This window comes from Zingiber officinale, chromosome 8A (assembly GCF_018446385.1).
Source record: "Zingiber officinale cultivar Zhangliang chromosome 8A, Zo_v1.1, whole genome shotgun sequence".
In the NCBI taxonomy this organism is placed as follows: domain Eukaryota; kingdom Viridiplantae; phylum Streptophyta; class Magnoliopsida; order Zingiberales; family Zingiberaceae; genus Zingiber; species Zingiber officinale.
In genome coordinates this window covers 105,038,402-105,110,490 of record NC_056000.1, presented here as the reverse complement: position 1 = coordinate 105,110,490, position 72,089 = coordinate 105,038,402, and the positions used below count along the sequence as shown (strand labels likewise).

Sequence of the window (72,089 nt, the reverse complement as noted above, 5' to 3'; positions counted from 1 at the left end):
AATTTGCCTACAATAATAGCTATCAAGCCACCATCAAGATGGCACCTTATGAGGCACTGTATGGTAGGAAGTGCAGATCACCCATTTGCTGGCAAGAAGCAGGTGAAAGAAGAGAGATGGAAGTGGAACTGGGCATTCAGACAGAGCTGATAGATGAGACTACTCAGGCTATCCAGAAGATCAGACAGAGGATTGAGACTGCCCAGAGTAGACAGAAGAGTTATGCTGACACACGCCGTAGGCCACTTGAATTTCAAGTAGGGGATTCAGTCTTCCTCAAGGTCGCTCCTATGAAGGGAGTGATGAGATTTGGCAAGAAGGGCAAATTAAGTCCTCGTTATGTAGGACCTTACCTGATCACAGAAAGGATTGGGAAAGTAGCTTACAAGCTGGACTTACCACAAGACATGTCAGCAATACATAATGTATTTCATGTCTCTCTGCTAAAGAAGTGTCTCCACGACCCTAGCCAAGTGATTCAGCCTCAGTTAGTGCAGATCCAAGAGGATCTTAGTTATGAGAGCAGACCTACACAGATAGTGGACAGAGCAGTCAAGAGACTAAGAAATAAAGAAGTGCCACTAGTGAAGGTTATCTGGCAGAACCAGAAGCATGAGGAAGTCACTTGGGAGCAGGAGGACAGTATGAGACAGAAGTATCCAGAGCTATTCTAAGTTCGAGGACGAACTTTTTATAAGGTATGGGGAATTGTAACGACCCAATTTTTCCTATTTCAAGTTCTAAAAGTCCATAAAAATATTTGGAGATACTTTTAAAATATTCTAGAGATCTTTAGAGAATAGTAGTAGTAAGAAGGGTGGACGTTATAGTATGCTCCTCTGGGGTTCTATTTATGCGCGTTCCCTATTAGGTTGGGGTAGCGAGCCGCCAATCCTAAAAGAGCAGACCTTGGTCTACCAGGGCCAAGACCTTGGAATTGGACACCTGGATTTGTTTAACGACAACCTTGGAAGTCGGGTACTAGCCTCTTCTTAAAAGTAAAATACTTTTTATCTTAAATACTTCTTCTTTAAATGCCTTGGCATTTTAATAACATCTGGTGTGCCAAAATCCTTAAAGTCTTGACTTTGGGATTTACTTAAGGCCTTGGCCTTTTTCTTTCTTTTCTTTTTCTTTCTTTTACTTGTTAATACTTCTAAAAGTATTTAATAGGATTCTTATTTTTCCATTTAAAATACATGACTGTTCATGCTTGTTAAAATAGCAAATAAACTAAAAAAAACTGCTCATGTGTATCTAGTAATAAAGAAAACTGATCATGCTCAACTCATAGCAATTAAAAACTGCACATAGGACTAATAAAAATCTGCATTTAAGCTATAAGAAATCTGCATACCAAGCTTAACTAAAATCTGCATACTAACTAACTGTATGCTTTGGAGGTTGAGTTAAACATGTGTATCAAAGGAACAAAACGTTATCAGTAAACTACATCCAAAACTTTTCCTTTCATAAGCACTAAACTGCCCCCTTTTAGCACCACATCAACATTAATAAAGGTAGCCAATTCCACAATTTACAGCACTAACTAAAGCATTAAATAAATTATGGAACATGTAAAAAAAAAAATGAAACTAGCATGTACAATTGGGAGGAACAAAACTGAACAGAAATCAAATCTGCATTTGCTTGAGGAAACTAAATTAAAACATAAACGAATATGCACTTGCTTAAAGAAAAGGCAACTAACTCAAATCTAGCATTACAAATAGCATGTGAAATCTCTAATTTCTTTAGCAATTAAAGGAAAGACTCATAATAACCTCTTAACAAATTCTTAACAAGAATCCATTTAAATCCTCTAACAAGGTAACAACATGAAGGGAACTACATGCTAATCAACAAGCATATGTTTTCTCATGGTCAACTAAATAACCGGATTGCACAGCAACCCTAAAGAAACTACCCGTGCCCCTTTTCTTTGCCTAACTCAAGTTAAACTTGTTGTAAATTTTACAATCAAAACCCATGTAACTTATTCAAACAATACCTTCACAGAATCACAGAAAACAAGCTAAAATATACTACAATACTTATACTTTTACAGCACAACAGAATCTTGAATTTTCTGCTACAACAGAACTTAAGAGGAAAAGCCCAAGGACGCATACTACTCTTAAATTCCCGGACTACCCCAATCCTGTACTCTATAATCTGAAACAACCTTGGTTCAATAAGCCCTATACAACTTGTTCTTAACCAAGGGGGACCTAAATCCTTAGCACAATAAATTCGGCACAACAATTTCCGAAAGCAAGGAAACGAAAATCTCGGAGCTATCCTACTGCAGGTGAGTAGCAACTCACCGTGATTTACTTGGACTTACAACCAATCGGGACGAACACTAGGGCTTCGGAAAGATGAAGTCCTCGGCTTCCTCTTGTGCTCACGCGTGCTCCTCTCTGTCGGGACAACCACCACGGATGAGGTTGGCCGGAAAACAGCTTCGTCGGCGCCGGAAGGAGGAAGCCTAGCTCCGTCGCCCTTTCTTCCGCCGAGAGCAGAAAATCGCCTCGCCGCGCCGCGCGTGAGAGGAGAAGAGGTGAGAAGGAATTAGGTCACGGGAAATAACTTAAGTCCTCTCCTTATAACTTGAGTTATTTTTGGTTCCAACTATAGCTTATATATTTGCCGCAGCCTATTTAATTAGCAACGATCGCTAGCCCAGTTGGTCCGTTGGGCTTTGCTCGAAGCCAGAGGTTTGTGCTTCGATTCTCAGTCGCCCCCCTTTTTCTTCAATTTATTTCAAACGTTCCAGCTACTGCATATATATATTTCGCTCCATATAAGGTTAACAAAAATCGTGTAGCTCAGCTGGTTGGGGCCGGTTTTGCTTGGGTCAGTCCAACCCGAGATCGTGGGTTCAAATCTCACCTTCAACATTTTTCTTTAAAACTTCTTTCTTTTTATAACCCTACTAAACGACCTCCAAAAATTACGTAAAAATACTCTAAAAATTCCTAAAAATCTCTAGAATATTTTAAAGGTATCTCCAAATATTTTTATGGACTTTTAGAACTTGAAATAGGAAAAATTGGGTCGTTACATGAAGTGTTCGGGACCCAATATTTAAGAAGACCTAATGCTGCTGATATCTAACACTTGCTTGAATTGCATGAGCAAAGACATGGTTTCCCTAGCATGTTGGGGCAGTCTTGATTGTATGCATTGGCAATGGAAAAATTGCTTTGTCGCTTGGAAAGACCAGTTTACTCGAGGAGATCATGACGTCCCAACAATTGTGCTTGAATTCGTTGCATCTTCGGGCTTGTGGATATGGCATGCCTATTTTGGGATTGCAGAGTCACGTAATGATATCAATGTGCTTAACGAATCGCCGTTATTCAACGACGTCTTACAAGGGAATGCACCCGAGGTTAATTTACGATTAATAATACACAATATACAAAAGGATACTATCTAACCGATGAGATCTATCCAGAATGGGCTACTTTCGTCAAGAGAAAAATATCCCCAGGATCCCAAGAGAAAAATATTTAAGGAATGACAGGAGGTCGCGAGAAAGGATGTCGAGAGGGCATTTGGGGTGCTCCAATTACGATGAGCAATGATAAAAAGTCCAAGACGATTTTGGTACAAGGATAATTTGAAGGACATCATGTATACCTGTATTATTTTGTGTAACATGATTATTGAGAATGAGGGAGATGCAGTAGTCAATTGGTCGGACGATGAAGGAGATTCTCAATCACAAATATTTCAAGGCTCCACTCAAGAATTCCAAGCATACATCCGCAGAAATTACGAGCTATATGATAATCAACTATATCATCAACTTCGAGCCGACTTAGTTGAGTATATCTAGGCATGCTATAATTGTAATCAGTGAAAAAAATAATTTATTGATTGCGATATATGTATTGTGATATTTATGTAATTTTTTTAATTATAAAAGTTATTTTATGTTAGTAATTTTTTAATTTAATTTTTATTAAAATTTAATTATATAAAATGTAAATATGAAGAAGAGATAATGAAATATATATAATGAAAAGTATGAGACCCATGAGGGAATTGGTGAGAGGTTTTTTGATAGTGGAAAGAGGTATGAGATTTTTAATTTTTGATGTGGCGCAGACGTAGTAACGAAGGAGCTCACAATGGGTTCTAACCACTGTGGATGCCCTAAATGACCTTATTTTTTTTTCCGAAAGTAATTCACCCATTGTGAAAGTCTCCCTCGTGCATTTTTCCACCGTAGCACTTCACCCATGAGTTTTTTCCCAACGCACTTCACCATCGAGAAGCCGACCTTATTTTTCGCTACACCCTCTTTTTCCCTGATTGATCAAGTTCATTTTTGCACACCTCCATTTTTCGTCGAATCCCTTCCTAATAATCCTTCTCTGATCCATCCAATCGCTCATTAGAGATTGCAATTGATCGATCAATTGATCCATGGGTTGATTCACGAGGAAGGAGTACGAGTTCCTCTCCAAGCTCAGCCTCGGGCCTCGTAATCTAGGATGTTTCATGAACACTCCTGGAGTGGAAATGACTCCGTTGTCGCCTCCCTCAACCCCACCAACAACTAGGCGAGTTCCATCTTCCCTTCGATCTTGAAGCTACTTTTTTTACCCAGTTTGTCTTCTTTGTTCATGTGATTTGGGGTTCTTGATTCAGGTCATTACGGAGGTGATCGAGGCATCCATTGAGGAATATAAGGAGGGTCTATGGGCTTGCGCTCATGCGGCTAAGATCTGGATGCAGCTTAGGGGCCACTTAGAGACGGATGTGATTGATTAAGGTTCTTGTTTGCTAATCATGTTTGCATGAGAGTTTAGATTGACTAAAATGCTCCTGTTTTCAAGATTTTTTTTCAATTCGTATTAAAATGGTTGGTAGTTAGAAAGATAGATTCGGAGAGAAATGGTTTACCACAATAATCGTTTTGCACATTTTCTAGTTGCAAATGCTCTCAAAAGGTATTTGTTTACTCACTAATCTTTTCTATATGAGAGATGTGACCACGAGAGCTATTGTAACTTTTTAATCATATCATAATGTTGGTGGTTAGAAAGACTGCCTTTGGAGAATTATTGTGGGGAGATGATTGTGAGTGCACATTTTTTGAGGTACAAATTATTAATGATGAGATTTCTTATTGAAAGATTTTGTTTTTTTTTTTATTTTTTCTAAATAGTATATATGTTTAGTCATATAATCTCAACTTGGGGTTATTTGTGGTGTTTAAAAATTAATTTAACTTGAGTTGTTTATATTTATAGTTGCAGGAAAGAGGATTATGTGTTAGATGATAAGATTTCTTATTGAAAAATTCTATTTATTGATTTTTTTGAACAATATATATTATAAATTATTTTTACTTCTAATAAGAGTTTTTTTAATATTCAAGATTATGATGAACAATTAAGGATTATAGAAGTTATCTTTAGATCATGAGTTGTTCTTTAGAATTTCTCTTGTGTAACTTTCATGGGAATAGTAGTTTTTTCTTATCAAATTAATAATGAATATATAGACATTTCTATTATTGGATGAATGTTGACATGAAACCTACTTACTAACTTGTAAGTTAAAAAATATTAAAATTTTATATTATGTATATCACTTTTAATTTATAAAAGAAAAGTTTTTCATTTTGTTTTGAAATGACAATTCAATAAATATAATCTAGATTAATATATATAGTAAATATTCTTTTAATATTATTAATTTTTGTCACAAATGGTGTATCTAACAAGTTAAAATATTAGGGACATTAATTTACTATCTTCACTTCTATTTGAGAAGACATATTACCATCTCAATTTAGTGTCTCTAATTTTTTCATAATATAAGACATAACATTTGAGACAAAAAAGAATAACTGTCTTATATACTTTTGAGACAATTGAACAACTATCTCATACCATCTTAAATAGCATTTAAGACAGTACAACTATCTCAATGTTTGTTTGTGATGCTTCTATTGGGGACAGTTATATTATCGTCTCATCACCGTCTCAAAAATATTTTGAGACACCTAATTTATAATTTAAGACACATTTTATTATATTTCAAAAAGTATTTTTTTTAGTAGTGAATTTTTCTAAACATTGAAAATATGATAATTATACATAGAAAAATCAAAGTTTTAAAAAATTAATTTTCAAAATTTTTTTTTAAAATTTTCATTTTTAATAAAAAATTCATAAAAAATTATATATCGATTGAAAATTTTTGAAATATTTTTACTAATAGATAATATTTTGTCTATCATAGAAAAAATATTTAACATAAAAATTGAATAGATTAAAATTTATTTTTCCACTGCATTTAAAAATTCAATTAATTTAATTTTTAGCGTGCACATAAAATTAATTTAATGATCTAGAACAGATTTTGGAATCTAAAATAAATTATTTTTTAAAAATATTATTTTGTATAACTTTTGCAATTTGACATTTATGATTTTTGATATACCGATTAAGTCTTCTATTATATCTAAAGTTTGAAGCTTGTAAAAATTCTGAATTTGAGCATGTAGGACCTTTTTCTAAGAATTCTATTTGTTATTTTAATTTTATATTTTCATCCTTAGTTCTAACAAGATCTTCTAGTAAACATGCATTTTGTGTCTTTGAATCATATTTATTTCTCATTTTGTATAAAGTTCTACTCAACATTTTTAGAGCATCGTAAAGTTGACTGGAGGAAATGTTACGTACCTCACTTACCGTATCAAACTCATAATTTGATACTCCCCTTCATTGATGCTCTCTTCTGAAATAGCTTCATCATCTTTCTTTTGGTAGCTAGCCATTAGTGCTAGACTGCACTACTAGAAATATGACATATTGTGATACTTTCTTAATGACATTTATTAAAAGGATTATTTTAAATATTAAAAATATCATATTAGACTATTTACAGTGGCAAACTTTATTAATATCTCCATATACCTTTTTTTTCAACGTAACTTATGCTCATTTAAATTTTTAATGTTAAAAATAATCCCTTTTTTTTCAAGGTTAAGCAGACAATTCTTTTTTTTACCAGTATACATGTCGATTTCTCCTCCCTCTCTCGTCGCCATCACTCATGCTAATTCTTTCTTCTCCCTAATTTGCTCTCACCGTCACCGCTCCTCTCATCCACTATCACACATCCTTGTCGCCATTTCTCTCCCTTTCTCCTCCCTAACCTGCTATCACCATCTCCTTTCACCCACGCTCATCCATCCCTGTTACTGCTCCTCTGGCCATCGCCTCTCCTCTCACCAATGCTGCCAGTGGTCACCGCTACCAGTCGCCTATGTATGAACTTCAATGAAGGAATAATAGTTATGGAAACCAACTATATATAATTGGAAGAAACACTGTTGGTTGACTAATATTGATTTGTAATTTTTTTATTTTTTGGCGTTGTGGATTGGCAATTTTGTTTTGTATATGCTCCTGACTCATTTCTTAACATGATTTGATTTGTGATGCTACAATTGTGTGTTAGGCCTGGAAGCAGGGTTGCTAAAGAGAAAATAGTACGACTCTTTTTTTTTACCCTTGTACACGTCGATTTCTCCTCCCTCTCTCACCGCCATTACTCATGCTGATTCTTTCTTCTCCCTAATTTTCTCTCATCTTCGCCACTCCTCTCATCCACACTCACAGATCCTTGTCGCCATTCCTCTCCCTTTCTCCTCCCTAACCTGCTATCACCATCTCCTTTCACCCATGCTCCATCCATGTTATTGTTGGTGCGGGAAGCATCCGACGATCGAACGTATGTTTTGATTATGTCAAAAGGATCAAAGTTAAGGTGTTTTGTTTTCTGATGTGTTGAATGAGCTTTGCAGGAAAAGTCCTGAGTATACTTAGGCAAAAGTCCTAGCTGCGGTTAGGCAAGTGGAAAACCCTAGGGGGCGGTAACCCTAGGTCATAGGGGGTGGTAACCCTATGCGGAAAGCCTTGGCGGGTCGGAGCTTCGGGCAAAAATCCTAGGGGGTGGTAACCCTAGGTTAAAATCCTGGTGTCGCGAACTGGGTAGAAGTCTGGACGGATCGTGGACTGGATGCCCAGCATGAAGACCGGAAGCATCGAGCGTTGAGCAAAAATTCAGTCGGTCTGGAGGACCAAACTGGCAAAAGGTAAAACTATCCTGAGTGGAGTAGGTGAGGACGCGTTCCCCGGAAGAGGGAACAGTAGGCGCCGGTTCGACCTAAGGTTTCCAGTCGGAAATCTGAAGTCAGAACCGGACAGTCCGATGACTGTCAGACTTTGTATTCATGATATTATGTGCTAACTTTGTGCTGCAGGGTATCTTTTGGACTAACGTATCTTGCAGGTACAAAGGATCAACCTTAAGTCTTGGATGAACAGTGTCTGAGGTGCCTCCATGAAGCTTGGAGGAGCCTTGGACTGCTTCTTGGAGGCGCCTCCATGGGGCATTGGAGGCGCCCTCAGGCGGATAAGAGGCAGCGGCGAAGGCTTATCGTAGCGATCAACTCAGGATATATTTTTGGGTCCAAGGCACCTCTATGGGGCATTGGAGGCACCCTCAACGCCCAATAAAAGGTAGTCTCGAGGCAGCAGCAGGCACATCATATTCCAAGCGACCTTTCTGCAACTGGCTACTAACGAGAAGTTCCGACGAAGCTACAACTTGACGTCGACGACCTGGAGTTTTATTTCTGCCATTTCTTTTGTTGTCGGTATATTTATTCGCTATTAATTGTACTTCATTTGTAAATCTTTTACAATATTAGTTGTTGCCCAACGTAAACACTCAACGAGCGTGATCCTTGGAGTAGGAGTTGCCACAGGCTCCGAACCAAGTAAATACCCTGTGTCTCTCTATGGTTGTGCTTATTTCATTTATCATTTCTGCTGCTTTATTACTCGTTGTTTTACGAATTCGAAATGCGTGAAAGCCACGAGCGCTATTCACCCCCCCTCTAGCGCTTCTTGATCCAATAATTGGTATCAGAGCGGGGTAGCTTTGATTTGGTGCAACCACCAATCAAGCATTCTTTTCATAGTGTTTTTCAATTTTCGGAGTCGATTGAAATTAGCATAATTGCTACATTCTGATCTAGTTCTTTTCGTAATTGTATTCTTTTCTTGAAGTTGGTGCAACACCACTCGAGAATGCAATTTATTATTATTTTCATACCGCACTACTAATCCAAGATCAAGTCCTGGGATATCTTTTTTTCTTTGTGTGCATATTCTCTAAATGGCCTAACAAGAAGGCTACAACATTGTTCATCCCCTGCTCTTCATCGGAGAAGACTTCGGTTACTGAAAGGGCAGAATGGAAATTTTCCTGAAGATCCAGTTCGAGATGTGGATGACCGTCAAGACTGGGTTTGAACTACCGACTGATGGAGATGACAAACCAATACCCTGCGAAGACTGGGATCCAGCTTTAATCAAGAAGGTGGCAGCAAATGTCAGAGCAAATTGCACCCTCCGGTGTGGACTAACAAAGGAGGAACTCAACCGCATCAGCCCTTTTTCAAGCGCCAAGGAGTTGTGGAAGAAGTTGATCGAACTTCATGAAGGAACACCCGACACCAAAGTAAGTAAAAGGGACTTAATATTTAATAAATTATATAATATTAAATTACAGGAAGGCGAGACAGCTACCCAACTCCACGCCCGGATACAACACCTACTCAACGAGCTTCATGCGATCGGGCAAAAGGTAAACAATCGGGACATCATCAGGTATTCCTTAAGTGCTTTTCCGAGGAATACCTTGTGGGCATCCATGGTAGATGTCTACAAGGTTTCTAAGGACCTGTCCTCTATTAAATTAGATGAGTTGTTTGCTGAGTTTGAGATTCATGAACAGATTAACTCACGCCCAGCCGAGAATGGGTTGGCTTTGGTTGCAGGTACAGGAAGAACCCAGGAAACTAAAACAAAGCGCAAAACCAAACCCGAGTCTAAAGACGAATCGGAGGATGATGACGAGATTGTTTCCAAGCTGTTAAGGCTCGTACGAAAGATCTGCAGAAGTAAAAAGGTGACTCAAATGAACACGAAGGACAAGTCCGGAGTCACCTGCTATGGATGTAACCAGAAGGGGCACTACAAGCCGGATTGTCCAAACAAAAAGCAACGAAAAAAGAAGGCATTGAAGGCAACTTGGTCTGAGTCATCAGACGAATCCGAGACTAACAAAGAAGAACCGACAAACTTCCTAGCGTTACCAGTGCAAGCCAACATTATCGAAACCGAGTCCAAGCTCGAGTCTAAAACCGAGAGCGAGTCAGAAATTGAGTCCGAGCGAAGCCACGGATCCGCATCCATTTTCGAAGGACCGAACCCCACTGTAAGTTCTCTACTCACCGAAACTCAGTTAGATGATTTAAAGAATTTAGTTCCTTACTTGTTAAAAAAAGTTGGCTAAATCCAACGTCCGGGTCAAGTCACTCCAAAAGGAGGTAACATCCCTTAAGGAAGCGACTGACTCGAGTTCTTTAATTGAGTCAGTTCAAATTAGAAGTTCAATTCAAGTCCAACAACTTGAGGAAGAAAATTCTAATTTGAAAACTCAAATTAAAAAACTCAAGGACATGTTGGAACGGTTCACCCTGAGTTCCAAGAATCTTGATCTGATTCTTGGAAAATAGCGAGCCGTTTTCAACAAATCCGAACTTGGATTTAAAACCAAAAGAAAATACAAAGCATATCTATCCTTAGTTAATAGAAAAAATAGAAACATAGTCCAAGCATGGGTCCCCAAGTCGAACTTGGTTAATCAAGTTGGACTTGGACTATATTGGGTCCCCAAGGATTAGATCTACTACCTTGATAGACCATATCGAGGCTATGATCCAGGGGGAGCCAATAGAAAGACCATCTTTACCAATAGATAGAATTGTTTGATGCTTGATTTTTTTTTATACATGTTTAGATTCAGGATAGTTTAAGGACGTAGGCGTAATTTACACTTGTCCAGTTAAACCTAGGGGCTTCAAAAAGAAAATTAAATATATAACTTCTTTGAGCGGCTATGTCTAGGAAGTGGTGGATGATCTCATACCCAAGAAGGTCGAGTGCCTCGCCACGACCTGTGAACCAATCTTAAAAATGTGTATTTAATTGACTAGTTGAAAAACCTAAGTTTAACTCAAATGTAAATTAATCCTTAGAAATAATCTAAATTCAAGATAACCATCTAATAAAATTACTTAAGATTACCTGCTTGATAACTTAAAATTGGGTGAGATAGATCTAGGTTAAATTAATTAAATAAATTCAATTAAATCAAACGAATCAACTTAATTAATTAACAAAAATCATTTTAAAAAAAATTATTTGAAAAATTATTTAAAAATCATTTTAAAAATATTTTAAAAACTCTTTTAAAAATTATTTGAAAATCATTTTAAAAATAATTTTAAAATCATTTGAAAATAATTTTAAAATCAATTGGAAATCATTTTAAAAATCTTTTAAAAGTCATTTTAAAAACACTTTTAAAAATTATTTGAAAATTTATTTTAAAATCATTTTAAAATCATTTAAAAATCATTTTAAAAATCATTTAAAAATCATTTTAAAATCAATTGAAAATCATTTTAAAAATCTTTTAAAAACTCTTTTAAAAATTATTTGAAAAATTATTGAAAAATCATTTTAAAAATATTTTTAAAAACACTTTTAAAAATTCTTTGAAAGATCATTTTAAAAATATTTTAAAAATTCTTTTAAAATTATTTAAAAATCTTTTTAAAAATCTTTTTAAAAACTCTTTTAAAAATTTATTTGAAAAATTATTGAAAATCATTTTAAAACTCTTTAAAATTATTTGAAAAATCTTTTAAAAACTCTTTTAAAAATTATTTAAAAAATTATTGAAAAATCATTTTAAAAATCTTTTAAAAAACTATTTTAAAAAATTATTTAAAAAATTATTGAAAAATCATTTTAAAAATCTTTAAAAAAACTCTTTTAAATCATTTTAAAATTATTTGAAAAATTATTTTAAGAATCTTTTAAAAACTCTTTTAAATCATTTTAAAATTATTTGAAAAATTATTTAAAAATTATTTTAAAAATCTTTAAAAACTTTTTAAATCATTTTAAAATTATTTGAGAAATTATTTTAAAATCATTTTAAAAACTCTTTTAAAAATTATTTGAAAAATGATTGAAAAATCATTTTAAAAATCTTTTAAAATCTCTTTAAAATTATTTAAAAATTATTTTAAAAATCTTTTAAAAACTCTTTTAAAAATTATTTAAAAATCATTTTAAAAATATTTTTAAAACTCATTTTAAAATTATTTGAAAAATTATTTTAAAATCATTTTAAAAATCTTTTAAAAACTCTTTTAAAAATCATTTTAAAATTATTTGAAAAATTCTTTTAAAAAAAACTTTTAAATCCTTTAAACCATACTTAATTAAATTCTCAATTAAATTTCAAAATCATACCTAATCATAATCAAGATTTTAAATTTTAATTGTTTGATTATTAAAACTTTAAAAAATTCTTAGACCTTCAAAAATCTTAATTCATTTTTAGGATAACTAAATTACATGCTTGGACTCTAGGACCCTAGGATTTTTATTTTTGGGACTAATTAAGGGGGAGTGGTTGGAGTCAAGCAAATTTTTTTGGGTTAAGTAAAAAAAAATATTTTGAAAAGTTAAATAAAAATAAGTATTTTTGCTAAAGCCAAGTGTTCTTTGTCAAACTTACTTTCAAAACTTTTCTAAATTTTTGTTGAAAGATTAAGTATTTGCTAAATGTTTTTCTCAAAAAGTAAGTGTTTTATCAAAAACTTTGTTTTTCAAAACAACAATTATTGTCAAAAGCTTTTTAAATTTAGCTAAGTCTTTTTCAAATTTTGCTAAATAGTTTTCAAAATTTTCTAAATAGTTTCAAAAGAATTTAGCTAAGTGTTTTTCAAAGCAATTATTTGAAGTAGCTAAGTTTTTGTTGAAAGCACTAAGTCCTTTCAAAAGCACTTTCAAAATTAGCTAAGTGTTTTTCAAACACTTTCAAAAACTCTTAAACATTTTTGGTTCAAGTTTAGCTACTCTTCAGGGGGAGCTCAAAATTACCTAGGATATATTGCCATTAACATCTTTTTGATTTATGTCAAAGGGGGAGAGAGGTCAAAATTAAGGGGAAATTAAGGGGGGATATAAGGAATTATTTTCTTTGCATTTCTTCTATGCTTAAAATTCTTTATTTTACTGTCATAGTTTTACTTAACTTTGAATCATGTTGTCATAATAAAAAAGGGAGAGATTGTCGGTGCGGGAAGCATCCGACGATCGAACCTATGTTTTGATTATGTCAAAGGGAACAAAGTTAAGGTGTTTTGTTTTATGATGTATTGAATGAGCTTTGCAGGAAAAGTCCTGTACTTAGGCAAAAGTCCTAGCTGTGGTTAGGCAAGTGGAAAACCCTAGGGGGTGGTAACCTTAGGTCATAGGGGGTGGTAACCCTATGCGGAAAGCCTTGGCGGGTCGGAGCTTCGGGCAAAAATCCTAGGGGGTGGTAACCCTAGGTTAAAATCCTAGTGTTGTGAACCGGGTAGAAGTCTGGACGGGTCATGGACCGGACGTCTAGCATGAAGACCAGAAGCATCGAGCGCCGAGCAAAAGTCCAGTCGGTCTGGAGGACCAAACTAGCAAAAGGTAAAACTCTCCTGAGTGGAGTAGGTGAGGGCGCGTTCCCTGGAAGAGGGAATAGTAGGCGTCGGTTTGACCTAGGGTTACCGGTCGAAAATCCGAAGTCAAAATCGGACAGTTCGATGACTGTCAGACTTTATATTTATGATATTATGTGCTAACTTTGTGCTGCAGGGTATCTTTTGGACAACTTATCTTGCAGGTACAAAGGAGCAATCTTAAGCCTCGGATGAACAGTGTCTGAGGCACCTCCATGGTGCTTGGAGGTGCCTCGGGTGCAAAGATGAGTTGTCTGCGTAGAGGAGCTGGAGGCGCCTCCATGGAGCTTGGAGGCGCCTTGGACTGCTTCTTGGAGGCGCCTCCATGGGGCATTGGAGGCGCCCTCAGGCGGATAAGAGACAGCGACGAAGGCTTATCGCAGCGATCAACTCAGGATATATTTTTGGGTCTGAGGCGCCTCGATGGGGCATTGGAGGCACCCTCAACACCCAATAAAAGGCAGTCTCGAGGCAGCAGCAGGCACATCATATTCCAAGCAACCTTTCTACAACCGACTGCTAACGAGAAGTTCCGACGAAGCTACAACTTGACACCACCGACCTGGAGTTTTATTTCTGCCATTTCTTTTATCGTTGGTATATTTATTCGCTATTAATTGTACTTTATTTGTAAATCTTTTATGATATTAGTTGTTGCCCAACGTAAACACTCAACGAGCATGGACCTTGGAGTAGGAGTCGCCACAGGCTCCGAATCAAGTAAATACCCTGTGTCTCTCTGTGGTTGTGCTTATTTCATTTATCACTTCCGCTGCTTTATTACTCACTATTTTACGAATTCGAAATGTGTGAAAGCCACGAGCGTTATTCACCCCCCCTAGCGCTTCTCGATCCAACAGTTACTGCTCCTCTGGCCATCACCTCTCCTCTCACCAATGCTACCAGTGGTCGTCGTTGCCAGTCTCCTATGTATGAACTTCAATGGAGGAATAATATTTATAGAAACCAACTCTATATAATTTGAAGAAACACTGCCGGTTGACTAATGTTGATTTGTAATTTTTTTTTGGGTTGTGGATTAGAAGTTTTGTTTTGTATATGCTCTTGACTCATTTCTTAACATGATTTGATTTGTGATGTTACAATTGTGTGTTGGGCCTGGAAGCAGGGCTGCTAAAGAGAAAACAGTATTTGATTGTAACAACCCACCCTTCTTACTACTACTCTCTAAAGGCGATTATTACCTAACTACTACTCTACTTATTAGTGTCACTGACGCTATTATTAGAATCAGTTAGATTTATCACGGTTCAGAGGAATTCCTACCGAAAAATTCCGGCAGAATCTCCCCTGTACAGGTGACCAAATCCATGATACATAAGATATATACGCAGCCACAAGCGGCTGGATCACATTTTTCACAACCACGCAGTTATAAAATAACAGTTAAAAGAAAGAACTACTCTAGCATAAATAACCAACTACGGTACTCCACAAATAACACAACTAAACCAATTACAAGTGTAGACTAAACTCAACTACAATCTCAACTCATAATAACACTTAAGGAAAACTAAAGAATTAAACAAAAGGTTTTTGACAATATTGTCAATTAACTATGGATCTCTCCACAGTCCAGTCACCACATACCTTCATCATCACCACCACCCTGTCACCTCCCTTTTATATTTTAGCTTTTCCTTTATCTGCAGTAGGAGGAAAGAAAACAAAACTATAAGCGAAAACGCTTAGTAAGTACTAATCTATCTCACAAAACTCAAAGTGCATAAAAGTAATGCAAAAATACTAAAACTGAAATGCTAAAACAAAGCCGCATGTACTCATGGTATACAAAAATAGAACTGAATACTAAACATGCTCACTAACTGACAGGATAATAAGAAAATTAACACTGTAAGCTTAGAATTAAAGAAACTAAACTTTTATTGATTCTAAGCATAAAACTTACTTCATTTTCTTATATCCTTATTCTAGAAATTAATCTTTTAATTTCTATTTTACTTTCTTCTTCTTGTTCTTTTCTTTCTTCTTTACTTTTCTTTTCTTTTCTTTGCTTCTTCTTTGGGCCCAGGCTTAGTACCATCTTTATTTTGCGCGCTCTCTAATAGTGACTGAGGTAGCGAGCCTCTAGTCCTATGAGGTAAAGACCTTGGTCTTACCAGGGCCAAGACCTTGGAATTGGTCACCTGGATTTATTTAACGACAACCTTGGAAGTCGGGTACTAGCCTCTTACTTTGATTTACTTGTTATCTCTTTTTAACTAGACTTTAGTCTTTTTCTTTACTCATTCTTCTCATAATCCTTTATTAGAGTTTATTAGAATCCTTTAGATATATCTAACAAGTATACGATTACAATTACCAAGCATGCTATATCAAAATAACACAAGGGAAACAAATCTAAACTCTCCAAGTATGTTATAAAACAAAGCAAAAGAAAGCAAATCTGAACTTTCTAAACATACTGTAAATAAAGGAAAAGAAGGCACATCTGAACTTACTAATCATGCTATAAAATAGAGCAAAAGAGAGCTAACTTGGACTTTCTAAGCATGCTATTTTTTTTGAAAATGTTAATTAAATAATCTGAAAATAAAGTTCCCATCCAAGCTAAGCATGTCTATTCCAAAAAGGCAAGGTGTACTACTTCAAAAGTCAACTTAAAAGACTATCCGAACTCTGAAAAAATCCATTTTGTTGCATCTTTGTAACATCTAAAATGTGCTATTGCTATGATTCTGTAAGAGTAGTTTTCCAACTTTCCAAAATTCATCTCATGCCTTAATTCTCTACATAGAACTGTAAAGCTAGCCAAATTAATATCAGACGCACTTCCATTAATTAGCTTGGAATCTATAGATGTAACAAGCAACAAACAACAAAGAAGTTTCTAACTACGTGCAGCATTAAAGATCTAGAGAATTATTGTGGTTCAAGTTTGTAATAAGACTTTATGCATGCTTAAAAACAAAGTTCTGTACATGTTTAGAAACATGGAAATCCAAGGCTGAAATACCAACTTAAAACTAATCAGGTGCATGGCATTAGCAAGGAAAACTAAGCTACTATGTAAAAGGATGGATCTGCCTCTGCTTAAGGGAACTAAGCTGGAGTTACTCGTGCTCAAACTAATGGCAGAGTGAAAACAACTAACAGCAAAGGAACAAGAAAATTGTTCATGCTTGTAACCGGTAAAGGGAAGAAACAAGAATCAATAGTAAATGGAAACTAAATGATCTGCCCATGTATATCCATGTAAACTAAGCTTGCTATGTTATTAAACAGGAAGAAAACTAACACCATGTACCTGAATTGAGGGTTGTTCGTGCCCAACTAGAAAAACTAGTGAAATTTAGGAAACTTGCATGCATATCTAATAGCAAATGGTAGCTACTGGTGTTCAATTAACAGAAACTGAAGATGGCATCTCAGCAAAGCAAGGAGAAAACCCTAGCACATTCTTCTACTCGGCACAACAAAACCGAAAGCAAGGGACAAAACCCTAAAGCTTGTCTCTGCCTATTGCATAGCACAAACAAACTGACAGTAAGCTTCAAAAAGGGTTGTCCGGCTTAACAATCAGAGCAAGGAAAGAAGACCCGCATGCTTGAACCTAAACTATCACAACACAGCAACCTTAAGGCCGTTCTTATTCGGTTCAGCAAGGAAAAATTGAAGAGTCCAAACTACATAGCACTACACAGCAACATAACCAAGCAGCAATTGAAGAAAAGAATGCAACTAATCCCTAGCATCATCTATCTGGCACTGCAAATCCCGTGAGCAAGGAAACAAAATCGGAGACTCGGAGCTACTCCTACCACAGGTGAGTAGTACTTACCGACGATTCTTGGACTTACAACCGAGAAGGAAGGGGATTCTAGGGCTCGGGTGGCTCCAAATCTCGGCCTCTTCTCTTGCCTGAGCGTTTGCCTTGCCGAGAGAAGCTTGGTTTGTGAAGAACCCTTGAAGAAGAACGCTTGCCAGCCGCCAGAACGCAACCCTAATTTCGGCTTCGTCTTCGCCCAAGCAACGCCGACACTGCCGCACGCGAGAACGAGAGGAGAGGGAAGTTAGGTTTTGGGGAAAAGAAAACCTAAACTTTCACTTATAATTCGGGTTATTATTAATTACTATCTATGCTTTAAATTTATTTCTCCCCATACTTAGTTAAGAAAGCGTGCGCAGCCCAGTTGGCTGGCTAGGTCCGGTTAGGTCGGGTCCGACCCGAAGTCATGGGTTCGAGCCTTGCCTTCAACTCTTTTTGTCAAAATTTCTTTCTTTTTGTAAACATACTAAACGACCTCCAAAAATTACGTAAAAATACTCTAAAAATTTCTAAAACTCTCTAGAATATTTTAAAAGTATTTTCAAATATTTTTATGGACATTTGGAACTCGAAATAAGGAAAATTGGATCGTTACATTGATAGTCAGCTTGCTCTTTTCTACAGAATCAAACAAGTATATATAATAATAGTTTTAAGTTTCAGTCCTTTATTATCTAACAAGCTTCACTTATATGTGTTGTTAGGTGAAATCATGGAACCTATATCTTGTTAATATTGAAGAAAGATAGAAAGCGGTGACAACTAAGTACTAGGTAGAAGATTTCAAGTGTAAATGATTTTAAGGCTTTATACAATCGGGTGTCCATAGTAAATCTTAAGATGATTGAAGTTTATAGTTCATTTTTGTTAGACACCACTTTAGCCCATTATTTAGTCATCCACTTTTCATGCTAATCTACAATGTGTATATGCATTTTTGGTATAAAATTATGAGTGTGCATAGTTCATTTAAATATATCAATGGAAATTGAAAGCAAAGTACCTAAAAGAGATTGAAAAGAATTAAGAGGAGCAGAAATAGCAGTATATTCCAAAATGTGACTGAGGATCAAGCATCTCAGTTGACTTATAAACCAAGGTTCAAAATTTTAAGCTGATATGGAAGTTAGGTTTTGGAATGATACTCTTTTCGTAGTTGTGCCGATATTCAGATGTATGGTGCTGGTAGTGAATTAGAGGTGAAGATTGTTACTTTTTGTTCCATTTGGAATGAGTTTTAAAATTATCTTGTATGGACATGAGCTAAAAATAATAATATTATGTCGACATAATTAAGACAACAACACACAAGATATTGTGTAGATTAATTAGTATTTAGTTGTAACGACCCACCTCCTACTAACTAGGATGTGAGGCTGAGCGTCACATTATACTGTGCTAACTGTGCAGAAAACTGATGTAATTTAAATTTTAGTTGCTAACTGATAACTATTCTTGGTTCTACATGTGCTGAAGGGTATAATCTAAAGGATACAAGGTGTATACTACATTCCCTATGGACTAGAAGCTGGTCTGCTAAGTTCCTTGGTCGAAACTGAACTTCCCAATCGATCCAGACTGAACTGGATCGATTGCTCTCTGTTGGATCGATCCATGGATCGATCCAGACTGCTACTGTGCTCGGGTGATAACCTGGACCGATCGGCTGATCGATCCAGGCTCACCGATCGATCCAGTGATCGATCCAGCATGCTTCTGTGCACGGGACTATATTTGGATCGATCGGCTGATCAATCCAACATAAGTCAATCGATCCAATGATCGATCAAAACCTTTCTGTTCGCGAGGAATAGCTTGGATCGATCGACCGATCGATCCAGAATCCCTCTGTTCGCGACAGAATGTGTCTGGATCAATCGGTTGATCGATCCAGAAGCCTTCTGTTCGCGGAATCAGCCCCCAATCGATCCATGGATCGATCGAGGACCCCCGATCGATCCATGGATCGATCGGAGTTTCTGATTTCGCACTGAAACTCTGATTTCAGCACTAGTTCGTGCCAAAATCTCACACAACAATTATACTATGCATGGAAAACATTTTAATATCTACTAACTAGCATTCTAACATGCCATGGTGCAAGGTTCATTAATTCATAGCATTTAAACCCCTTGAAATGCATAAAAGTGTCTTAAGAAAAAGGAACTAAGTTCTTAATTTGCTAAACTCCCTAAGGATCTTCATTCCAGGTCCTTGCCACACACACCATCTCTGCATTGACCCCCAGCTTCCTCTAGTCCATCTTCCCTTTACCTTTATCTGCAGTATAAGGAAAAATAGTATCTGTAAGCTTGAGAGCTTAGTAAGAAACCATCTACCTCACAAAAACATGCACACGATGCTATTTATGCTTTAAAAACATGCTATTTGAAAAGAACATACTGAATATACTAAGCATGGCATAGCATACAATGTATAGAAGCAAAACTGATCATGGCAATAAAGCTATTAACAAATTATCATGTTATATTAACAGAAAGCTACACTGATATAAAACTGAGCTAAGCTAATACTAATCTGATTGCTAAAGCTGAACTGAATTCACATAACTATTTTGTGATGTTTGCAAACTATATTCATAATGGATTAAAATACATAATCATGTTGCTGTACTTGCTGTGCGCGCATCCCTAACTAAACCCGGGGTTGCAAATTCCGAATTTAGTAGGGTTACTAGGTTAGCTAAACCTAGGGACGACTATGGGAGTCCAACCCAATGGATATCTAATCCAGTACAGTGCCACTGAGAATGTAAAATACTGAACATAAGCTAATAAATTCTTGTCTTTCTTTTACTAGGTTGTCTAAACCCAGAACTAGGTTATCTAAACCTAGAGGCGACTGTGGGAGCCCACCCATTGGACGTCTAGTCCTGTAAAAGTGGAAGCAAGACTAAATAAGCTGTAAAGGCGCTTCTATGGCATTTATCTAGGCTATCAAAATGCCTAGGATGGCATTTAACTAAGCTAAGCATTTAATCAAACGCTTGGTGTGCGCTAATTCACACCCTATTGCTAAATATCTGCATACGACTAAAACAATGCATACAATCATACGAAAGCTACTTATACTGCAGGTGAGGGGTTTCTTACCTCCTATTCAAAGTTTCTTACTATTCTAATCGCTAGATTTCCGGTGGAGAATATCCCTTCGACGATCTCCTTGCGTCTATGCGTTCCTCTCGCGGAGGGGAACGTTCTTGTGCTGGAATCGCTGCCGGAGGGTGCTCTTAGGGCCCTAGGGAGAGAACCCTAGGGTTGGCGCCGAGAGGAAGAAGGAGAAGGAGAGGGGCGGCGTGTAAGGTGAGGTCTCGGTGGAGAATTCCTGAACCAAAGAAAATAAACCAAACCCACTCAAGTTTTCTATTTATTGTAAGTGGGTATTTCGACCCAACTCTAATATAACTATTATTGATTCCCTCTTCTTTCAGCACACCCCTGCTGGGGCTCCTGGCTAGCCGGATTCACTTAAGTCTTGGCTCGGCTAGAGGTCATGGGTTCAATTCCCGCGAAGGCCGTTTTACGCTTATATTTATTTTTGCTACTTCCGCTACTCTAAAAATTCCGGAAAAATATCTAAAAATTCCAGAAAAATCATAGAATATTTCTAAAATAGTTTTGAGAATTTTCGGGCGCTACAATCCCCCATACCTTATAAAAAGTTCATCCTCGAACTTAGAATAATTCTGGGTACTTCTGTCTCATGCTGGCTTCTGTCTCCCATGTTGCCTCTTCTGCTGTGTGACTGTGCCAAATGACTTTGACTAATGGCACTTCCTTGTTCCGTAATTTCTTAACTGTTCGGTCTATTATCTGAATAGGCCGACTGTCATAGCTGAGGTCTTCGCGGATCTGTACCGACTGGGGCTCAATCACTTGGGTGGCATCTGGGGTATGCTTCTTCAGCATAGAGACATGAAATACATTGTGGACAGCTGACATTTCCTGGGGTAACTCTAACTCATATGCTACCTTGCCCACTCTTCTGCTGATGAGGTATGGTCCCACATATCTGGGACTTAGCTTGCCCTTCTTCCCAAAACGCATTACTCCCTTCATGGGAGCTACTCTGTGGAACACTGAATCCCCAACTGAAAACTCTAAAGGTCTGCGCCGTGTATCAGCATAGCTTTTCTGGCGGCTCTGAGCCGTCTCTATCCTCTGGCGGATCTGCTGTATAGCTGCTGTGGTATCTGCCACTAGTTCTGTCTGAAGTTCTAGTTCTTTCTGTTCACCACTCTCATACCAGTAGATTGGAGATCTACACCTCCGCCCATAGAGAGCCTCATAAGGTGTCATACCGATAGTGGCCTGATAGCTGTTGTTGTATGCAAATTCTGCTAGACTCAGATATTTGCACCAACTTCCTTTGAAATCTAGGGCACATGCTCGGAGCATATCTTCGAGTACCGATGTGAATCTGCTGTCTCTGTCTGAGATAATGGTTCGTGGGACTCCATGTAATCTAACGATCTCCTTGAGATACAACTGAGCTAGCTGTTCCATGGAGTAGGATATCCTGATAGCTAAGAAGTGAGCTGATTTAGTCAATCTGTCGACTATTACCCAGATGGTATCAAAACCACTCGTGGTTCTGGGTAATCCCACTATGAAGTCCATAGAAATGTCTTCCCACTTCCATTCCGGAATCTGAATAGGCTGCAAGACTCCTCCTGGTCGCTGATGTTCTGCCTTAACCCTCTGACAGGTTAGGCAGGTGCTGACATATCGAGCGATGTCTCTCTTCATCCCAGGCCACCAAAAACGTTTCTTCAAGTCCTGGTACATTTTGGTAGAGCTTGGATGCATCGCATAGGGAGTCTTGTGAGCCTCATCTAAAATCTTCCTTCTGAGTTCTTCCTGATCTGGAACACATAATCTGTCGCTAAAGTACAACACCCCGCTAGCGGACACTCTGAATTCTCCACTTTCTAATTCTGCTAATTCTTGCTTGATTTTCTGAATTTCAGGATCCTGCTCCTGAGCTGTCTGTATGTCACCAAGCAAGGTAGACTCTAATGTCATAGTAGAGAGCTGTCCGACTATGAGTTCGAGACCGAAATCTGTGATCTCTTTCTGTAGAGGTGGTGACATGGCTGCTAGAGATAATAAGGTAGCACTGGACTTTCTGCTAAGTGCATCTGCTACCCTATTTGCTTTTCCTGGGTGGTAGAAGATGTCTATGTCGTAGTCTTTGACCAGCTCTAGCCATCTACGCTGTCGCATATTCAGATCCTTCTGAGTGAAGAAGTACTTCAGACTCTGATGATCTGTATACACTCTGCACTGAGCTCCATACAAGTAATGTCTCCAAATCTTGAGAGCGAACACTACTGCTGCAAGCTCAAGGTCATGAGTAGGATAGTTCTTCTCATAATCCTTGAGTTGTCTAGAGGCGTAGGCGATTACCTTGCCATCTTGCATCAGTACTGCTCCTAGTCCCAACTTAGAGGCATCATTATAAATATCAAAGTTGTCTGCGTTCTCTGGTAGAGTCAGAATAGGTGCACTGGTCAATCTCCTTTTCAGCTCGCTGAAACTATTCTCATAGTCCTCTGTCCACTGATACTTTCTGTTCTTTCTAGTAAGAGCTGTCAGTGGGGAGGCTATCCTGGAGAAGTCCTCTACGAATTTTCTGTAGTAACCTGCTAATCCCAGAAAGCTTCTGATCTCACTGGCGTTCTTGGGTCTTTTCCAGTTGCTCACAGCTTCTATCTTACTGGGATCTACCATGATACCATCCTTTGAGATGATGTGACCCAGGAAAGACACCTGATCTAGCCAAAATTCACATTTTGTGAACTTGGCGTACAGCTGGTTCTGCTGAAGGGTCTGCAATACTGTTTTCAGGTGCTCTGTGTGTTCTTCCTGAGTTCTGGAATAGATAAGAATGTCATCGATGAACACGATAACGAACTTATCTAAATATTCCCTGAATACCCTGTTCATAAGGTCCATGAAAGTAGCTGGAGCATTTGTCACGCCAAAGAGCATGACTACGAACTCGTAATGTCCGTATCTAGTCCTGAATGCTGTCTTGGGTATGTCCCCTTCTTTAACCTTCACCTGATGATAACCTGATCTGAGGTCTATTTTAGAGAACACTGCTGCTCCCTTTAGCTGATCAAACAGGTCATCTATTCTGGGAAGAGGATACCTGTTCTTGATCGTGACTTGGTTCAGTGCCCGGTAATCTATACACAGGCGCATGCTCCCGTCCTTCTTCTTCACAAACAATACAGGTGCTCCCCATGGTGAGTGACTAGGACGGATGAAGCCCTTGTCAAGCAGCTCCTGTAATTGCTCATGAAGTTCTTTCAGTTCCGCTGGGGCCATGCGATAAGGCGCTTTGGAAATAGGATTTGTACCGGGAATGAGCTCTATCTCAAATTCTATCTCCCTGTATGGTGCTAAGCCTGGTAACTCTTCAGGGAAGACTGCTGGGTAGTCACATACGACTCAGACCTCTGCTAGATGTCGGTCCTTGTCCTGACTGGTACTGACTACGTGTGCTAAAAATCCCGTACATCCTGAATCCATTAACTTCTGTGCCTTCATAGCTGAGAGAAATTTCTTGGCTTTTCTCTTGGGTTCTCCGATAAACTCGAACTGTGCTTCTGCTTCAGGTTGGAATACGACTTTCTGCTTACGGCACTCGATGGAGGCACCGTATTTGATCAAGAAGTCCATCCCGAAGATGACATCGTAGTCGGTCATATTAAGCACTATCAGATCGCAAAAGAGTTCTCTGTCTACTATAATGACTGGCACGGCTCTGAGCCAGTGCGTGGATGCCATAATTTCTCCTGACAGTAGCGTTGTCAGAAACTGACTACTGAGTACCTCTGGGGGTATCGCCAATTTCTTTGCAAATGCCCTGGATATATATGAATGGGTTGCCCCAGTATCGAATAAGACAGTTGTACTTTGCTGTAGAATACTAATCTGACCTGTAACAACTGTCGAGGCATTTGTTGCGTCCTCTCTGGTGAGTGAGTAGATCCTCGCATTGGTCGTAGCTGGAGGGGCTTCTAACCTGCCCTGGCTGATATGTGGGCCTTCTAAAGCGGTCTGCATCTGATGTAACTGAGCTGGCTGGCCTCTATACTGAATTGGTTGTGGCTGAGGAAGATTGGTCTTGTTTGGACACTGCTTGGCCATATGCCCTTCCTGTCCGCATTCAAAGCATCCTCGTGTGCCCTTACGACAAACTCCAGGATGGAATTTCCCACAAGTAGCACACTTTAGATAACTGGGTTGCTTGCTGGCTGGTCCTCCTTTTGGGTAACTCCCTGGCTTGCGCTTGTTGCTGGAGTTCCCTTTCCAATTGGAGCTGTGGCCCTGTTGTTTCTGAGTGCCTGAGCCTCCTTGACCTTTAGATTCTGAGAGGACTTGCTTCTACTGCTTGATGCTATTCTGGTAATGCTCAGTGATTAGAGCACTGCTCACTAGCTCTTCTGTGGTTTGTGGCCTATGAACGCCACCAGCCACATTCATTGCTATTTCCGGCCTCAGCATCTTGAGCATCAACCGGATTCGTTCCCTTTCTGTGCTGACTAGTTCAGGGCATAGACGAGCCAACCTATTGAATTTCTTCACGGCTTCCTCAACTGATAGGTTGCCCTGACGAAACTCAGTGAACTCGTCGTAGTGGCGGTTGGTGACCCGCATGTGAAAGAACTCCTCAAAGAATTCCTTCTCGAAGTCATCCCATGTCATCTGGTTCACTGGGCGCTTCGCTCTGATTCTCTCCCACCACATGCGTGCATCTCCTGTCAGACAGAAGGAGGCGCACTTCACCTTCTAATGTTCTGGCCAGTCCAGAAGCTCCATCGTACTTTCCAGTGATTTGAACCATGCCTGAGCATCCCATGGTTCACTGCTGCCTGAGAAATTCTCTGGCTTGACTCTCTACCACTGGATCAGATAGGCTTCTCTCTGCGCTCCTGCTGCTGGGGCTACTGGTGCCGTAGGCTGGACTGGTGGAACCTCTAAGACCACTGGTGTCGCTAAGTTAGGCTCCGGGGTGACAGTGGGAGTGTTCTGCTGACTAGCCTTTAAGGTGGCTATTTCCTGTTGCTGTTCAGCTAGCTGCTGCTATAACTGAGCCACTAGTGCTGTAAGGTCTAGGGGAGGCACTGAACTGCCTGCCTCATACTGGGGCTCAGTAGCTGGTGCCCTTCTAGCTGGGCGTCCTCGTGCCATTCTAGAGACATAGAGGACATACATGACTAACACAAGCATAATAGAGAAACAATTGTTATCATGTTAATTACTATCATAAACAAGCATGCTTTAGTTATATCTGAACATGAAAACAAGAAACATAACGAAAGTGAGAGATGTTCTTACTTGGAAGTTGTAGGTACAATGCTGATGTGTGTGTAGGAAGTATGGAACTTGCTCTGATACCACTCTGTAACGACCCACCTCCTACTAACTAGGCTGTGAGGCTGAGCGTCACATTATGCTGTGCTAACTGTGCGGAAAACTGATCTAATTTAAATTTTAGTTGCTAACTGATAACTATTCCTGGTTCTACATGTGCTGAAGGGTATAATCTAAAGGATACAAGGTGTATACTACATTCCCTATGGACTAGAAGCTGATCTACTAAGTTCCTTGGTCGAAACTGAACTTCCCAATCGATCCAGACTGAACTGGATCAATTGCTCTCTATTGGATCGATCCATGGATCAATCCAGACTACTACTGTGCTCGGGTGATAACCTGGACCGATCGGCTAATCGATCCAGGCTCACCGATCGATCCAATGATCGATCCAGCGTGCTTCTGTGCACGGGACTATATTTGGATCGATCGGCTGATCAATCCAACATAAGTCAATCGATCCAATGATCGATCAAAAACCTTTCTGTTCGCGAGGAATAGCTTGGATCGATCGACCGATCGATCCAGAGGCCTTCTGTTTGCGACAGAATGTGTCTGGATCAATCGGCTGATCGATCCAAAAGCCTTCTGTTCGTGGAATCAGCCCCCAATCGATCCATGGATCGATCGAGGACCCCTGATCGATTCATGGATCGATCGGAGTTTCTGATTTCACACTGAAACTCTGATTTCAGCACTAGTTCGTGCCAAAATCTCACACAACAATTATACTATGCATGGAAAACATTCTAATATCTACTAACTAGCATTCTAACATGCCATGGTGCAAGGTTCATTAATTCATAGCATTTAAACCCCTAGAAATGCATAAAAGTGTCTTAAGAAAAAGGAACTAAGTTCTTAATTTGCTAAACTCCCTAAGGATCTTCATTCCAGGTCCCTGCCACACACACCATCTCTGCATTGACCCCCAACTTCCTCTAGTCCATCTTCCCTTTACCTTTATCTGCAGTATAAGGAAAAATAGTATCTGTAAGCTTGAGAGCTTAGTAAGAAACCATCTACCTCACAAAAACATGCACACGATGCTATTTATGCTTTGAAAACATGCTATTTGAAAAGAACATACTGAATATACTAAGCATGGCATAGCATACAATGTATAGAAGCAAAACTGATCATGGCAATAAAGCTATTAACAAATTATCATGTTATATTAACAGAAAGCTACACTGATATAAAACTGAGCTAAGCTAATACTAATCTGATTGCTAAAGCTGAACTGAATTCACATAACTATTTTGTGATGTTTGCAAACTATATTCATAATAGATTAAAATACATAATCACGTTGCTGTTTGGGCCCAGCAACTGTACTTGCTGTGCGCGCATCCCTAACTAAACCCGGGGTTGCAAATTCCGAATCTAGTAGGGTTACTAGGTTAGCTGAACCTAGGGACGACTATGGGAGTCCAACCCAATGGATATCTAATCCAGTACAGTGCCACTGAGAAAGTAAAATACTGAACATAAGCTAATAAATTCTTGTCTTGCTTTTACTAGGTTGTCTAAACCCAGAACTAGGTTTTCTAAACCTAAAGGCGACTGTGGGAGCCCACCCATTGGACGTCTAGTCCTGTAAAAGTGGAAGCAAGACTAAATAAGCTGTAAAGGCGCTTCTATGGCATTTATCTAGGCTATCAAAATGCCTAGGATGGCATTTAACTAAGCTAAGCATTTAATCAAATGCTTGGTGTGCGCTAATTCACACCCTATTGCTAAAAATCTGCATACGACTAAAACAATGCATACAATCATACGAAAGCTATTTATACTGCAGGTGAGGGGTTTCTTACCTCCTATTCGAAGTTTCTTACTATTCTAATCGCTAGATTTCCGGTGGAGAAGATACCTTCGACGATCTCCTTGCGTCTATGCGTTCCTCTCGCGGAGGGGAACGTTCTTGTGCTGGAATCGCTGCCGGAGGGTGCTCTTAGGGCCCTAGGGAGAGAACCCTAGGGTTGGCGCCAAGAGGAAGAAGGAGAAGGAGAGGGGCGGCATGTAAGGTGAGGTCTCGGTGGAGAATTCCCGAACCAAAGAAAATAAACCAAACCCACTCAAGTTTTCTATTTATTGTAAGTGGGTATTTCGGCCCAACTCTAATATAACTATTATTGATTCCCTCTTCTTTCAGCACACCCCTGCTGGGGCTCCTGGCTAGCCGGATTCACTTAAGTCTTGGCTCGGCTAGAGGTCATGGGTTCAATTCCCGCGAAGGTCGTTTTACGCTTATATTTATTTTTGCTACTTCCGCTACTCTAAAAATTCCGGAAAAATATCTAAAAATTCCAGAAAAATCATAGAATGTTTCTAAAATAGTTTTGAGAATTTTCGGGTGCTACATTAGTTTTGATAATTTATCAGAATGATATGATTCGATCGATCCACCTTCCAAAGCATGAGTTTTCAAACAATAGTATAGATTGTTGATTTCTACTCTTGCACTTATATTTGACTTAACAACTCGATAGTTGCAGAAATGAGTTCCACTTATGCAATACCTTCAATGCCCTATCCTAAAAACTTTGATTATGTATTTCACAAATTATGTACATCCAAGTATGGATGCATGTGTTTAAGAGCCAAGAAAAGTAAATAATTTTATTCCACATCAGATATCTAGTAATTTGCACCTAGGACATGATAAAAACAAGATACCATGTAGAGTCATTTTTTGTATTATTGATTTTTCTTAGGTGAGATAAATTATAAGATACCATAGATTGTCGTATCCTCTTGAGTCATTGTGTTATAAAGATTTCTCTATAGCTTGAGTTCTCTAACTTGTGAAATTTTATGTCAATTGGAAATTCTATTAATATGAGTTGAGATCTTAGCTCATGATGTTTCATTCTTGTTTGTAGGGACTTATCCCGTGTCTTTTTAAATTTCATTTAAACTGTATTTGTGACTTATAGTTCTTATTATACTTGAATTTCATTTGTGGCACAGATCTTTATTAATGAGTGTTAAATTTAGTATACATGCATTTTAAAATTTAACAATATATCATAATGTTAAATTGATTTTAATAAGTGATTTTTTTAGAATTATTATGTATAAGAGTTGGATATGTTTACCGAGACAAACTAAGTATAGAAATGGTGTTCAAAGTTTCTTACATTTTGTATTTTCTAATACAAATATAAATGGAATAATTTTATGTCCTTGTATACGGTGTAAGATTAGTATATTAGTTTCAAGAGAGGTTGTCTTTGATAATTTGACAGTTGATGGATTTATCAAAGGTTATACTCATTGGGTAACTCATATAGAGATAGCATATAGTACATCTACAAACTCTACTTCTGTTCCATCTAAAAACTATACAGATGATATGCAAAGTTTAGTTTATGAAACATTTGGGATCTCAGAGTACAATGATAATATAATTAACACATCAGAATTTGAAATGATAAAGAGATTCCAATAGGAGATGCTAAGAAATTCTATAAATTAATTGACGATTCACAAAAAGAATTATATTCATGATGTAAAAAATTCTCAAAACTTGCATTCATGATTCGCTTGCTACACTTAAAGTGTCTAGGCAAAGTTAATAATAAGATTTTTGCTATGCATTTAGATTTGTTAAGAGAAGCATTTCATAATGCAATGGATGATTTGCCTAAGTCATACTATGAAGCAGAGAAATTGATAAGCAAATAGGACTTGGTTATGAAAAGATTGTTGCTTGCCTAACGATTGCACTTTGTACTAGAGGTTGGACAAAGAAAGAACTCAATGTGAAACATGTAGTGAACCCAGATGGGAAACATTCAAAAATGATTCTACCAGTGAAAAGAGAAAAATTGTATGTAAGGTTTTATGGTATTTTCCAATAAAGCCTAGATTACAACGTTTGTTCATGTCATCCAAAACAACATCCCATATGAGATGACATTCTGAATCTCGCACAAAAGATGGTTACATGCGACATCCGGCTGACTCTCCAGCTTAGCAAACATTTGATCATAAGCACTTAGAATTGCAAAGGATCCTAGGAATATAAGGCTTGGTTTAGCATCAGATGAATTTAATCCATTCAAAAATATGAGTGTGGTATATAGTATATAACCAGTCATTTTAATGACATATAATCTTCCACCATGGATGTGTATGAAGCAACCATACTTTATGTTGTCACTATTGATACCTGGCCCATTTTCTCCAGGAAATCATATCGACGTCTACTTGCAACATCTTATTGCAGATTTGAAGGATTTGTGGGAGACAGGAGTGCAAACATATGATACATCAACTAAACAAAATTTTCAATTGCATGTCGCATTACTATAAACAATAAGTAATTTCCCTAGATATGCAACCTTGTCAAGATGGAGCACTAAAGGACAACTTGCATGCTTAGTATGTCACAAATTTACACATTCACAATGGTTAAAAAATGGTAGAAAATACTACTATATGTAAGTCCCCGATCAGCCGGCAAGAGAGGGTGAATTGCTTGAAATTACAAACAAATCCTTTCTCGATCTTTCGACTAAATTAGACAAACACTTGTTTATAAATTGAAATTAAATGCATAAAATAAAGATATAGACAAGAAATATTTACTTGGTTTGCAATCAGAGGATTGCTAATCTAAGACATACAACTATAGCTCACTAAAATCTCCTCCTTTCAAATGCAGAGTAGCCTCTTACAATGTTGAAAGCACAAAACAGTAGAGAATAGTACTAGAAAATGAAATACAGAAGTCATTTGCAAGTGTTGTTCTGAACTACTGAGACTAAGGCCTTATTTATAGTTCGTTGGTCGAATCTGACTATTTGCTGGCATGACAGCTTCGGGCGCCTAGAGGGGATCTGGGTGCCTAGGTGTGGATAAGACTTTATCCATGTTGCAATAGCTCGGTAAAGATAAAATTTATCTGGTTCGGGTGCCTGAACCAGGTCTAGGCGCTCAGACCAAGTCTGGGCGCCCGGATGCCCTTTCTCTAAGAGGCGGGCGTCGAGGTGTCCCTGGGCTAACCAAGGGGGTCTGGGCACTCAGAGTATCTAGGTGCCTAGACTTAGTCCAGCATCCGGATAGTCAACATCTTGTTGACTGTCTGGTTCTCCTCCGATCAAGCTCCATTACTTGGGTGATTTTGGTCATCCTGAATAGGGCTCACTCGAACCCATTTTTTAGCTTTCTCCTCGAGCAAGCTTCTGCTCTAGCTTTTCATCCCTCAAAAATGTCGTGTGCTTCCTTCTCATCCGCCAGTGTACTTTTCCGTAGCACCTCGTCCCTCGGACGCACCAAGCCCATCAACTCTCTTCCGTGTCATCCTTCTCGCTGGCTGCATCTTTCGTTCGATTTCCTATGGTCCCAAGTTTTTGCTGTAACGCCTAAAAATTCTCAAAATAAATTTTAGAAATATTCTATTATTTTTTCTGGAATTTTAGAATATTTTTATGGAAATTTTTGGAGTAGCAGAAGTAGCAAAATTAAATAAAAACGTAAAATAGCCTAAGCGAGAATTGAACCCGAGACCTATTAGACCCTACGATTTATAGATGACCTTAGTAACCAGGGGGCCCCAGCAGGGGTGTGCTGAAAGAAGAGGAGAGAAATTATATTTATGATCGAGTTGGGTTGTATTAATCACTTAATATAAATAGGGAATTTAAGTGGGAGTTTATTATTTCGGATCGACAACTCTCCCTCAAACCCTCACCCGACGCCTCCCTCTCTCTCTTCCTCACCCTCTCGGCGCACAACCTCAAGATACCTAGGGTCGTAGGAGCACCTTCCGGCGACAACTCTGATACAAGGACGCTCCTCTCCGCGAGAAGAACGCGTAGACGTAAGAAGATCGTCGAAGAGATCTCTTCTCCGGAAACCTAGCGATCGGATTGTAAGAAAACTTAGCGCAGGAAGTAAGTAACCCCTCACCTACAGTATAAGTAGATAATCGTATGCTTTTATGTTCTTAGTTCTCATTTATGCTCTTAGTGCAGCCACATGTAGAGATAGAGCACACCAGGTGCTCGATAAAATGACTAGTATAGTTATCTGCTACAGTAGGCATTTTAATAACTCAGTTAAATGTCATAGATGCATTTTTAAATAGCATACATAGTCTTGCTTCAGTTTATATGGGACTACGGTCCAATGGGTGGGCTCCCATAGTCGGCTTTAGGTTCAGATAACCTAGCTCTAGGTTCAGATAACCTAGTAAGAGTAAGATAATATAAATCAGTTTATGAACAGTATTTTACTTTTATCAGTGGCACTGTACTGGACTCTCAGTTGTCCTTGGGTTGGGCTCCCATAGTCGTCCCTAGGTTTAGATAACCTAGTAAACCCTACTGGATTCGGGACTAGCTACCTCGGGTCTAATTAGGGATGCGCGCATAGCAAGTACAGTTGTCGGTCCCATCAGCAGCATGATTAGTATTTTTATCTATTATGAAAATAGTTTTCAAAACTTCACAAATCAGTTATGTGAATGTGGTACAGTTTCAGCATGAACCTAATATTAATATTAGCTTAGATTATGTATCAGTTTAGTTTTCTTGTGATACAACAAATAGTTATGTTTAGTAGTTGATTGTCATGTTTCAGTATTCTAGTATGATTCTCATCATGTATATCAGCATAACATCTTTTAAAAAGCATGATTTCATCGAATGCATGTTTTGTGAGGTAGATGGTTCTTACTAAGCTCCCAAGCTTATAGTTTTCTTTTTCCTTATACTGCAGATAAAGGTAAAGGGAAGATGGATTAGCGGAGGCTAGAGGGCAATGCGTCAAGATGTGTGTGAGAAGGAACTTGGAATAAAGACCCTTGGAGAATAGCAAGTTTAAAGGATTAGAACTCCTTATATTTTATTTCCGCACCTTTTGAATATCTAAATGTTATAAATCGTGAAAGTATGCACTATATTATGCCTAGACTTCTAGCTACCTTGATGTTAGTCAGTAAGTTATGAATCATGTCATGCTTAGTAATATTACAATGGTTATTGGTTGATGATACATTCGTGTTGTACATGAAATTACTGAAATGCAGCAGAAATCAGAGACCCAATCAATCAGCCGATCGATTGGAGGGTTCCCAATCGATCAGCCGATCAAATGGGAAGTGATCTGCCGCGTACAGAGAGTTGATGAATCGATCAGCTGATCAATCGGCCATGGATCGATCAGCCGATCGATTCAGAATTGACCTCCGTGCACAGTAGCACGTTGAATCGATCAGTAGATCGATCAAAGAGCTCCAATCGATCAGCCGATCGATTGGAAAGTCTGATTTCAGCTCCTTGATCAAATAAAAAGTTTAGGTTCCTTTCTTTAGCATATGTACAACAATAAAAGTGTATCTGGAATATAAATTCCAAATTTGATTGCAATTAGTAGAAATTTTAAATTAGTTCAGCTTCCCGCACAACATAGTTAGATAAGATAATGTAACCCCCGGCCTTACAGCTTAGTCAGTAGAAGGCGGGGCGTTACAGAGTGGTATCAGAGCAACTTCCATACTTCCTCCACACACACATCAGCATTGAACCTGCAGCTTCCAAGTAAGAATATCTCTCACTTTAATTATGTTTCTTGCTTTTATGTCTATAGATAACTAAAGCATGTTCATATATGATAGCATCTAACAAGATAATAGTAGTTATGTAAACATAATTGTATTAGTCATGTATGTCCTCTATTTCTCTAGAAAATGGTACAAGGACGCCCAGCTAGAAGGGTACCAGCTACTGAGCCCCAGCATGAGGCAGACAGCTCAGTGCCTCCCCCAGAGCTTACAGCAGTAGTGGCTCAGTTACAGAAGCAACTAGCTGAATAGCAACAGAAGATAGCCACCTTAAGGGCTAATCAGTAGAACACTCTCACTGCCACTCCAGAACCTAACCTAGCAACTGCAGTAGTGATAGAGGTTCCACCAGTCCAACCTACAGCACCAGTAGCCCCAGCAGCAGGGGCAAGGAGAGAAGCCTATCTGATCCAGTGGCAGAAAATCAAGCCAGAGAATTTCTCAGGCACCAGTGAACCATGGGATGCCCAAGCCTGGTTCAAAACACTGGAGAGTACGATGGAGCTTCTGAACTGGCCAGAGTATGAAAAGGTGAAATGCGCCTCTTTCTGCCTAGCAGGAGATGCACGTATGTGGTGGGAGAGGATTAAAGTGAAGCACCCAGTGAACCAGATGACATGGGCCGACTTCGAGAGAGAATTCTTTGAGGAGTTCTTTCACATACGGGTCACAAACCGCCACTACGACGAGTTCACTGAATTTCGTCAGGGCAACCTTTCAGTTGAGGAGGCCGTGAAGAAATTCAAGAGACTGGCTCATCTATGCCCCGAACTAGTCAGCACTGAAAGAGAACGAGTCCGGTTGATGCTCAAATTGCAAAGGACGGAAATAGCAATGAACGTGGCCAGTGGAGTTCATAGGCCGCAAACTACTGAAGAACTGGTAAGTAGTGCTCTGATAACCGAGCATTACCAGAACAACATCAAGCAGCAGAAGAAAGCCTTTTCAGAGTCCAAAGGCCAAGGAGGCTCATGTACTCAGAAACACCAGGGCCACAGCTCTAACTGGAAAGGGAACTCTAGTAACAAACGTAAACCAGGGAGTTACCCAAAAGGGGGACCAGCTAGTAAACAGCCTAGCTATCCCAAGTGTTCTACTTGTGGGAAATTCCACCCCGAAGTTTGTCGTAAGGGCACACGAGGATGCTTCGAATGTGGCCAGGAAGGGCATATAGCTAAGCAATGCCCGAACAAGACCAGTTTTCCCCCACCGCAGCCGATTCAGTACGGAGACAAGCCAGCACAGTTACACCAGATGCAAGCTGCTTTAGATGGTCCACACATCAGCCAGGGCAGACTAGAAGCCCCCTCAGCCACGACGAATGCAAGGATCTACTCACTAACCAGAGAGGACGTAGCAAATGCCTCGACAGTTGTTACAGGTCATATCAGTATTTTACAGCAAAGTGCAACTGTCTTATTCGATACTGGGGCAACCCATTCTTATATATCCAGGGCATTCGCCAAAAAGTTGGCAATATCTCTAGAGGTACTCAGTGGTCAGTTTTTGACTACACTACCTTCAGGAGAAATCATGGCATCCACGCACTGGCTCCGAGCAGTGCTAGTCATTATAGCAAACAGAGAGCTTTTTGGTGATCTGATAATGCTAGATATGACTGACTACGATGTCATCTTGGAAATGGACTTTCTGATCAAGTACGGTGCCTCCATAGAGTGCTGTAAACAGAAAGTTGTATTCCAACCTGAAGCAGGAGTGCAGTTTGGGTACATTGGAGAACCAAAGAGAAAGGCCAAGAAGTTTCTCTCAGCTCTGAAAGCACAGAAACTACTGGATTCAGGATGTACAGGATTCCTAGCACATGTAGTCAGTACTAGTCAGGACAAGAACCAGAAGCTAGAAGAGGTTCGAGTTGTATGTGACTACCCAGCAGTCTTCCCTGAGGAGTTACCGGGCTTATCACCAGATAGAGAGATTGAATTTGAGATAGAACTCATCCCCGGTACGAATCACATCTCCAAAGCACCCTACCGCATGGCTCCAGCAGAACTGAAGGAACTTCAGGAGCAACTACAGGAGCTGCTTGACAAGGGTTTCGTACGCCCTAGTCACTCACCATGGGGAGCTCCTGTATTGTTCGTGAAGAAGAAGGACGGGAGCATGCGCCTATGTATAGACTACCGGGCACTAAACCAAGTCACGATTAAGAACAGGTATCCTCTTCCCAGGATAGATGACCTATTTGATCAGCTGAAGGGAGTATCAGTGTTCTCTAAAATAGACCTCAGATCGGGATATCACCAGGTGAGAGTTAAAGAGGGTGATATATCCAAGACAGCTTTCAGGACCAGATACGGACATTATGAGTTCGTAGTCATGCCCTTTGGCGTGACGAATGCTCCAGCTACTTTCATGGACCTCATGAACAGAGTATTCAGAGAATACTTAGATAAGTTTGTTATCGTGTTCATCGACGACATTCTTATCTATTCCGGAACTCAGGAAGAACACGCAAAGCACCTGAAGATAGTACTACAGACCCTTCAGCAAAACCAGCTGTACGCTAAGTTCACGAAATGTGAATTCTGGCTCGATCAGGTATCCTTTCTGGGTCACATCATCTCTAAGGATGGTGTCATAGTAGACCCCAGTAAGATAGAGGCTGTGAGTAACTGGAAAAGACCTAAGAACGTCAGTGAAATCAGAAGCTTTCTGGGACTAGTAGGCTACTACAGAAAATTTATAGAGGATTTCTCCAGGATAGCCTCCCTACTGACAGCTCTCACCAGGACGAACAGAAAATTTCAGTGGACACAGGACTATGAGAACAGTTTCATAGAGCTAAAAAGAAGATTGACCAGTGCTCCCATTCTGACTTTGCCAGAAAACACAGACAACTTTTATATTTACAGTGACACCTCTAAATTGGGACTAGGAGCAGTACTGATGCAAAATGGCAGGGTGATCGCTTATGCCTCCAAACAACTCAAGGACTATGTGAGGAACTACCCTACTCATGACCTTGAGCTTGCAGCAGTTGTTTTCGCCCTCAAAATTTGGAGACATTACTTGTATGGAGCTCAGTGCAGAGTGTATACAGATCATCAGAGTCTGAAGTACTTCTTCACTCAGAAGGGTTTGAATATGCGACAGCGCAGATGGCTCGAGCTGGTCAAAGACTACGACATAGACATCCTCTACCACCCAGGAAAAGCCAATAAGGTGGCAGACGCACTTAGCAGGAAGTCCAGTGCTACCTTACTATCCCTAGCAGCCATGTCACTGCCCCTACAAAAGGAGATTATAGATTTCGATCTCGAGCTTATAGTTGGGCAACTCTCTACTATGACATTAGCATCTACCCTGCTTGGTGATATCTAGATAGCTCAGGATCAGGACCCTGAAATTTAGAAAATCAAGCAAGGGTTAGCAGAATTAGAAAGTGGAGAGTTCAGAGTATCTGATAGTGGGGTATTGTATTTTGGTGACAGACTGTGCGTTCCGGATCAGGAGGAACTACGGAGGAAGATCCTAGACGAGGCCCACAGGACTCCTTACGCGATGCATCCTGGTTCCACCAAGATGTACCAAGGCCTAAAGAGACGTTTTTGGTGGTCTGGGATGAAAAGGGACATCGCTAGATATGTCAGTATCTGTCTGACCTGTCAGAGAGTTAAGGTAGAACAACAGAGACCAGGAGGAGTTCTGCAGCCTATTCAGATTCCAGAATGGAAGTGGGAGGATATTTCCATGGATTTCATAGTGGGACTACCCAGAACCACGAATGGTTTCGATGCCATCTGGGTAATAGTCGACAGGTTGACTAAATCAGTCCACTTCTTAGCTATCAGGATATCCTACTCCATGGAGCAGCTAGCTAAGTTGTATCTCAAGGAGATTGTCAGACTACATGGAGTTCCACAGACCATCATTTCAGACAGAGACAGTAGATTCACGTCACACTTCTGGGAGTGTGTACAGTCAGCGTTGGGCACCAGGTTAAAGTTTAGCACAGCTTTCCACCCTCAGACAGATGGTCAGACGAAGCGAGTAAATCAGGTACTCGAAGATATGCTTCGAGCGTGTGCCCTAGACTTCAAGGGAAGTTGGTGCAAATATCTATGTTTAGCAGAATTTGCATACAACAATAGCTATCAGGCCACTATCGGCATGACACCCTACGAGACTCTCTATGGGCGGAGGTGTAGATCTCCAATCTGCTGGTATGAAAGTGGTGAACAGAAAGAACTAGAACTTCAGACAGATCTAGTAGCAGATACCACAGCAGCTATACAACAGATCCGCCAGAGGATAGAGACAGCTCAGAGCCGCCAGAAAAGCTATGCTGATATACGGCGCCGACCCTTAGGGTGCATTTGGTTCAAGTTATCATATATAACCTTGGTTATGTGATTATCAGGTAATCACATAACCAAGGTTATGAGGAATAAAACATAACCAAATATTGTTTGGTTCAACCTAGGTAATGCAACAAAAACTTGTTTGTTTGAAGGTTTTAATGAATACCCTAGTTTAATATTTTACCGTATTACCCTCAGTTACAAAACCAACTATATATAATATTATTATTATTATTTATGTTTTTTTACTTTTCTTTTTCCTGTATATTTTTTTTTACTTTTTTATGTGTTTTTTTGTTTTTTAATGTTTTATATTTTTATATTATTTATATTTTTATTTTTTATTTTTTTACATTTTTTAAAATTTTAATTTTAATTTATTTATTTTATTTTTAAAATTTTAAATTTTTTATAAATTTTTTATTTTTTATTTTTCTTTTAAAAAAAATTTAAATTTTAAATTTTTTAAAAATTTTAAATTTTTTAAAAATTTTAAATTTTAAATTTTTTATTTTTAAAATTTATATTTTTTATTTTTTAAAAAAAATTATTTATTTAAAAAAAATTAAAATTTTAAATTTTTTAATTTTTTTTTATTTTTTTACATTTTTTAATTTTTTTTTTACATTTTTTCTCTTTTTTCATGTTTTTTCTTATCGGAGGGTATTTTGGGTAAAAAAAGTTCGTTAACCCCGGAATCAAGAAAAACCTTAGTTTTATGAGGTTTTCTGATTTCGGGCTGCATGACCTTTTTACTGACGTGTCGGGCATGAAACATTATTCGGAAATCATCGAATACCTAAACCAAACAAGGTTTTTATTGATAACCTTGGATGGATAACCAAGGTTATCAAGAATAACCCCGAACCAAACACACTCTTAGAGTTTTCAGTGGAGGATACAGTATTCCTCCGAGTGGCTCCCATGAAGGGAGTAATGCGTTTTGGGAAGAAGGGCAAATTAAGTCCCAGATATGTGGGACCATACCTTATCACTAGAAGAGTTGGCAAGGTAGCATATGAGCTAGAGCTACCCCAGGAGATGTCAGCTATCCATAACGTATTTCACGTCTCAATGCTGAAGAAGCATATCTCAGATGCCACCCAGGTGATTGAGCCCCAGTCGGTACAAGTCCGCGAAGACCTCAGATATGACAGTCGGCCTATTCAGATAGTAGACCGAGCAGTTAAGAAATTGCGGAACAAGGAGGTACCATTAGTAAAAGTCATTTGGCAAAATCACACAACAGAAGAGGCAACTTGGGAGACAAAAGCTAGTATGAGACAGAAGTACCCAGAGTTATTTTAAATTAGAGGATGAACTTTTTATAAGGTATGGGGGATTGTAACGCCCAAAAATTCTCAAAATAAATTTTATAAATATTCTATTATTTTTCTGGAATTTTAGAATATTTTTATGGAATTTTTGGAGTAGCAGAAGTAACAAAATTAAATAAAAAAGTAAAATAGCCTAAGCGGGAATTAAACCCGAGACCTATTAGACCCTACGATTTATAGATGACCTTAGTAACCAGGGGGCCCCAGTAGGGGTGTGCTGAAAGAAGAGGAGAGAAATTATATTTATGATCGAGTTGGGTTGTATTAATAACTTAATATAAATAGGGAATTTAAGTGGGAGTTTATTATTTCGGATCGACAACTATCCCTCAAACCCTCACCCGACGCCGCCCTCTCTCTCTTCCTCACCCTCTCGCCGCACAACCTCAAGAGACCTAGGGTTCCATCCCTAGGGTCGTAGGAGCACCTTCCGGCGACAACTCCGATACGAGGACACTCCTCTCCGCGAGAAGAACGCGTAGACGTAAGAAGATCATCGAAGAGATCTCTTCTCCGGAAACCTAGCGATCGGATTGTAAGAAAACTTAGCGCAGGAAGTAAGTAACCCCTCTCCTGCAGTATAAGTAGCTAATCGTATGCTTTTATGTTCTTAGTTCGCATTTATGCTCTTAGTGCAGCCACATGCAGAGATAGAGCACACCAGGTGCTCGATAAAATGACTAGTATAGTTATCTGCTACAGTAGACATTTTAATAACTCAGTTAAATGTCATAGATGCATTTTTAAATAGCATACATAGTTTTGCTTCAGTTTATATGGGACTACGGTCCAATGGGTGGGCTCCCATAGTCACCTCTCGGTTCAGATAACCTAGCTCTAGGTTCAGATAACCTAGTAAGAGCAAGATAAGATAAATCAGTTTATGAACAGTATTTTACTTTTATCAGTGGCATTGTACTGGACTCTCAGTTGTCCTTGGGTTGGGCTCCCATAGTTGTCCCTAGGTTTAGATAACCTAGTAAACCCTACTGGATTCGGGACTAGCTACCTCGGGTCTAGTTAGGGATGTGCGCATAGCAAGTACAGTTGTCGGTCCCATCAGCAGCATGATTAGTATTTTTATCTATTATGAAAATAGTTTTCAAAACTTCACAAATCAGTTATGTGAATGTGGTACAGTTTCAGCATGAACCTAATATTAATATTAGCTTAGATTATGTATCAGTTTAGTTTTCTTGTGATACAACAAATAGTTATGTTTAGTAGTTGATTGTCATGTTTCAGTATTCTAGTATGATTCTCATCATGTATATCAGCATATCATCTTTTAAAAAGCATGATTTCATCGAATGCATATTTTGTGAGGTAGATGGTTCTTACTAAGCTCCCAAGCTTATAGTTTCCTTTTTCCTTATACTGCAGATAAAGGTAAAGGGAAGATGGATTAGCGGAGGTTGGAGGGCAATGCGTCAAGATGTGTGTGAGAAGGAACTTGGAATAAAGACCCTTGGAGAATAGCAAGTTTAAAGGATTAGAACTCCTTATATTTTATTTCCGCACCTTTTGAATATCTAAATGTTATAAATCGTGAAAGTATGCACTATATTATGCCTAGACTTCTAGCTACCTTGATGTTAGTCGGTAAGTTATGAATCATGTCATGCTTAGTAATATTACAATGGTTATTGGTTGATATATTCATGTTGTACACGAAATTACTGAAATGTAGCAGAAATCAGAGCCCCAATCGATCAACCGATCGATTGGAGGGTCCCCAATCGATCAGCCGATCGATTGGGAAGTGATCTGCCGCGTACAGAGATCTGATGAATCGATCAGCTGATCGATCGGCCATGGATCAATCAGCCAATCGATCAGGAATTTAATTTCCGCGAATAGAGAGCCTCTGAATCGATTATCGGATTGATTGGCCAGGCTGGATTGATCAGCCGATCGATTCAGAATTGACCTCCGTGCACAGTAGCACGTTGAATCGATCAGTGGATCAATCAAGGAGCTCCAATCGATCAGCCGATCGATTGGAAAGTCTGATTTTAGCTCCTTGATCAAATAGAAAGTTTAGGTTCCTTTCTTTAGCATATGTACAACAATAAAAGTGTATCTAGAATATAAATTCCAGATTTGATAGCAATTAGTAGAAATTTTAAATTAGTTCAGTTTCCCGCACACCATAGTTAGATAAGATAATGTAACCCCTACAGCTTAGTCAGTAGAAAGTGAGGCGTTACATACTGATATCAGAGCAAGTTCCATACTTGCTTGACACACACATCACATTGAACATGCAGTACTTACACTATATGAGTCACCGTAAGTTTTTAAATAGTGATCATGTGTTTCAAAAAAATGCTTAATTTTTTAATGGTACAGAAGAATTTAGAAGACCATGACCCACACTATTAGGAGACATGGTGATGGATAAGTTGAAAATTTTGAAATTTACATTTGGAAGAATGATTAATGATAATTCAACACTACCATTTAATTGAAAAAAATTGAGTATAGGTAAAATCATATTTCACCAAAAGATATTTTGATCTTATCGAATCCATTACAGTCTAATTTTCTTACATGGTAAAAATCAATTAAAAGAACACATATATTGTTGTTTCAAAATCCATATGACAAATAAAAAAACTGGCTCTGATACCACTGTTGTAATAAATTCAAAATTTATATATCATGTTTATACACCCCCTATGTGCAATAGAAAATTAAAATTTTATTTTATGATTTAATAATTAAATCAAAGGAGTGTTCGTATGAATTTTCAAAACAAATATAAGCATGATATTTAATCTAAACATGCATTCCAATCTAAACATACAAGCAAGATCCTTAATGCATATCCAAGATAAACTATCAAGTGATTGATTCATCTAATATCAATTTTATCTTTTTATTTAGACATGAAAAAAAATTTTAATTCAACCATATTAGATCATTCAAGCATAACCTAAATAAAACTATTAACGTAAACATCAATAAACATATGAATCAAAACATAAGTAAAGAACATACCTTCCAAACAACCTTTGTTTAGGGATGACACCAACTATTCCGGGTTTAGCAAAATAGCTCTTTGACGTTTGTCTTGAACTCGTGCTTTCTCCATCTAATCTGGTCCATAATCGGAGTCACCTTTCCAACAAGTATCGTTTTTAGTCGAGATAGTAAAAGAGTGTTCCTCGAAGATGAGGGATGAGTTGCAGAATTTTCCCTTCATAAGGGGTTGTCCAAATAGCCCTCAATAGAGGGGTTGTCCAAATTTTATTTGACAATATACTATTTGATCACATCAAACTTTATTCATCAAATTTAACTACTTGAATTTGACTCTCAACGGGAAATAGGGAAATAAATACTTGTGTGACCATCAATGGTTCAAGATATAGCTAGTCGTATATTCACAACTCTTTGTAATTTAGGATAATGCTCATCTTTCGTTCGAGTATACCCTTAATAGCCTCATCCTATGATCAACTTCTTGATTATAGGAGATTAGAACTAATTTTGATTAGTGCCCAATGAATCATGATAAGATTATCTAGCAGCACCGCCCCATGAATCCCTAGGTATCACTGAGTAGTGTCTGCAATAACCAATCGATTATTATTAATGTATAGTTCAGTCCCTTCATCTCATATATCCTGGTCGAATCTACATCCATTGGTACATCGAGGGTTGTATATTAATTCGACAACGATATAATGTATCTTATAGTGACATCACATGTACAACTAGGAAATTTCTTTCCTAAAATACATCTTACAACTCTAATAAGAGATTTTATATACTATAGAACAATATATTACATAAGATATCCACACTCATAGGTGTGTGGTGAATCCTCGACTACAATACATTAACTTCTATATGTTTCGTTACTACACCAAATCTCACTACCTTATGACCTTAATAGAGTGAATAAATGAGTCAAACTGCAGCCCGAATATATAGAGTCTCAGTGTTGTCCCGGGTCATAAAAACTACTTATTTACAATCACAACCAATAACTTATCCACTTGATAAATGATAATTACTTGAGAAATCCATGTGAGGTTAGTTCGATGAACTTTTCGTATAAGCATCTAGTTGTATGCTTGAATATCTTTATGTTCTTACTAATGAAACATGGAACACTATATCACAGATGCTACTCTCTAACTCGAACAACATTTTAATCTTATTTATTAGGTGATACAATTGAGTAGGAATATATTTAAAATATACAGTAAATATTGATGTATTTCATAATGATCATCATATGTATCATCATATCTCACTATAGTATATTCAAGGATTTTATTTATACATCGAACATTGATATAAAAATAAAATAAATACTAAATTAAATTAAATTATATTATATTAAAATAAAAATTATTTATTTATAAGAATCAATAAAATCCTAACTAAAAGTTGACTTGCAAGACACCCACTGTAACACCCAGTTCTGGCCTCGCCATCCACCATTGCCTAACAACCATGGTCAATCTCAACCCTTAAGGTGGCGAATAGAGAAAAAATTAAATTGAATAAATTAAAATTGTATCCATTGAATTGAATAAATTATTATTTTTTATATAAATCAATCTACCGGACTTTATTATTAAATAAAATCAATTAAATTAATATAAAATTAATACTTCGATCGATTACCAAATTAATTAATTTTTTAACCGTATATATCATCACCGTCTATTGCAATTGGATAGTTGAGTTAGATGGATTTATTGATCAATTGAGTTGTACCGTCATTATCCGATTTAAATTTTCAATTGATTGTTCACAAAATTAAATTGAACTTTCTAATCCAATGGATTATTTCAATTTAATCGAGATTTTCTTCACTGCCAATAAAAATTGAGAAGCAATTAGCTATTGAAATCAACTCTTCATGAAATCGGACGGCCACTTGTGTTCCCAATCAATAGATCGGCCTGCGAAGCTAACCAATCCAATTCGGGCAAGTGGCAACGTGAGCGTTAAAAGAAATAAAACGTCATCAGATAAGGAGGCAACAGCGATTCCAATTTGCAACCGCTATTCCCGGCCGAGGCGGATATAGTACAGGTCGCAGTGAAGCGCCGGCGCGAAGCAGAGGAGTCTCCACTCTCCAATGGCCTCCCTCCTCTCTCTCCATCTCCCCAAGCCCGCCCCCATCCGATCTGTTTCCGCCGTCCCTCTTACCACCGCTACCGAATCTCTCCAGGACCGCTTCGGCCGGAAGGGCATCAAGTTCAACGACTCCGGCGTCGAGCTCTCCGTCAGGAACGGAAGCTCCCTCCAGATCCGGATCCCCGACGGCCTCATCACGTCCTACAAGCCCAAGGTATACTGGAAGGACGACGGCTTCGAGGAGGTGCTCTTCACCGTGGGCAATGAAGAGTCCGGCGAGGCCCCTCGAGGCGGCCTTGGGTTAGTTCTTAAGACGAGCTCTAGTGGCTCTTCCTGGAGCGCTTCGGAGTGGGTCGTGAAGGACGCCGACTCGGACTCCTTCGACGCCGTCCAGGTACTCGCTCAAATGTTAAAAGAGATATAGACATTTTTTTCCCCCAAATCCGATGAAATTGAAATTAGGGCACGGTTTTATATCCCTTATTTTGGATTGCAGGTGGAATTGAGCTGCGCCAATGGAGACGGCTCCCTGGACATTACCTACGTCGTCTCCCTCTTCCCCCTGAGCATGGCTACCGCGGTCATCCTCAAGAACACGGGGAAGAAACCAGTGGAGCTCAGCAGCGCCATGCTGAGCCACCTCAGGTTCAAAAGCCGACGCGGGTGTGCGATTCACGGCCTCAGAGGCTGTTCCTACCTCCCTCATCCGCCTCCCTCCTCAAGCTTCGGCGTCTTGTCTCCAGAAGAGGCCATGGAGCCGGAGCCTCCTTCCTTCCTGGAATCTCTGGGCTTTGGAAATGGCGATGGCGACAAGCCCAAGGACTGGGCCGTGGAGGATGATCTGTATACGATATTGAGAGGCAAATTGAGCAGGGTTTATTCCGCCCCGCCTGAGGAGAGAGTGAAGAGGATCTATAACACCCCGCCTTCCAAGTACACTACCATCGATCAGGTTATTTTACAATACACATCGCTCCTGTGTATCGACTGAAAGGCCTTCGATTTTAACACAATTTTATGTTACAGGGCAGCGGTCTTGGATTCAGGGTGATAAGAATGGGGTATGAGGACATCTATCTGAGCTCTCCTGGCTCTTTCTCCAAAAAATATGGCAAGGACTACTTCATATGCACCGGCTCGGCTTCAATGCTTGTTCCTGTAGTTGTGAACCCGGAAAATGAATGGAGAGCGGCCCAGATGATCGAGCATGATAATTTGTAGATCGATGACTGTGCATAAATTTATACCATATTTATTTTTTCTGACAAAAAAGATTGGAATTGCCTGTCAATGTCAGCTGATTACGCACACGGATATCTCACAGTTTAAAATTCTGAGACAAATCTGAGCACAAAACACCGGTAATGGTTTGTTTTTCATCGCCGAAGCAGTTCGATCGTTTTTTTCAGTAGAACTATTTCAGAACGAGGCTTCAAGATGAAACATATAATTTCTGTATCATATCGGTGCAGCTGTTTGTAAAAATCATGCCAATGTTTTCCGTATCTATGTGATTGCCAGCACTCGACAAAAATCTAAAGCTACTAAATCGTGCAAACTGATTCACCAAATAGGAAACATGTATTTCCATAGACACAAATCTGAAACATAGCAGAAACTGATAAAGAATCTACATAACTCTGAAAGCTGAAACACAGCACTTGACAAAAATATCAGTTTTACAGAAACATAGCACTTAACACGGACACAGAACCTCATAACTCACTATCAACTTTCTGTTCACCCAAAAACAAGTTTAAATCCTGAAGCCATAACAAGTTGAAGTTGTGTGAGATATCATATAAAGAAGAAAATACATGGTTTCAGGTTTCATACAAAACCAAACGGATACAAGCACAGATTTCATGTTAGAAAGATCATCATCCAAATTTAGGGGATACTCATTATTCCCCCTTTGGGAGGGGGAAAAAAGCATTCAAATTTGTTATTTTTTTAATTAATTTTAATTTCTTCCATCAATGTAAATCCAACATAAATAGTGAAACTTTCAATTCTCAGCCTACACGGATGCTAAACGAGTGAAACTTTTATTTCTCTCTTAGTCTCTTACTAGACCGAACCACGGCCCTTGAGTCCGTAATGAGTTGGTTACCACTGACATGATTAAATGAATTGAAACTGTGACGGATTGGTTACAGTTCAACCTCCAATTAATCGTGAACTTGCGGTTCATTTTGTTGTTTTTTTTTAATTTGGCCATCTCACTGTTTTGACCATTTATAGATTTTTTTGAAGGGTTGAGATTATTTTATCATTTTTTTTTTTATCAATGATTACAATTTAGTGATCATTATTCTCTAAACTCTATAAATATATATTTTATTATCTTTACGTCATCTTGTCTACTTTTATCTTTGAATTCTAAAATATCGATCACTTTCAACTTCAATTCTCTCATTCTAATAGAAGGAGATTCATTTCAGTAAGAGTATAGAAATAGTCCATCTCAATAATATTTAGTTTACTGATGATGAACCAAGCAACTTCTGAGAGGCTAGATACAAAAAATACCAAAACTTCTAAGGTTAGAGATATTCCATATTTAAAATCGTTTATTTTTACTAAATATTTTCAGAAAAATACTCTTCTTTATGAAGAATTGTATGAAAAATGTAAGTAGTACAAAACTTCTTATAAATTCTAATCGGGAGGTGATTATGGGTATTAAAGTGATACATCAAAATGAAGCATTCAATGAAATTTGAAGTCAACTGTTCATATTTTTAAGATTAGTGGAGGTACCGATTCAAATTTATTTAAATATTTTAATAATAAATTAATAGAATCATTAGCTAAATTAATTTTTACAAAAAAATCTTTCATTCAGTTTTGGTAAAAATGCACATTTAAAAATTTCCAAGAATTTGTTAATCCCTTTACTAAAAATATTCTCAAACTATACTTAGTCATACAATTTAAAAATTAGTAAAGTAGTGAAAAAAATTAATTAAAGAATTTAATAAATTAAATAATAAAGTATTTTTATGTTCTAATACTTAGAGAAACCATTGACAAGCTCATTTATATATGCATGTGATTTACTATTAGATTGATAACTTTTAGACAATTCAACAACATTTATTAGGATATCTGATCTTTGATGAATTACAAACTAATCATAATATCTTTCAATTATTATCCTTAATTTTAGAAGAATATAAATTATTTTCTAAAATATTTTTAATATTATTCGATAATGTAAGTTGTAAGTATTAATAAACTTAAAATTATATGTTTATGTATATCATGTTTTAAATTTACACTTCAAGATGGAATACAATTTTTTAAAATTCAAATTAAATTAACTAAAATTGTTATTTCTTATTTACGGTCATTCTACTATAATGAAACAATAGGATGAATTTTATAAAATTAATGAATGAGAAAAAAAATGTTTCCACGTGATATATGAATACGTTGGAATTAAATATATAAATTATTATTAAATTTATTTCAATATAGAGAAGTATTATATTTATTTTTTACATGAATATCAATAATACTAATGTATATTATTTCACACCAATGGAATATTAGATCCTAAACTTAAATTAGATGTTTTTTCATGAAATATTAGTTATGTATTGTGATGTTTTAATTTCATTTAAAAATTATTCTTCTCCAAATCGCTAATATTATACAAAATAGTAAAATAATTTATATTATATTTATAAAGATATAATTTAAAATTTAGATTAAAAACTAATGTGTCCAAAATACAAAATATTAGTGGTAGTACTAATTTAAACTTATAAAAACATATCTTTTATTAAAACAATGGATGAAAAGTCTACAAATACCCTTAAGTTCTAGATATGAATTTGAAAATTATTTTACAAGTTCTTTGATTTTAATAAAATTGATAGCAAACTAAATTTTAATATTTTATAGTGGTGGTTACATAAGATTCAAAAAATTTCCATCCTCTCTATCATAACAAAAAAAAAAATCCCTCTCTATCATAACAAAAAAAATTCTAACTTGTCTCATGTCAATTATTGTTATAGAACAAATACTTAATTTTAGAGATAATATATTGAATGAATGATGATTTACTATGTTACTTTTTGTGCTTAGAGATAATATATTGAATGAATGATGATTTACTATGTCACCTTTTGGAAGCACAAATATTACTTCATGATTGAATGAAACCTTCAATAAGAATATAAAGAATGCAATTTTCAAATAATGAGTTAGAAGAGTTTAATATCGAAAAATTAGTATTATAGGAATGGAAAATGAAAATGAGTAATAATATCCTTTTAAAATAATGAAAATAAAAGAGTAAAGACATGGATTTTAATTCTCCTATATCCTAAGAGAATACACAATCAAATTAAATAAGTACAAATCCTTTATATAATTTTAAATTTTAAAAAATAATAATCTTAAACTATCATGAATCATAAATCAAACCATAACCAACGATTCTAAACCATAATCACTTTGAAAAGTCAAGATTAAAAATCGACATTATTGAAACCATCAAATTAGAGATTCTAACAATTGAACCATCAATTCCAAAGTTGGATCTATCCCTTCCTCCTTATCTTCTTTAACATATTTGTTAACATTAACATAAAATCTTAACCTACAATGTAACAGAAAGACGTCAAATTGTTATCCAAAAACTCACGGATCAATCTATCATAAGTTTGATATTATCATATTCATCATTTTTTTTTTTAAGTCCACTTGTCAAGTTCATATTCGAATTTGATTTGATAATGTCGAGAGATCATGAAAGCACACTAAATTAAGTCCAATCACAAATATCATAACGTGAGTTTAGATATCCAATTTATCTCAAAGTCAAAGTACACTGACTTCATAAATGCAATTTGATGTAACTCATAGAAAACGCAATGTTAATCAGCCCACATTGCATAAACACTCCAACCAAACAATTACTCTAAACGGGCAGCAAAATGGAAGTGCATGATAACAACCTACGAACCAAACTAAGCTATAGATTAACATGTGTCAAGTAGGAACCAAGCCATAGGGAGGCTCATCATTCTCGGTCATCATCAATAAAAAGATCATTGCTATAATTACCACAAATGCACCCGAAAGAAATCCTAGCATTGTAGTACCATACTTTGCTCTTCTATTGTTCGTAGTTAATATATTCTGATCTCCATGTAACACTACACACATGCTGCTTTCAAGGACATCAGCAGTAGATGAAACTGATTCACTGCCATCTTGCCCTTCTTTACTGTCCTTGATATTGTTCAGCATCCCCAACTGACCCTCATTCTCAAATCTTCTTCCATGGCTGTTGGCAGTAACATTTTGAGACTGACTATCGCTGCCAACAATATCTGTTTGTTTCCATTCAACCTCATTTGATGACTGATGAACTAGCACGCCATTGTTTAGACTATTAGTACACTCAGACTTATTACCAGTAGATTCCTGAAGAGATCTAATGAGCTTTCTTGGTGTTGAGTATATTTTGATCTCATCTATCGTGAGCTGTGGCCTGGACCTCTGTAAAACCATCACAATCATCAGATTACAAAGATAATGCAACAAGGTGCCCATTTTGATTAATCTGATTAAAATAAATAAATAATGCTTTGGTTAATATCTGTTTGCTAACCTGAGGATTTGGTGGAGTGGTATCTTCTCGTGCTAAGTTGGACTCACTGACTTGCATAAACCCAGAGAAATCTCCTGAAATTTCGTCAATTTGATCACTTGGCTTACCTTTAAAGCTCTCATCAAAATCAGTGAATTTGCTGTCGGTACGTGAACAAGATTTTAAGAACAAGCCATCCTTCAACGAAACATCCACAGCACAGTCATCATGGCTCCACAGCCTCCTTGAAGCACGCCTTCCGTTATGTGCAATTTCACAAGGAGCTTGAAAAACTGAAGCAGGTGAATCAGCAAATGCATCATTGGTGACACAAGACTCAATAGTCTGAGACTCTGGGGAACAAAATCGAACAGGAGAGAAATTTCTTGATCTTAAAGGACTCTTCGCGTTTCTCCTATGGAAGTTGGAGCCGACCAGTGGACTCGAACTTATCTCATGTCTCGATCCCTTCTGCGAGCCCAGTGCCTTTGCGGTCTGGAGCGCCTCAAATGCTGCTCCCCTCACAAATGGCATCTTGTCATCAGCTTGGCATTTATCCATGACATCAATTATCCTAAATACCTCTGAGGCAATGCTTCTGGGATCGACACACTTCATCAAGAAGTTGATCATTTGAATTGCAGAGAGGCGCCTCTGGGAGTTGCTTTCAGAAGCACCAGTCGCTAATATCTGCAAGCCAGATCGGACAAGCGATCTCGCAAAAGCCTCAGCGATCAAGCCATTGTGCTTTGCCAAGGCCATCACCAAACCCATATGGGCATTGGTTTGGGTCGCCTTCTCTTCCAGAGCCCCCGCGACTTTCAAGCAGACCTCATTCACCAACTCATCTGATGCAAACCTCCAATTTCCTGATTCAACAAGGGCTTTCAAGCAGAGTGCAGCCCCTGATGCAAGACTCTCTTGCGTGCCCATCACAGCATCAGAAAGAGGCTTGCAAAGCGAGGAGATTATCCTCGTCTTCTCATTTTCCTGCATTGACGGATCGATTCCATACCGGGCGATTGCAGGGACTACCTTGGAGCAGGCCTGGTGGAGAGGAAAAGATCCTCCACTGGAGGATAGGGTGTGCATGATGGTGGACATGATGTTATCTATCTGAGGAACGATGTTTTTGCCATGGACTCTAGCAAGAACTTCATAGAGGGAGATTGTACACTCAACGGAAGGTGCACTATTGGTGTCTGAGACTTCCGCGAGGAAGTGCGGGATAGCTTTGGAGTCCAAATCTTTGGCGTAGGTTTTAAGAGCTTTCATGGCGGATCTGCGGCTATCTGCGTCCTTGTCGAGGTTGGCTAGCTCCTGCCGGAGCAACGGACTGAGACTTCTTCCCATAAGCCGAGGATCTAAATACAGGTAAACAACGAATTCTTCACAAAATAATATAGAAAGAAACGAAAAAGGATAAACTTTTCATAGTTAGCATTCATTTATGGGAGAATCAAGATGTGACAACGAATCATGCGCCGTGTATGGAAACAAGATTTCCAAAAATCATCACCAAAATGGAAATACAAAAGATACAAGGGCAAGTCTTTATAGCTCATTTCCATCCAATATAAACCCTATCTTCGACGCGAATGTAAAACGGAAGCTGATTCTTCACCCGATGACAGAAATAGCTAGAAGAACGCGGAAATTCAAGAAAAATTTACGAGGGGTAGAAGAAACAGATGGAAAAAAGCTCAGAATCACCTCGACTGGCAGAAGAAGGGAGGATGCCGCCGATCTGAGCTTAAATGCAATGCTCCCTTCTTCAAACTCCAGCCGCCTTCGCTGAATGCGTCACAGGAGGACAACCGAGTTTGGATTTTGGATCTGGAAGTGGAAGAGAGGAGCGTCAAGGATTCAAAAAAGAGAGGATATAATTAAGTCGATTTCATTTAGGGTTCTGGTGAGCTTTTATATATCGGGGATCGGAATTTACACATTTTGCCATTTTGGCTGAGTCAATCTTACATTTGAATTTCTAGACGATTCATTTTCCCTCCACAATGTCTCGCTTTCGAGTTTATAGGAACAGCCCCACAATGGCCTTTATGCGGTCTTCCTGATCCCCCCTGTCTCCCATTTCTTATCTTTCTACGATGGGGTTGAAGCGTGGACCGCACATACATGAACGGTAAAATATAAGATGACGTTTAAACTAGTTAAATCTTCAATTTCATGGTTAAATTCTTTTAACAAATGTTTAAGAATTTTATTATCATCGATTTAAAAGCTGATGCATTTGGATTAAAATTACTAAATTTTGAAATCTGATAATATAAATAATATATTTCCTATTAAATAATATAAATCAAAAGGAGATATGAATGATTGATCTTGTCTGAAAATTACAGAGATGACTTGTTAGGTACGATGAATTGATCGGTGACTGATTGGTAGAAAATATTTTCCTCTGATCCTGCTCACACGGAAACGATCCAACAAAACGTAGAAACCAAAGGGAATTCCTAGCGAAGGTCGTTCGATACTTAAGTTTGTACAAGCCAAAGCGGATGGATCAAGAACAATAGTATATGTATGCACGAAGATGAGTTTCAGATCTCTCGAGAGTGTACCATCGTTACGGAGAGAACTCTCCTTTTATATACCACCTCACATAACCTCCGCAATCATGAAATGACAAAGTATGTCAGAGATTGTTAGGTAAAGAAGCGAGTATGACCTAGGCAATATGCCATAATCATCCGAGGAATCTTCTATTTACCTATATGTATACTTCTTTTGTCATTTATAATATCTGTTATCATTGAGGTTAATGAAGAAATATGCTATTATAGGTGATCAGCTGATGAAGGACAAGATGATCCCTGAAGAAGGTCCAGAAGAATATTCTCTAACTTAGTTTTTATTATGACAGGCTATTAGGATTATTTGTTGAATATATCTAGGCTGGTCCTTAAGTCGGCCGCCTAATTGGGATGTTCAGTTGCACTCTACATAACCTGCTCTATCGTGTATTATACTGCATACATTTTAGCTGGCCATTAAGACTGGTCGCCTTTGTATCTGCCTCGGTTATTAAGTCGTTCAGTTATATTCTGCATAGCCTTGAGACCTTCGTTCGAAGAATGATATATTGCCTTAGTCATGTTGGGAATCTGCTCGAGAAATAATATAGTACCCCATGCTCCTAGGAAGTCCTTCTGATAACCTATGCTTTACTGGAATCCCATCCATGTGATAGTATGAGGATAAGTGTTGCAAGCTCGGTCGTCCTTTTACCTGACCGGGCATATAATAGCCTACCAAGAGAAACACAACTACATTCTAAGAGGTTTGGTTAGCATATTAAGCTGAGCTACATCATGCCTTTGCCTGACCGATTTTTTATATGGCCAGGGTGTATAAACTCATCTAACTTTGTGACCAGATGGATATGTTAGTTAGAGCCCTAGAGCCAATCATTTGATGATTGTATGGACTCATGTATATCATATTCTTGTATATTAATAAAGGCATTTGTTTGGTTATTATACTTATTTATATTAGTGCCAAATAGACTAAATATAATAGCGTCCTTGAGTAGAAGGTTCATACCTATATCAATCGATTAGTTGAATCGATAGTGAGATGATATAGGGAACACTACTCTAAATCATTCCTAGTCGAGTATTAGCATTCTGGGACAATGTTAATACAATAAGACTAGCATGTAGGTCAGCTCGATGACTTGATCTCACAAGTCATGGATATAGAGATATCAAGCTGACACATGGGTATGCATTAGAGAATGTATACTGAATGACCCGCCATGAGAAAGTATCATGGATCGTTATATGAGTGTCATATACTTTCTCATGTGACTATTAGTATGACTATTAGTCCTTAGACCTGAAGTCACCATGGATCCCTACATAAGGAGTTATGTACTTTGGTTTCGTCAAACGTCACTCGTAACTGGGTGGACTATAAAGGCGATTACTGGGTATGTAACAAATTATGCGGAGGGATGTGAGTGATGTAGATGGAATCTATCCCTCCCATATGATGGGAGCGACATCGGTATTCTTGATAGAGTGAGACCACTAAGTGCATGGCCATGCCCAAATGAGTCAACATTAGATGTTGAGCTCATTTGATCGAGTGAGTCTACTTGGAGTTCAAGATTTAGATTGATTAGAGGATGACACGGTCTATGCCTCATATTGATCAATCTAGATGTCTAGGATAGAAGGACAATGTCACATATTTTGTGAGGAGTCACAATTGGTAGTCACAAGGTGATGTCGGATCTCGACATTCTTGTAACTTGGGTAGTAATGATGTGTTGCTAGATACCGCTCATTACTTATGCTCCTAAATGGGTTTAGGGCATTGCCAACGTTACAAGAACCTATAGGGTCACACACTAAGGACAATTAGATGGAGATTTGATTCATATGATGAATCAAGAGGATTAGATTCATTTGATGAATCATATTGGATTAAGAGTAATCCAAATTGGGCTAATTGAGTTAGACTCAAGTTGATTCATGTATTTAATGAGTCTAATTTAGATTATGACTTATTAAATCAATTTAATTTAATGAATTAGATTCATTATATTAAGTTGGTTCGAATCAAATGGTTGGATTAGATCAACCATGGTAGAGATTGAGTCAAGTTTGACTTGACTAGAGAAGGAAGACCAAAGGTCAATTTTGACTTGACCTTTTGCCACCTCATTGGTGAGTTGGCATTAGGTGGACCAATGATGATATTCCACATCATCATGGATGCCACCTCATGGAAGTTACAAAGCCATTTTCTTATTAACTTCACATTAATTGCATTTAATGGGGAGTTACACTAGAGAAGAAAAGTGGCCGGCCACTTTGTGAATGGGTGTGAATTCATTTTCATTCAAGTGTGGTGATTCTTCCTCCTTCTTCCTCTCAAGCTCTCCCTCTCCCTCTCCTCCTTGCTTGGCCGAATCTCACCTAGGTGCTAGCACACCTTTGTGTGAGGTTTTCTCTACCTACGTGTTCGTGTGGATACTTCTAGAGGACCGGCGCTTGACGGTCTAGAGATCCGGCAACTCATTGGACGAGCGGGATAAGCGAAAGGCACGCTTCGAAGGTATAACCCTTATCTAGTGTAGATCTAAGGTTTTACAAACTCGTACAAGAAAAGGTTTTTCGAAAAGTTTTGTTTTCGAATCTTTGCACGGATCTACGGCTTTGGGTGACTCGGGGTTTCCGCGACGCGAAAAAGCAAATGGTATCGAGCCACGTGCAAAGACTTGTACGAGTTCGTTTGTATTTTTATGAAAATATACCTTCTGTGATTTTCTGTAAAAATTGAGTTTTAGAGTTTTATGAGTAATTTTTCCGTAGAGAAGCGAAACACAAGTGTCTCGGCACTTGAAGGCTTGACTACTGGAGTTTTTTCTTAAACGGCTTCGTTTTGCCCCAAATTCGTTTGGGACAGCGGGGTCAGGTGCCATTATATCGCAAAGGAGCAACTCACGATGGTTAGATCGTGGGTAGGGGTACTGCCCCTAACCCCGCAAGGGGATTTGCTCCGCGATTGCACCCGAAATCGCTAAAAACGTCGGGAAGATTTTTCCGAAACGGCAATGTCTCGGCCCAAATCGTTTTGGGACAGCGGGTTTAGGCGCTGTTGGATCGCAAAGGAACCCTCGCGATGGTTAGATCACGGGTAGGGGCGCTGCCCCTGGGCCCCGCAAGGGGATCCGTTCCGCGATTACGCCCGAAACCGCTAAACGGGACCGCCGGGAGATTTTACTCGTAAAAATTTTAAAAATTAATTTTAAAAATTATAGAAAATTATGAAAATATATAATTTTGGATTATATATTAAATTTGTGATAGTCATGGCCCAAAGACCCAATTTGATTGGACATTGTGTTGTAATTCATAATACGGCCTGCGTGCCGTTATGTGTTTGCGCGTGTTGTATGTTTTTATTTATTCGCGACCTGCGCGTCGTGCCTTCTCTTATATTCTTGTTGTAAATTAGATTTAGACTCGAATGTAACTCAAGTTTCAAATTGTAATGTACAAATTGGAGCGGTGGAGGGTCCACACGAGACGGAGTTCCGAGGCGGGCACGAGCAACACAAGGTGGTCAAAGGGAGGAGCTTGGAGAAGCTGTTGACCCTAGGTTGACCATTCGATCTTCTCATTGGCTTGAGAAGATCGTAGTAGGGCCATGACTAAATCACAAATAGATTAATTAATTAATTGTTACGTATTTGATGCATGTTTAATAATTAATTAATTAATTAGTGCCTTAACGATTAGATTAGATCTAAGTCGTGCACATGATGCACCCTTGCGATTAGATTAGATCTAAGTCGTGCACAAGATGCATCCTTCTCGATTAGATTAGATCTAGATCGAACCAACTCTAAAATGCCTAACCGTGCCGTGATACCTATCACTACCTCGATCACATGTATTGTTGAATATGCCAAAGCAGAGCAATACATATTATCTTGGTAAGTGCGGAGGACAATCTTGGTCCCGCCTATCAACGCATGGGTGAATACAAACTCAATTAGATTGAGTATTCATAGTTACTCGGTTGGATCGAGTCAACTATAGGCATTCTTCCAATAGTTGGAAAGATAGGTCAAAATCACATCTATATTAACTCTCGGGCGTATTAGCCAAAGCTAACTCGAGTTTTAATATAAATGAGGATTTTATTCTATAAACAAGAGTTGCATAGAGATGTAATTGGTAATCGTTACCTACCGATCATACTAAGCCTTGGGCGTATTAGCCAAAGCTAACTCAAGGGTTAGTATGATGTGGATCTTGTCCCACAAGAATTATAGTATTCAGTGGGAGCATCATTTAATTAAAGGCCTAATTAAATGTTTTAAAGAATATGATATTTATTTCTGCAAATTTTCTGTTGTAGATAACCATGACGTCGAACACGAATTCCTTCTCACTGCGATCTGTCCTTGAGAAGGACAAGCTCAACAGAGCGAATTTCCTGGACTGGTACAGGAACTTGATAATAGTTCTCACCCAGGAGCGTAAGCTGTACGTTCTAGAGCAGCCCATTCCGGAGGCTCCTCCTGCCAATGCCCCGCGAGCCGACAAAGATGCTTACAAGAAGCATCAAGACGATGCATTAGATGTGTCCTGTCTAATGCTCGCGACCATGAACTCAGAGCTTCAGAAGCAACATGAGTTGATGGGCGCTTTTGATATGGTTGAGCATCTTCGCCAACTATATCAGGGACAAGCGAGGCATGAGAGATTTGAGATCTCGAAGGCACTGTTTCAGTGCAAGATGTCAGACGGGGCTCCTGTAGGTCCTTATGTACTCAAGATGATTGGGTACATAGAGAACCTACAAAGACTGGGTTCCCACTTGGCCAAGAGCTGGCCACTGACAGTCCTTGCCGGATAGCTATAGTCAATTCGTTCTCAACTATAACATGAGCGAGATTGACAAGCCACTGCCCGAGTTACTTAGTATGTTACGAACTGCTGAGATTAACCTTAAGAAGGTTAAGCCCATTCGGATGGTCCGAAGCACAAGGGCAAGCCCAAAGGTAAGGAAAGTCCCAAACCAAGGGCAAAGGCAAGGCCTTTGAAGCCTAAAGGAGGGGTCGCCAAGGATGCTACAGCTTCCACTGAGGCCGGACACTGGAAGAGGAACTGCAAGGTATACTTGGAAGATCTTAAGAAGAAGCGAAGTGACTTCCACTTGGTATATATGTTATAGAAGTCAATCTATCTATTTCTACATCATGGGTATTAGATATTGGATGTGCTTCTCACATTTGTATTGATGTGCAGGCGTTGAGAAATAGCAAGGCAAGGTGGACCTACGGTAGGCAATGGAGCACGGGTTGCTTCTGTTGCTATAGGAACTTATCTCTGCCCTCTGGGCTTGTACTAAATTTAGATGATTGTTGTTATGTGCCTGCTCTTACTAAGAACATAGTTTCAGTTTCTTATTTAGACAAGAAAGGATATTCTTTTATAATAAAAGACAAATGTTGTTCTGTTTATTTAAAAGATATGTTCTATTGTAGTGCACCACTAATAAACAGACTCTATATTCTAGATCTTGAGAGCCCTATCTATAACATTAATACCAAGAGGTTCAAGTCAAATGACATGAACCAAACTTATCTCTGGCACTGTCGCTTAGGTCATATAAATGACAAGCGCTTATCCCAGCTCCATAAGGATGGTTTGTTGGACTCATTTAATTTTGAATCATATGAGATATGTGAGTCATGCCTACGAGGCAAGATGACCAAGACTCCCTTTAGTGGGCACAGCGAGAGAGCGACTGATTTGTTAGGACTCATACATAGTGATGTATGTGGCCCTTTCAATGTCGCTGCTAGAGGCGGTTATAGAAACTTCATCACATTTACTGATGACTTCAGTAGATATGGATATGTGTACTTGATGACACATAAGTCCGAATCCTTTGAAAAGTTCAAAGAATTCAAGAATGAAGTACAGAACCAGCTTGGCAAGAGTATTAAAATACTTCGATCAGATCGAGGTGGTGAATACTTAAGCCATGAGTTCCGTGACTACTTAGCTGAGTGTGGGATTTTATCTCAACTCACTCCTCCTGGAACACCACAGTGGAATGGTGTATCCGAAAGGAGGAATCGTACCTTATTAGATATGGTATGATCTATGATGAGTCACACAGATCTTCCGACATATCTATGGGGATATGCTCTAGACACGGCAGCTTTTATTCTCAAAGGCCGTGATAAAGACACCATATAGGATATGGACTGGGAGAGATGCCCAGGTGTCTTTCATGAGGATTTGGGGTTGTGAGGCTTACGTTCGACGTCAAGTCTCAGACAAGTTAGAACCCAAATCCAACAAGTGCTACTTTATCGGATATCCCAAGGAAACTATGGGATATTACTTCTACATTCCCAATCAGCACAAGGTAGTTGTGGCAAAGACTGGGGTCTTTCTAGAAAGGGACTTTGTTTCTAGAAAGACTAGTGGGAGCACATTCGATCTTGAAGAAATTCAAGATGCGAACAATAGCACTCATGCCTCGATGGAAATTGAACTGGAACCACAAAGTGTTGTGGATGATGTTCCACAAGGAGTTGAGGAACAACAACCGGTTCAAGTAGACATACCTCTTCGCAGGTCTGATAGGGTACGTCGTCAGCCTGAGAGATATTCATTTCTCTTGTCTGACCATGATGACGTTATGCTCATAGAGGATGAGCCTACCACCTATCAGGAAGCTGTGATGAGACCAGATTTAGATAAATGGCTAGAGGCCATGAGATCTGAAATGGAGTCCATGTACACCAACCAAGTATGGACTTTGGTTGATCCACCTGAAGGGGTAAAACCCATTGGGTGTAAGTGGGTCTTTAAGAGAAAGACTGACATGGATGGACTTATTTATAAGGGTCGCTTGGTAGCTAAAGGTTTTAAGCAGATTCATGGTATTAACTATGATGAAACCTTTTCTCCAGTAGCGATGTTTAAGTCTATTCGGATCATGCTTGCTATTGTAGCCTACCATGACTATGAGATATGGCAGATGGATGTCAAAACTGCGTTTCTGAATGGAAACCTACTCGAGGATGTGTACATGACACAACCTGAGGGTTTTGTAGATCCACAGCATACTAGTAGAGTATGCAAGCTGCATAGGTCCATTTATGGACTAAAGCAAGCTTCTCGGAGCTGGAATCTTCGATTTGATGATGCAATCAAACAGTTTGGTTTCATCAAGAACGAAGATGAACCTTGTGTCTACAAGAAGGTTGTAGGGGATATAGTTGTCTTCCTCATATTGTATGTGGATGACATACTACTCATTAGGAAGGACATCCCTATGCTTCAGTCTGTCAAGACCTGGCTAGGGAGTTGCTTCTCAATGAAGGACTTAGGTGAGGCATCCCGCATTCTAGGGATACAGATCTATAGAGATAGATCTAAGAGATTGCTTGGCCTAAGTCAGAGTACATATATTGACAAGGTACTCCTTGGGTTTGTCATCAGAACTCCAAGAAGGGATTTCTGCGGATGTCACATGGCGTGAGTCTTCGAGACTCAAAGTCCCTCTTCTAGAGAGGAGAGACCGCATGGATCAGATCCCTTATGCCTCGGCCATAGGATCGATCATACGCCATGCTATGTACTCGACACGATGTCTCGTATGCTTTGAGCATGACGAGATACCAGTCAGGTGAAAGTCATCGGATAGCGGTCAAGAATATTCTTAAGTACTACGAAGGACTAAAGAATATTTCTTGATATATGGAGGCAATGATGAGCTAGCGTAAAGGGTTACGGATGCCACTTTCAGACCGATCGGGATGATTACCGATCGCGATCGGGGTTCGTATTTTGCATTAATGGTGGTGTCGGTTTGGAAGAGTTGAGCGGGATCGATGGTGATTCCTAATGAAGCAGTATATTCTTGCATCGAGGCGTGAAAGGAGGCGATTTGGATCCATGAGTTCATTCTTGAACTTGGGGTGGTTCCTAACATCGTGACCAGTTGAGCTCTATTGTGACAACAATGGAGCTATAACGAAGGAACCTCGCTCACACGCGGACCAAGCATATACTAGGCGCTTCCATCTCATTCGAGAGATTATCGATAGAGGAGATGTGAAGATTTCAGAGTACCGAGGCTAACATCGCGGATCCCTTGACCAAGGCTTTGTACGGAGGAAGCATGATGGTCACACTAGGTCTTTAGGCCTTAGAGCCTATCTTGATTGGCACTAGTGCTAGTGGGAGATTGTCAGTTAGAGCCCTAGAGCCAATCATTTGATGATTGTATGGACTCATGTATATCATATTCTTGTATATTAATAAAGGCATTTGTTTGGTTATTATACTTATTTATATTAGTGCCAAATATACTAAGTATAATAGCGTCCTTGAGTAGAAGGTTCATACCTATATCAATCGATTAGTTGAATCGATAGTGAGATGATATAGGGAACACTACTCTAAATCATTCCTAGTCGAGTATTAGCATTCAGGGACAATGTTAATACAATAAGACTAGCATGTAGGTCAGCTCGATGACTTGATCTCACAAGTCATGGATATAGAGATATCAAGCTGACACATGGGTATGCATTAGAGAATGTATACTGAATGACCCGCCATGAGAAAGTATCATGGATCGTTATATGAGTGTCATATACTTTCTCATGTGACTATTAGTATGACTATTAGTTCTTAGACCTGAAGTCACCATGGATCCCTACATAAGGAGTTATGTACTTTGGTTTCGTCAAACGTCACCCGTAACTGGGTGGACTATAAAGGCGATTACTGGGTATGTAACAAATTATGCGGAGGGATGTGAGTGATGTAGATGGAATCTATCCCTCCCATATGACGGGAGCGACATCGGTATTCTTGATAGAGTGAGACCACTAAGTGCATGGCCATGCCCAAATGAGTCAACATTAGATGTTGAGCTCATTTGATCGAGTGAGTCTACTTGGAGTTCAAGATTTAGATTGATTAGAGGATGACACGGTCTATGCCTCATATTGATCAATCTAGATGTCTAGGATAGAAGGACAATGTCACATATTTTGTGAGGAGTCACAATTGGTAGTCACAAGGTGATGTCGGATCTCGACATTCTTGTAACTTGGGTAGTAATGATGTGTTGCTAGATACTGCTCATTACTTATGCTCCTAAATGGGTTTAGGGCATTGCCAACATTACAAGAACCTATAGGGTCACACACTAAGGACAATTAGATGGAGATTTGATTCATATGATGAACCAAGAGGATTAGATTCATTTGATGAATCATATTGGATTAAGAGTAATCCAAATTGGGCTAATTGAGTTAGACTCAAGTTGATTCATGTATTTAATGAGTCTAATTTAGATTATGACTTATTAAATCAATTTAATTTAATGAATTAGATTCATTATATTAAGTTGGCTCGAATCAAATGGTTGGATTAGATCAACCATGGTAGAGATTGAGTCAAGTTTGACTTGACTAGAGAAGGAAGACCAAAGGTCAATTTTGACTTGACTTTTTGCCACCTCATTGGTGAGTTGGCATTAGGTGGACCAATGATGATATTCCACATCATCATGGATGCCACCTCATGGAAGTTACAAAGCCATTTTCTTATTAACTTCACATTAATTGCATTTAATGGGGAGTTACACTAGAGAAGAAAAGTGGCCGACCACTTTGTGAATGGGTGTGAATTCATTTTCATTCAAGTGTGGTGATTCTTCCTCCTTCTTCCTCTCAAGCTCTCCCTCTCCCTCTCCTCCTTGCTTGGCCGAATCTCACCTAGGTGCTAGCACACCTTTGTGTGAGGTTTTCTCCACCTACGTGTTCGTGTGGATACTTCTAGAGGACCGGCGCTTGACGGTCTAGAGATCCGGCAACTCATTGGACGAACGGGATAAGCGAAAGGCACGCTTCGAAGGTATAACCCTTATCTAGTGTAGATCTAAGGTTTTACAAACTCGTACAAGAAAAGGTTTTTCGAAAAGTTTTGTTTTCGAATCTTTGCACGGATCTACGGCTTTGGGTGACTCGGGGTTTCCGCGGCGCGAAAAAGCGTTTTTCGCGGCCCGAAGAACCCAACAGGATACACATGCACACTGTCACCTGGAAATCAATTAGGGCGATGGCAATCAAGGTCGCTCGGGCATATACATGGGGATTTATACGAAGTAAGGAGTTTAGCTTTTCCCTGATCATACTTATGGTTGGTCTATTGTGGGGTGAGTGGGTCATTTCGGCCGGCACGTGAGGTCAACCGACCTCAATCTTGGTCGCCATAAGATTTGGCCGCCCTTAATACACTAAGCTCCTCGGTTCGCTCGGCTTAAGGGCTGATCATCTCTCTCAGCTAACCGTCTCTTCCCGATAGGATTATAACTCGATATAGTTGAATCTAAGAACTTTAGCACTGGGCAATTAATCAAGGCAAGGTGAAGGGATGTTGTTCATTCTCGAATATGACTGCCACATCATCTTAACTTTGACTACCTCGTTATCTTGACTCTAAATATCATGTCATCTTTTGGGTCCACTTATCATAACCTATATCACTAGTCTTTCCTTCAAGTCTAGTCGAAGGAGGTGTAGCCGACTAACTAGACTCAAGTCCCACTTTCTCCTGTTCAACCTTTTCACTATAGCCGTTCAATAATTCGTGCCCCCCCCCCCTTTGTGCCTTGAGGACTTAACGATATTTTTTAAAAAACTACTTATTCACAGCCAATTTTTTAGGAGAGATTACCGAGGACGTGTAGAAAAGTTCATGGTCAAAGGAATAATGTGATTGTCACCTCCATCATAAATGCCTGGGTTGATGCAACGTTGCTTCCTTTTTTATTCTCTGAAACGACTTCTAAAGCACGTCTCCTTGAACAACTAAATGATTTCTTACTTTATATAGATCAATGATCCGTTGCACACCATTTCGATCCAACGACCACAATTAAATTATACTTCATAAAAAACCCTTATTTTTGACACTTTGCCCTTCGTCTTCCTCGCTCTCCTCTCTAGTGACCTTCCACTTATAGTGTTCTCTCATTCTCCCCCTTAAGCAACTAGTAAATCTTTCATTCTTTCCTTACTTTGTGTTTTCTCATGACTGAAGAATCTGAAGGATCGAAAGATTAAAACTTTTCTTTTCGAATTGACTCGTAGAACAAATATCAAAGCGACAGCGAAAAATAATACAAAAGACTCAAGTGGTTACTTGGTTTGGAGCCTATATCGACTCCTACTCTAAGACTCGCGATCTTTGATCGTGCTGTTGGGCAAATCACTATAATTTGTCTTTTCGAGACCTCTGGAAAGAAGCAATTCATTCAATGATAGATATAAGATAGTAACAACCTACTATCTTAGTTGAAATGAAGTACAATACAAGCTAAATAAAATTATATCGAAATGGATAAGCAACAATGACGATCGTCGACACTTTTAATAGAGAAGTATCTTGCTTGATGATGAGCAGAACGGTAGCATAAATAAAGACTTTTTATAGAGATGAACATAAAACTTCGTTACTGCCTTGGACCTCGAGCCCCCCTTTTATAAGCATGGTTCAGTTGACCGAAAAGTCGTTGGGTCGACTGATCCTTTCGGTCGACCGATCTCCCTATCGATCGACTGAACACGCGCCTTTCCTTCTTTGTTGAGATTTGATCTTCGTGTCATTAAGAGCATTAATTATTCAATCAATCAATCAACTTGTTTAGTTGACTGAACAGTGTAGTTTCCCTGTTCGTCGAGATTCATCATTAAGTCCTCATTAATGCGGTGATCGTTTGATCAACTAATCCCTGGGTTTAGTCGACAGACCAGTTTGTCTTCCAAATTTGTTTCGGCTCGATCTGATCTCTGTTCTATAATTATCCTTGTTTGATCGACTGATCCATGGGTTCGGTTGACTGATTGGACCTGTTTTTGTAAAATAAAGTTAAACAATATATGTCCCTACAAAATAAAGGTTTGCACAGTTATATGATACATGAGTAGTAATTGACAGTAACACTATTTTGATCTCAACTTCAAAATCTTCCCGATTTCTTTAGTTGGATCAACGACCTAGGGTTTGTTTCTTTCCAGAACATGACCTTATTGTCACTCCTCTCTAGTTGCTTACATCAACCTACCTACCAGACACTGGTCCTCTAAACTTGTTTGGACTTTACCGCTTAGCATCAGATCAACTCACTAGGACTTCCTCTCAATATTCGGTCCTTTAGACCTATCGAGCTTCCCTACCAAGTGTCAGGTCCTCTCTGTTAGGATCGATGGTCGCGGCTAGAGAGGGGGGGGTGTGAATAGCCGACCCCAAAATCGTGTTTCTTTCTACAAATTAGGGTTAGCGCAGCGGAAAATAAAACAATAGAAACAAAGACAAGAAGATCAAACCTCAACGCGATGATGTAACGAGGTTCGGAGATGATACTCCTACTCCTCGGCGTGTCCGTAAGGTGTACGAAGCCTATCAATCCGTCGGTGGATGAAACCCCGGATAACCGGCTAATATGAACTCCTTCTGGGTGGAGAAACCTCACCACAAAGTCTTTGCAACAGCAAAACAGAGGAGTACAACAATAGAGGAAACAAACAAGAACAATAGAAATTGTAAACACACTTGCTTGCCTTCTCGTCGGAGTCCGTTGATGAAGCAGCAGCTTCACGGCTCCAGCAGCTAGAAAACCAGCACGAAGCTCACTCGAAGATTCAGCAAACCGAGAGCTCAGCAAAGCTCAAGTCGCAGTTAGGAGGAAGAAGTTATCCTCTCCTTCGTCTACTGTAGAGGTCTTATACCTGCACCTACGAAGAAGACAAAGAAGACACAGAATCTAGCCGTTGTGTCGCAACGGCTAGTGCGTGGACCGATCAGGCTGAAGCCTGATCGGTCCGAATCTCTGATCGGTCTTGGGGACCGATCGGGACTGTCTGATCGGTCCCCGGACGATCAGCCTCTGAAGAACTCACCCAAGTTCTCGATCGTCTCTGATCGGTGCGTGGACCGATCAGTGCATGGATCGGTCCACGGACGGTCCCTCCTTTTCTTTGCCTTCATTGCTTTACGATCGGTGCAGGACCGATCGATCCTCTGATAGCATCTTGTTTGGTTCTTGATCGGTCACCGGACCGATCAGGATAACCAGGATCCTTTGGATCGATCCACTGATCGATCCAGAGCTCGGGTTTTGCCCAAACCAAGTCCAAACCAATACCCGGTCAACCTTGACCTGTTGGTACATCATGCTTAGCATCCGGTCACTCCCTTGACCTGCTAAGACTCCCCACCAAGTGTCCGGTCAATCCCTTTGACCCACTTGGACTTTTCTCTTCGTGTCAAGTATCCAGTCACTCTCTTGACCTACTTGACCTTCTCAACACCAGATGTCCGATCACCCTTGATCCATCTGGATTTTCCCTTGCCTGGCTTCACTCACCAGGACTTTCACCTAGCTTCACTCACTAGGGTTTTTCACCTGGCTTCACTCACCAGGATTTTCAATCTGCCCGGCTTCACTCACCAGGACTTCCAAACTACCTAACTTCACTTACTAGGACTTTTACGTCTCCCTGGCTTCACTCACCAGGACTTTCCACATCCGGTCCAGAGAATGAGCTACCGAGCCCTCTCTGACCACAGTTCGGAGAATGAGCTACCGAGCCCTCTCCGACTTCCATCCGGTCCAGAGAACGAGCTACCGAGCCCTCTCTGACCTAGTCCGGAGAACGAGCTACCGAGCCCTCTCCGACTTCCACTTGCCAAGTTCCCATACTTGGACTTCTCCGTGCCAAGTCTCCATACTTGGACTTTTCCCATGCCAAGCTCCCTGCTTGGACTTTTCCCGTGCCAAGTCAACTCACCTCGGGTCAACCAGGTCAACCTTGACCAAGGGTTGCACCCACAACCTCCCAAGTTTCTGTTCTTGTCAAACATTAAGATACAACTTGAGTCAGGTCAATCAGGTCAACCTTGACCTAAGGTTGCACCAACAATCTCCCATCAAAATACAACTCTTCTGTTCTTGTCAAACATCAAAATACAACTCGAGTCAGGTCAACTCGAGTCGGGTCAACCAGGTCAACCTTGACCTAAGGTTGCACCAACAATCTCCCCCTTTTTGATGTTTGACAATACCTTTAAGTTAGGCTAATCCAATAGCCTCAACTTTCCTCATGCCATTAGGTAATGAAACATAAGTTACAACCTTACATTCTTCTAAGAAGGCAACCTCCTTCTTAGATAATGAAGGCCTAACTTAAACCCTTCATTCTCCCCCTATTGGCACACATCAACACACTCTCCCCCTGAAGAGTAAGTTATCGTTGTTCACAACTTCGCTCGTCGTGATCAACAAGCTCTCCCACTAACTCCAATGTTCTTTCTTGAACATTCTCTAAACATCCTCCATTCTCCTTTTTGACACACATCAAAAGGAGTGAATCAAGGTCAAGAGTTTCTTCCTAATGAAAGTCTCATACCTTTCATTGAAACTCTTAATTTCCCCCTTGACACTAGAGTCAACAATTAACTTAGTGATAATCCCATATCACCTAAGTCTTTTAGGAGTAAAAACTCCCCTAAAAGTCAACTCCCCCTTGACTAATAGGTAAAACTCCCCCTAAGGGTCAACTCCCCCTTGACCATTGCACCAACAATGTCTTGGAGAGTTTCAAACCTTTAGAAATCCAAAACACCAACTTCATTGCTGAAATTTCAGAAATTTCAGACAGCACAGTCGAAACTGGCACGCCTTGATCGGTCACCGGACCGATCAGGCTCCTTCTGGATCGGTCCAGTGACCGATCCACACAGACCTGGACCGATCAGGAAACCTCCTGATCGGTCCACAACCTCTGATTTCCGATTTCTGAATTTTTCTTCTCCCGAAATTCAGAAACCTCTAGAAAATCACAGAAAATTCCAAAAATTGTGAAATTTTGAGGATACATTCCTCATAACATATACTATCATGGAAAAATAGTTTTCTATGAAAATAAGTTCCATTTTCAAATCTTGATACAAAGTTCAAAAACTTTGAAATAGTTCAAGTTTACCTCAACTTTGTATCAATTTGCTCAATGATGAATGCTATCACTAGAAAAACTTCATCAAGGTTTTTAAAATCAATTTTGAAATGATTTTAAACCCTTTAATTTGGGACCACAATCTTTGGGCTATATGTACATGACTTGTACATAAGCTTTCCCTATGATCCCCAATTTTTTGAATTAGGCTCATCTAGGTACAAGAACTATGCACCTTGATCCTAACTCATCATCCTAATATCTCACACACATCTAAGGTGTATCAAACACATCCAAGTCAATTTTGATGTGAGATATGGGTTTAGGTTATCTTAGGCTAAGTTTTCATGCATTTTCTAAAACAACAACTTGATCTCCATATCCAATTGTGTTGTTTATCCTTAGATCAATTTCATTGATTATAAATGCAAGAAATGATGACATGGCATAAAATGATATCATAAATGAAAACATGTGCCAATGTCATGATGTCATGGCATAAAGTATGAAACTTAAATAAAGCATGACATATAACTAACCTAAGCATTATCATGACATTTCAAATGACCATAAAATAAATATGATGTCATGATATGACATATGGCAAACAATATATGGTAAATAGCACATAAAGGTATAGAAAATACCTAATTCTAGCCTTAGTTGCCATTTTTGATAATTTTGATCATTTTGCCATAAATTCTATATTCCTAAGTGTGATAGACCTCAAATCATATACCAAAGATGTTTAGATCACTACGTGCCAACTAGATTGACTCTTGAAAACTCCTCAAATTTGATTGGCACATTCTAATCACCTTAGGAATAATTGTTAATTTCATTTTCAAGGCTTGATTACCCCTTGAAAATTCCTCAAATGCCACCTTTTGCTATGAATAGATTAACTATCTATCCAAATAAGGTTGGCACACTCTAATCCATCTAGCGTGATGGAATCACGCTCCTAGGAACCCAATACCTATTGGAGCTCATTGGGTTCACTAAATATTCACTAGGGATGACTTCCCTAGCAACCCTCCTAATGACCCTCCTAGACTTTAAAGCCTTGGTCATTTGGGACTCATCAAGATCAACTCTAGGGGTGACTCCCCTTGTGACCTTGGTGATGGTCTTCCTAGCCCTAGATTTTGTTCCATAATCGAATGGAACATTGTGATAAGTGGGCTTGACCATTTGGGACTTAGGTTTGTGACCCAAACCTTTCTTGTCCTTGGACTTTGGTTTTTGACCCTTAAACCCTAGAGATGACTTCTCCAAGTTCTTAAGAGCCTTTTCCAAAGTATCAAGTCTTGACCTCAAGACTTGATTTTCCTTCTCTAATACCTCAAGTTTTAACTTGTCATTTGTCTTTGAGGTATTCCTAGGCATATGTCTAGATGATTTGGAATTTCTACCTAGGTTATCCTTAACCTTAGATGAGTTGATCCTAGGGTTGGCTTTCCTAGTGTTATCCTTATCTAGGCTCACATGTTTGGCACCTAAGCATGTGTATTGATTTCTATAATTATCATGCTTATCATTATTGTTAACAATTGCAATCAAACTACTAGCATGTGTTCTATTTGAATTGCAAAAATGAGCCTTAGAGATTACCTTAGGGTTTACCTTAGCTCCCCCTATAGACGTGCTCAGTTTCTTGTCCTTGTGAGATTGTCTCCCTCTCGGACATTGACTCCTATAGTGTCCCCTTTGATTGCATTGAAAGCACACCATGTGCTCTTTGCCTTTGCGTATCGGGACTCCGACTTTCTTGACCTTTGGCGCCGGTGGAGTCTTTCTAATCCTCTTTGGACACTTACTCTTGTAGTGCCCAAATTCCCTACACTCAAAGCACATTATGTGTAATTTGCTAGAAACTAAATGGCTTGAATTACCTAGAGGTGAGGATGGATGAACGCTCTCTCCTTCATCCCTTCCGGAGGTAGAAGCTTCTTCTTGCTCCGAACTTGAAGAAGAACTCTCCTCCTCTTCTTCTTTAGATGTTGAGTGGCCCTCAACTTCTAAATCCACATCTCCATGAAGTGAGCTACTTAGCTCACTTGACTCCTCTTCATGACTTGAAGTGGAGCTCCCCTCATGGAACTTGGCCAAATTGTTCCACAATTCCTTGGCATTGTTGTAACCACCTATCTTACACAATATATCGTTAGGTAATGAGAATTAAAATATTTTCATTACCTCGTCGTTAACTAGGGATTGGTGGACTTGTTCCTTGGTCCACTTCTTCTTCTCTAGGGTTTCTCCTTTCTTGTCCATCGGAGGCTTGAACCCTAATTGAACACAACTCCAATTTTCAAGGTTAGTCATAAGAAAATATTTCATTCTTACCTTCCAAAACGCAAAGTCGTCGCGATCGTAGAAAGGTGGAATCGTGACATCTTCTCCGAATAGATCCATTCTCTAGCTCGTGCTCCCTCGGGTGTTAATCCGGCGAAGAGCAACCTCGCTCTGATACCACTTGTTAGGATCGATGGTCGCGGCTAGAGAGGGGGGGTGTGAATAGCCGACCCCAAAATCGTGTTTCTTTCTACAAATTAGGGTTAGCGCAGCGGAAAATAAAACAATAGAAACAAAGACAAGAAGATCAAACCTCAACGCGATGATGTAACGAGGTTCGGAGATGATACTCCTACTCCTCGGCATGTCCGTAAGGTGGACGAAGCCTATCAATCAGTCGGTGGATGAAACCCTGGATAATCGGCTAATATGAACTCCTTCTGAGTGGAGAAACCTCACCACAAAGTCTTTGCAACAGCAAAACAGAGGAGTACAACAATAGAGGAAACAAACAAGAACAATAGAAATTGTAAACACACTTGCTTGCCTTCTCGTCGGAGTCCGTTGATGAAGCAGCAGCTTCACGGCTCCAGCAGCTAGAAAACCAGCACGAAGCTCACTCGAAGCTTCAGCAAACCGAGAGCTCAGCAAAGCTCAAGTCGCAGTTAGGAGGAAGAAGTTATCCTCTCCTTCGTCTACTGTAGAGGTCTTATACCTGCACCTGCGAAGAAGACAAAGAAGACACAGAATCTAGCCGTTGTGTTACAACGGCTAGTGCGTGGACCGATCAGGCTGAAGCCTGATCGGTCCAAATCCTCTCTGATCGGTCTTGGGGACCGATCAGGACCTGTGCTGATCAGTCCCCAAACCGATCAGCACTCTTCCTGAAGAACTCGCCCAAGTTCTCGATCGTCTCTGATCGATGCGTGGACGATCGGTGCATGGATCGGTCCACGGGCCCGGTCCCCTCCTTTTCTTTGTCTTGTTGCGCTTTACGGTCGGTGCGGGACCGATCGGATACCATCTGATAACATCTTGTTTGGTTCTTGATCGGTCACGGACCGATCGAGATAACCGATGTATCCTTGGATCGATCCACCGATCGATCCGGAGCTGGGTTTTGCCCAAACCAAGTCCAAACCAATACCCGGTCAACCTTGACTGTTGGTACATCATGCTTAGCATCCGGTCACTCCCTTGACTGCTAAGACTCCCCACCAAGTGTCGGTCAATCCCTTTGACCCACTTGGACTTTTCTCTTCGTGTCAAGTATCCGGTCACTCTCTTGACCTACTTGACCTTCTCAACACCGGATGTCCGATCACCCTTGATCCATCTGGATTTTCCTGCACGGCTTCACTCACGGGACTTTCACCTAGCTTCACTCACTAGGGTTTTCACCGCTTCACTCACCACTAGGGTCTAGCTTCACTCACGGGACTTCCAAACTACCTAACTTCACTTACTAGGACTTTCGTCTCCCGGCTTCACTCACCGGGACTTTCCACATCCGGTCCAGAGAATGAGCTACCGAGCCCTCTCGACCAGTTCGGAGAATGAGCTACCGAGCCCTCTCCGACTTCCATCCGGTCGAACGAGCTACCGAGCCCTCTGACCTAGTCCGGAGAACGAGCTACCGAGCCCTCTCCGACTTCCACTTGCCAAGTTCCCATACTTGGACTTCTCCGTGCCAAGTCTCCATACTTGGACTTTTCCCATGCCAAGCTCCCTGCTTGGACTTTTCCCGTGCCAAGTCAACTCACCTCGGGTCAACCAGGTCAACCTTGACCAAGGGTTGCACCCACAACCTCCCAAGTTTCTGTTCTTGTCAAACATTAAGATACAACTTGAGTCAGGTCAATCAGGTCAACCTTGACCTAAGGTTGCACCAACAATCTCTCATCAAAATACAACTCTTCTGTTCTTGTCAAACATCAAAATACAACTCGAGTCAGGTCAACTCGAGTCGGGTCAACCAGGTCAACCTTGACCTAAGGTTGCACCAACACTCTCGACCCACTTGGGCTTCCTGCCTAACTTTCACTATCTGTTAAGACTTTCGTAGTTGAGTAAGCATCCTACATACTCAGTCAGCTTGTTAGATCACAACATGACTTAACTTAAACCTTTGACAACATTAAAACTTAGGTTTGATTTTGATGCATCCTATACCAACAATCTCTCCCTTTTTGATGTTTGGTAACCAAGGTTTATAGTTAAGTTTATAAAGATAAGTAAACAATCATTTTGTTTTTAACTTAACTCTCCCCCTGAGTTTAATAACTCCCCCTAAATTCACTATCTCTCCCCCTTTGATACACATCAAAAACTAGGGGAAGCACAATCAAGCTTGAATTATGTAAGTGTCGAAGTTTAGAAAATAACTGGAAAAATTTGAAAATTAAA

General features: G+C 39.2%; 3 protein-coding genes across 3 annotated transcripts; 2 read left to right on the top strand and 1 right to left on the bottom strand.

Annotated features, from left to right (window-relative positions):
* Positions 1-9,297: 9,297 nt before the first annotated feature.
* On the top strand, positions 9,298-10,932 carry LOC122011095. The gene is made up of 3 exons (XM_042567527.1): positions 9,298-9,564; positions 9,616-9,690; positions 10,909-10,932. Exons 1-3 carry the CDS (start codon positions 9,298-9,300, stop codon positions 10,930-10,932), a joined length of 366 nt encoding a protein of 121 aa, XP_042423461.1.
* Positions 10,933-44,133: 33,201 nt separating this feature from the next.
* Positions 44,134-45,534, top strand: LOC122012328 (photosynthetic NDH subunit of subcomplex B 2, chloroplastic-like). Its single transcript, XM_042568825.1, has 3 exons — positions 44,134-44,632; positions 44,735-45,190; positions 45,265-45,534. Exons 1-3 carry the CDS (start codon positions 44,240-44,242, stop codon positions 45,457-45,459), a joined length of 1,044 nt encoding a protein of 347 aa, XP_042424759.1. The 5' UTR covers positions 44,134-44,239; the 3' UTR covers positions 45,460-45,534.
* Positions 45,535-49,033: 3,499 nt separating this feature from the next.
* LOC122009901 (protein SINE1-like) lies at positions 49,034-51,772 on the bottom strand. Its single transcript, XM_042566215.1, has 3 exons — positions 51,563-51,772; positions 49,871-51,213; positions 49,034-49,758 (listed from the first exon to the last, which is right to left on the bottom strand). Exons 2-3 carry the CDS (start codon positions 51,200-51,202, stop codon positions 49,246-49,248), a joined length of 1,845 nt encoding a protein of 614 aa, XP_042422149.1. The 5' UTR covers positions 51,203-51,213; positions 51,563-51,772; the 3' UTR covers positions 49,034-49,245.
* Positions 51,773-72,089: the final 20,317 nt, after the last annotated feature.

Bases quoted from the DNA above. Each gene is read 5' to 3' on its own strand.
- LOC122011095 (XM_042567527.1), top strand. From the start codon at position 9,298: ATGGAAATTTTCCTGAAGATCCAGTTCGAGATGTGGATGACCGTCAAG. The intron at 9,565-9,615 runs GTAAGTAAAAGG...ATTAAATTACAG, and splicing joins AAGGAACACCCGACACCAAA to GAAGGCGAGACAGCTACCCA. The intron at 9,691-10,908 runs GTAAACAATCGG...ATACATGTTTAG, and splicing joins TTCATGCGATCGGGCAAAAG to ATTCAGGATAGTTTAAGGAC.
- LOC122012328 (XM_042568825.1), top strand. From the start codon at position 44,240: ATGGCCTCCCTCCTCTCTCTCCATCTCCCCAAGCCCGCCCCCATCCGA. The intron at 44,633-44,734 runs GTACTCGCTCAA...TTTGGATTGCAG, and splicing joins ACTCCTTCGACGCCGTCCAG to GTGGAATTGAGCTGCGCCAA. The intron at 45,191-45,264 runs GTTATTTTACAA...TTTATGTTACAG, and splicing joins AGTACACTACCATCGATCAG to GGCAGCGGTCTTGGATTCAG.
- LOC122009901 (XM_042566215.1), bottom strand. From the start codon at position 51,202: ATGGGAAGAAGTCTCAGTCCGTTGCTCCGGCAGGAGCTAGCCAACCTC. The intron at 49,759-49,870 runs GTTAGCAAACAG...ATGGTTTTACAG, and splicing joins CCACTCCACCAAATCCTCAG to AGGTCCAGGCCACAGCTCAC.